At 35.5% G+C, this 72,089-nt stretch overlaps 3 protein-coding genes and 2 pseudogenes across 3 annotated transcripts; 2 read left to right on the top strand and 3 right to left on the bottom strand.

Annotated features, from left to right (window-relative positions):
* Positions 1-29,193: 29,193 nt before the first annotated feature.
* Positions 29,194-30,787, bottom strand: LOC143539660 (berberine bridge enzyme-like 8 pseudogene; annotated as a pseudogene).
* A 19,731-nt stretch (positions 30,788-50,518) lies between these two features.
* Positions 50,519-52,526, top strand: LOC143539631 (uncharacterized). The gene is made up of 4 exons (XM_077032896.1): positions 50,519-50,769; positions 51,579-51,675; positions 51,768-51,827; positions 52,153-52,526. Exons 1-4 carry the CDS (start codon positions 50,528-50,530, stop codon positions 52,231-52,233), a joined length of 480 nt encoding a protein of 159 aa, XP_076889011.1. The 5' UTR covers positions 50,519-50,527; the 3' UTR covers positions 52,234-52,526.
* A 1,930-nt stretch (positions 52,527-54,456) lies between these two features.
* On the top strand, positions 54,457-56,274 carry LOC143539630 (pentatricopeptide repeat-containing protein At2g33760 pseudogene; annotated as a pseudogene).
* A 1,012-nt stretch (positions 56,275-57,286) lies between these two features.
* LOC143539629 (ATP-dependent Clp protease proteolytic subunit 4, chloroplastic-like) lies at positions 57,287-59,550 on the bottom strand. Its single transcript, XM_077032895.1, has 2 exons — positions 59,177-59,550; positions 57,287-57,838 (listed from the first exon to the last, which is right to left on the bottom strand). The coding sequence occupies exons 1-2, from the start codon at positions 59,548-59,550 to the stop codon at positions 57,355-57,357; spliced, it is 858 nt and encodes a 285-aa protein (XP_076889010.1). The 3' UTR covers positions 57,287-57,354.
* Positions 59,551-65,486: 5,936 nt separating this feature from the next.
* Positions 65,487-67,007, bottom strand: LOC143539659 (F-box/LRR-repeat protein At3g26922-like). Its single transcript, XM_077032913.1, has 2 exons — positions 66,090-67,007; positions 65,487-65,929 (listed from the first exon to the last, which is right to left on the bottom strand). Exons 1-2 carry the CDS (start codon positions 67,005-67,007, stop codon positions 65,738-65,740), a joined length of 1,110 nt encoding a protein of 369 aa, XP_076889028.1. The 3' UTR covers positions 65,487-65,737.
* Positions 67,008-72,089: the final 5,082 nt, after the last annotated feature.

Raw genomic sequence — 72,089 nt, 5'->3', positions numbered from 1 at the left:
TACGCCACCACAGTCTAGCCGCTGGAAAATGCAGATCTTGTATTTTCGATCTACAGCCTTCACTCATTGGAGTTGTTCACCATCATAATCCATCGGAAGACCACACGTCGGAAGGTTGGGGTGTTTCTTTGTTGGGTCGGTGTAGTTGATGAATATGAAGACGAGAAGGGGGCCTGCCTTTCTTGAAAAGTAAAAGTTATTTTCCTTCATCAAGGGTTTTGGAGGTTGTTCTTGCTGCCAAGGTTTATATTTCTTTAGAGCATTTACATCATGTCCACCATGTTTAGTGAGTGGTGTTTTTATAAAGTAGAGAGTAATTTAAGGTGTTGTGAGCGGAAGAGGGAGAAATACAGTGACTTTTCTGTAAATTTGAAAAGTTACTGTTCACCCTCTATAATTTCTTAATATTTGTTGAAAGTGGTTGTGAGTGAATAAGAGAGAAAAAATAATGATAAATGTATAAAAAAATATTATTTAATTGAAAATAAGAGAGAAAATGTATTATTTTTTTCTATAAGGGATGAGAATGCTCTTACTGCTGCTAATTCTGGAGCATTTAAGTAAAATTAATAATAAAAGAACTTTGAATATTTGGAGCACTCAAGTTTTTTAAAAAAAAAGGAAGCAAAAATGTCAATCAAGATAGAAAAATTGTAGGTTCCCAGCCGGATCTACACGGAATATCTCGTTCTACGTAGGTGCGGAATCCCTACGTAAGACGATACGAGCGTAGAAGACGATACACGTTAACATGATCAAACACACGTTACAATAAACAAAGACACGTTGTATTGCAACTGGAAACACGTGATTCACTGATCACCGATTACACAAACTCTAAACAACTCGTAAACAACTCGTACAATAATCATACAAAACCTGCCGTAACCTAAACTTATAACAGACGACAACTTCGCCTAACATGTTTAGGCGAAGTTGTCCCTAACTTCGCTTGTTCCACAAGTTCGCCTATATCAGCGAACTTGTGAGAACTTCGCTTAAAACCAAATACAAATCCAACTAACTCGATTACAGACACTATATACTGAACTACTGACATCATGTACCAACAGACTCCCCCTTGGCAGTAGCTTCATATCTCTATCTTCAAACACGTGTCTTGTAATCCCAAAACTCTTGTATCTTTCATCTTCAAGCATGAACGCCTTCTCGTACACAAACCGAAACAACTCTTTGATACTTCTTTGCTTCTTCTTTCCAAGCAGGAATATAAAATATATTTTTCTCGTTCAGCACCTGCAGATCAGCTTGAGACAAATTCACTAGATGCATAGGATCATATACTCTCATCAGCTCTTGTTCATCTTCATCCTCCATTACTGCTTCAGCTGTCTCACAATCAACGTACCACCACTTCAGATCTTTGAGCACATCCTTGGGCATTTGTTTCATCGGCACTTCTTTTAGACACCGGATCGACTTATACTTCATGATCATCCAAGGCTTGCCATCTGCTCTCATTCCTCTGTCTTTGTCTTCAACAAGTTTTCCTTTCTGTGGTTTCAACAGCTCGAACTTTTTCTCCTTTATACTTTCCTTCCATACTATCTTCCCAATGATCCTAGCCATGTTATCATCACTCCTGTTTATCAACCCCAACCTGGGTAAGTCCTTCACTTCACACTCAGGCAACGTATTCAACGATCTTAAAAGCCTCTTGAAATACTGAACCCCATCATATCTTTTAATCACAAAGAGCCTCAACTGCTCATCATATAACCAACATATAATCCCCTTTTTCGATTCAGCATAACCTCTAATGTTGTAACTTTTCTTGAACATAGTAGGGACCGCTGTTTTCTTAGTCTTTACGAACCACTGAGCGCAGCCTTCTTTCCATCTTGGCTGCTCCTCCCATTCGGTCTCATCGCTTCCCATATCTTGAGCCATATATGACTTATGAACTTCCGGAATCTCGTGCTCAACATTATCCTCCACAATCTCTCCTTCTTCAATCTCACTTTCAATGACAATCTCAGCACCAATCTTCTCTATCTCTTCAACCGGTAACACATCGTCATCACCTATAACATCATCATCCATCATCTCCTCAACATCCACAACTACCACATCATCACCGCCTGCTGCACTCGTTGACTCCCCCTGAGATATGGAAGTCCCAAGAGCTTGTTCAGTTCTTGGCAACTCTCCACCTGCACCTTTCGATGCATTGGGATCATCGTCTCGATCATTACGCTTCTTCGACCTCAGCTCATCACCCTTACAGCCGTCTCCCCCTGAGATGCCAAGAACTGTTTCAAGGCATCAATTATTTTACAATGCTCGATCAGGAGGGACGACTGAATCTGATTCTCCGCTACGAGGCGCTGAATAGCATGGGTCTGGATAAGATTTACCCTTGATTGTTCTGCCACGACCCTTTCTAGCGCTGCTATTCTCTCCGAATCGGATAAGGTTGCATCGAAATCCAACCTCAGATGTGTTATGTCCTGAGCGTACGGAGGAGGAATTCCCAATGTAACCGGCACCTCAGAAGTAGGTTGAAACGTAACCGCAGGTGGTATCGTAACCGATAACCCTACAGTAGCCACAACTGTCGACTCAATAAATCTTGCCACGACCTCCGTTGGAGTAAGAGTTGGAGGTGGCAAAGATACAATTTCCGGAGCCGAGAGCTGGAATGAAGTGGGTGGGAGGCCGAATGAAGATGAGGTAGCTGCCACGGGAACGTCCGTGGCGCTCGGCCTTGTAACTGGCAATGATGTAGGGACTATAGTCATACCGGACAGTGCGGGTGGAGTGAAACGAACCACCCTTGAGCTCTCACCAGCTCCCGAACCTGCACCTGTCCTTTCCCTTCTTGATCTACGGACCAACTGATGTATATCTTCCTCAAAGTCCGACTCACTGTCATCATCGTCTCTCTTCCTTTTCCCATGAATCCTTTCTTGTGTTACTAAAATCCGTCTCGCTTCAGCCACATCATCATCTGACGAATCAGAATCAGCCACCGTCGGAGCTGCTCTAGCCACATTCACACTAGAAACCCGGGCTACCGAGACCTATACATTTTCCTCAGGATCAACCCGCTCCATATCAAAAAATCCTTGACCGCCAAAAGCTGCATCAAGGTCTACATTTTCCTCCGGTGCCACAACAGGAGCAGCAGGTATAGCTTGTTGTACCTCAGGTGGTTGAGGTGCTCCAGTCTGTTGTGGTGCCGGATCCCGAAACTCGTCCCCACGAGCTGGAACATACTCTGGGTTGATCAAGTACCCGAATAATGGAGTATGTCGAGGACGGAGCTCAGGCTTGCTTCTTGCACTCGATGATCTACACTGAGCGAAGATCCTCTTGCTTACACTTTCCACATATCTAATTGGGCGGCGCTGAGGTAACGTGGGAGCAACATGATTCAAGATCATTTGAAGGAATCTTGGATACATAAGAAAACTCTCACGCGCCACCTCTCGTCTTTGACGATCTATCTCGTAGAATACCATCTGACTAAAGCTGTAACGCTTATTGTAAGTCAGTGCGGTCATCGCCGACTGCATGGTCGCACCCATTTCATCTGTACCAGTCTTTCTCCCCGACATACACACGATCATCACGTGCATGAGAAAGCGCCATTGGTCTAGCAAGAACCCCTTGCGTCTCTGAGTATCCCCCAAAGGACCAGAATATCCCATTCTCAGAAAAGCACCATCTCTGAATGGAGCCACGAAGTCTGTCGGATCGTCTCTTGTTTCATCCCCAAACTGCAACGCCACCCTGATCTGTTCAGACGAGAACTGTACTATCTGATTGTTGACCGTTGCACGTATAACCGGGGGCTCGACTCGACAGTCATACTCCGCTGTCTGCCAAAAATCCTCTATGTTTGGCAAAGAGATAGGCAGTGTTGTAGTAATTGCGTGGAAGATACGCGAGAGGAGTAGAAACGTGATGATCTCGCGGAAATCATCAACACCACTCGCATCATGGTCCAATGTGATGTACATGTTATGCCCCGGGAAAAACTGTCGTTGGTTATCTCCACCTTCATCACCACCTGCACCACCTGCTCCAGCTACAGCTGCCATTTCTGCAACACAAACAGTCTAAGTTAGAGAAACGTCGAGTCAAATCACAAGTTCGCCTGTTACCATGAGCGAAGTTATGATTTATTCTGTATAGGCGAAGTTAGAGGTGGGGCGAAGTTGGGAACAACTTCGCCTCAACTTGAACTTCGCCTGATAAATGTTAAGTAAAAAGGGCCAGGCGAAGTTAATGATAACTTCGCCTAACCACAACTTCGCCTCATATACTGTTACATAATTAATTATCAGGCGAAGTTAAACCTCATGCGAAGTTAAGGATAACTTCGCCTAAACTGTAACTTCGCCTGAATATGAATCGGCAACAGTTTAGGTTTTCAAACGAACTGATTTGATGAATTTTGAGATAGCGGACTCCATAACACATGTTTTTAAGACGATCTAGACGATCAAGTAGATTTCGACCACGTTATAACAAGTTTGAAAAACGGGTGTTGGATGTTTCGAATGAGCGAGGTCACAAATCGGGTCGAAACGACCTTTGATTAACATCAATGTCAGTGAATATACGATATGCCGACATTACACACCTTTAAGACGGAATGAACTCGAGAAAAATAACACAGATTTGATTCGAGATATAAGTTCGCCTAAAGTTCTGAGAATAAGTTCGCTGGTTAAAGAAAATAATAAAGTGTTTGACCAGAAAAATCCTTTATATAGGGTCAAAGTTATACAGGCGAAGTTATGGATAACTTCGCCTATTGCAGGCGAAGTTATGGACAAGTTCGCCGATATTAAACTTTACAAACCAACCCCTATAATTTGAACAATTTGCAATTAAGTTTTAAAACATCCTTTAAAGAGTTAAATGATACGATCAAGACCAAGTAACCAGGTATAAAATCATACAACTACATTAGTAGAAAAAATTTTAAAAATAAAGTACACGAGATCAAATTTCAGTCTTGACAGGGACTACCACGTTTTAGAAAAGATCCGAACAGGAATCATACTAATTACGTGACTGTCACACAGATCCATGTTCAGCTGTATTATGACATAAAGAAACAGGTTGTAAGCAGGTAAATAACTTAAAATGGTTTTCATCGTTTCTGTGATACGAGTTAGGTTCAATTAAGCTCAAAATATAAATGGGCAACACCTCAGAGATTAAGATGTCTCCTATCTATTCTCAAAGCGTATTTGGCTTTCCCCAAGTCACCCCGAGTTGACCTCGACCCGTAGTGTCTGATTAAATAGTAAGTACTCTTCGATCTTTAGACTCTTCTTCCCGTTCTCTTTCTTACATCTTGATTGAGAAGTATTAACATCATAAGCTCTAGAATGTCTCAGTAAAACATAATTTTTTTTTTTAAACATTTACACAGTTTTAGAGTAGTAAATAACTGCAAGTCCCGAATCTGGATCACTGCAGTTTCTTGACACGCTATCTTCACGGGAATCAGAACACTCACGGGCTCGTGTATGACTGGGTAATCGCTTTTCTGCCTATCATTCGGAATGATATATATGGAGACATGCACAACTCTTAAGGAGTTTCCACGTAAAATCGAGGAGAATTAGTTAGTATCACTTCTACTTTTACGCACCATAAAAAGCTACCATGACATACAATGACTGTTCTAAAGTCTTTTAGGCCTAATAACTTCACTAGTTAAGCACACAGAATCAGTATATCTATCACTTTCCAAGGTTGGATCAATTTTCTGTTAAACATAGTAAAGAAACTTATTACGAAGTAGTAGACTTGAAAAATAATTTCATCTCCCATAAAAAAATTTTAACTTCTATCGCCCCAATCAAGTCGAAGTCTTCAGGTAAACGGCTATCCTGAAGATCCAATGGATCAGCTGGACCGACCACATACGAGTATGTGTCCTTCTAACTAAGTATGAACGACTAATTTTCAGCGAAAGAATAAAAACGCATCATAAACCGCCCCGGTCACTTTCAGTCATCTGGTTAATGGCTATCCTCATATTCTACAAGTAGAAATGAGGACCAAACATATCCGAAGATATGTCCTTCAAACTGAGGCAACCGACATAATTCTAAGCGATAGTGACGTTTTTTTTTTTTTTAAACAAAAACGAAAAACACGGTTACTCGGGATTGATCATCCCATTCAGCTCAACAAGGTTTTGAAAACGAGTTTTGTCAAACGCTTTAGTAAACAAATCAGCGAAATTATCTAACGTATCAACCTTTTCGAGCACAATCAATTTCTTCTCAGCACAATCTCGTATAAAATGATGACGGATGTCAATGTGTTTAGTTTTGCTATGCTTTACGGGATTGTTAGTTACTGAGATAGCAGCAGTGTTATCTATGCAAATAGGAGTATGAGTGAAATTCAGACCATAATCGCGCAATTGTTGTTGTACCCAAAGAACCTGTGAGCAGTAGTTCGATGCTGCCATGTATTCTGCTTCACAGGTAGAAATGGCGACTGAGGTCTGCTTCTTGCACTGCCATGACACTAATCTGCCTCCAAGAAACTGACATCCACCTGTTGTTGACTTCCGATTCTGATTGCACCCTCCATAATCAGAATCCGTGTAGGCGACTAACTCCAAGTCTCCTCCTTTCGTGTACCACAACCCTAGCTTAGGTTTGCCTTTGAGATACCGCAATATCCTCTTCACACCCTTCAAGTGAGATTCCTTTGGGTTTGCCTAAAAGCGAGCACAAAGACAAACTGCAAACATAATATCAGGTCTAGAAGCAGTTAAGTACATTAAAGAACCTATTATTGCCCGATATTGGGTTGGGTCCACGTCTGCATCACTGTCTGAATCAGCACCCCGTTTATGGTTGACGCAAACTGGAGTATCAAATGGAGTGTTGTCCTCCATCTTGAAGCGTTTGAGAACGTCATGGACATATTTAGTCTGATGAATGAACATCCCATCTTTCTTCTGATCAACCTGCAGCCCTAAAAAGAAAGTTAGTTCACCCATAGCACTCATTTCAAACCTCTTTTTCATGACGGCTTCAAATTCCTGACACATTGCGACTTTTGATGCAGCAAAGATGATGTCGTCCACGTAGACTTGCACCAGAAGAAAATCGCTTCCTTTTCTCTTAAAGAACAGTGTGCTATCAATCTTTCCCCTTTCAAATTCATTCTCAAGCAAGTAATCGGATAGAGTTGAGTACCAGGCACGAGGGGCCTGATGTAGCCCATACAGCGCTTTACTTAGCTTGTACACGTGATCAGGAAAGTCTGGGTCAGGAAAACCCGGAGGTTGCTCAACGTACACAACCTCATCGACTTTACCGTTAAGAAACGCACTCTTCACGTCTAACTGGAACACCTTCATCTCCTTGTGTGCAACAAATGCCAAAAACAATCGAATCGCTTCCAATCTCGCCACAGGAGCAAACACTTCATTGTAGTCGATCCCCTCTTGCTGATTAAAACCTTTTACAACCAGCCTCGCCTTGTTCCTGATAGTTATCCCTTTTTCATCTCTCTTGCATTTGAAAACCCATTTTGTGCCAATCGCATGCACATCCTTCGGTTTTGCAACCAAATTCCATACCTCCATCTTCTTGAACTGGGCTAACTCTTCTTGCATGGCTTCGACCCACGAGCTGTCCTTGAGAGCCATTTGATAGTTCTTTGGTTCAATCTGGCTAATGAAGCAGGTGTACAAGCATTCGTTAATGATGCATGTATCTTTAATGCTTGTGTAAACACAGGTGTGCTCATTCAAGCTTTGTCTTGTTTGTACACCGTCGGACAGATCACCTGTCACGTTCTCCAAAGGGTGATTTTTGTGAACTCTCGTAGTCGGAACCGAACTGACTTGCAGATTGTCTTCTAGGTTCGAAGGTAGCTCATCAATGGGTGATTGTTGTTGAGAGTGAAACGGATTGAAGAATTCCTCTTCTGTAGAGGCAGCAGGGGTATCGACAGCATTTGACAAGGAAGGTTGACATTCATCGTACTGCGGTCGTTGCACAAAATTGTCTTCCTCATCATAAAGCATCTTCGTAGCAATTCTCTCATCTACTTCTGCACAATCCAAGTAAGGCATGTTAAAAGATTTAAAAAGCCTATCATAGTCGAAAGCCCCAGCGGGTCCCGTGCTTGGTTTTGGTGATTTGTAACTTGTGATATCAGTGTTACACACCACCTCAACCTTGCTGGTCGATATATTAAAGACTCGTCTGTTGGGAGTCCCAACAACATATCCGACTAAAATACCTTCGTCGGCTAATTCACCAAATTTTGAGTTCGTCTTTAATATCGAACACGGGGACCCGAATGGTTCGAGACCACTCAAGTTAGGCTTTCTACCATGCATAAGTTCATAACATGTTTTATTCAATCTTTTAACAGTTAAAACTCTATTAAGGATATAACAGGCTGTAGCAACAGCTTCAGCCCAGAACACCACAGGAAGTTTCGAATCAGCCAGCATGGTTCTGGCTCCTTCAATTAACGTTCTGTTCTTCCTCTCAGCCACCCCATTTTGTTGCGGAGTATACGGAGTGCTGTACTGGTGGTCTATCCCTTTCTGTAAGCAGAAGATCTCCATCTGATAGTTTTTGAACTCTGTCCCATTGTCACTCCTGATGTATTTAACCTTTTTCCCCATAATATTCTCAACCTTGGTAATCAAATTTATTACCATCTGAACCGTTTCATCCTTTGACTTCAGGAAATATACCCAAGAATATCGAGAGAAATCATCAGTTATCACCAAGCAGTATGATGTTCCACCTAGGCTTTTTACATTCACGGGACCGAAGAGATTCATGTGAAGTAGGTCTAGGGTACTGACTATTGAATTAACCTTCTTGGTGTGATGGGATTTCTTGTGTTGCTTTCCCTTTTTGCACGATAAGCATTGGTCTTCAAAGTTGAAATTCTTCAAGGGAACACCCAGCACCAGCCCATTCTTGACAATGTAGTTCATTTTTCGAAGATGAATATGCCCCATTCTTCGATGCCATAACTCGGACTCCGATTCAGTTGCTTTTGATAGAAGACAAGATTCTTCGGTTGCCATCTCAGTCGACCTCATGTCCATAACATACGTATTCTTTTCCCTTGGAGCCTTCAATACTATCCAATCCTCTGGTATCTTGAAACCAGGATACAGTACGATCGCTTCATTCTTGGTAAAGTGCACCGTGTAATCTTTGTCACAGATCTGAGATACACTCAGCAGATTATGCTTCAGTTCTTCAACGAAATTCACCTTCTCTAACTTCATTTTCCATTAGTCACCGTCCCAATTCCAGTAATCCTTCCACCACTCTCTCCAGCAAAACTTACTCTTCCTCCCTGAACAGGTTTCCATTCGTGTAACAAATTCTTGTTACCCGTCATGTGCCGGGAACAGCCGCTATCCACAACCCATAGATTGTTTGCAGCCCTGTTCAACTGTTCCTGCACGATTAAAGCAAAGGATTAAAATCTGGGGACCCAAGACCTATTGGTCTTGGGTCGATACATCCCGTACTTTGGCTGTCCAAAGTTAGTATTAGAATGATTTCTGTAAGTCCTAAAAGGATACCTTCTTGTAGATTGACTATGAGGCCATCCAAACCATCGTGAATTAAATGAATTATAACTAAAGATTTGGTTGTTAACAGGGAAAAACTGAGTTCGATTTCTTTGAAAACCAGGATTAGTCTAATGTCTGAACTTTGATGAGTTTTCATTTTTACCATTATAGTAATTACTGTTAGTTCTATTCTCAGTTTTCGAAGGCCTCATACCTCTAAATCTCTGCTTCAGAGGGCAATCAGCAATCAGGTGTCCTATTTGATTGCATCTGAAACAACTCCTGTGTTCAACTTTCGTCTCAATAGTTGTTTTAGATGTTGAGGCTACATTACTGCCCGTTTGTCTAACATATGGTGGGACATACGGGTTTAGTGGAGAATTCTTTTCAGTTGGTTTATGTTCCTCTCCACGTTTTGGTAACACTGCATCTTCTTTTGTCTCACTCAACTTGAATGTCTTGTCCGAATTTAATGAGACAGGACTATGAACAGAAATCTTAACATTAGAAATAGGCTTACTTGTTTCGCCTTTACTAATTTCTGGATCTTTAATCGTAACCTTAACAGGAACTGTCTGATCAATTTCAACATCAACCGATTTCTGATTACTAGGATCATAAGTATAGTTATGATTATAAGGTGGTGGAACTTCATTATATCCAATTCCTCCCCTTTTAACTGGGGAACGTTGATCACTAACGAGGTGATCAAGTATAGCGGAGGAATTTCTAAATTGCTCAAGTTTTCTGTTTAGTTCCACCACTTTCACCTGGTGATCAGCTATCTGTTTATCCCTTTCAGCTATTAGTTTGGTTTTCTCTTCTAACACTTCATAGCTAAGATCAATTACTTGTATTTTTTCAGCTAGACTGGCTTTAAGACTTCTGATATCTTTCTCACTAGCTTTTATATTTACCTTGTAACTGTTTTCTCTAGCTTTAGTGTAATGATGATCTTCTTTTAATGTTTTAAATTGAGCATCCAAACTAACAAACTGATCAGTTATTGTTTTCAATTGTTCAGACAGATTTTCACATTTCGTACAAGGGAGTTTAGTACTTACCTCGGAGAGCTGATCTGTCACTTCTGCCATGTAAGCTTGATTTTCTCCAGTTACTTTCTCACTTCCTGCAGTTTCGATGTTCGCCAAATTGGCCTGTTCGAACACTTCCTCAACTTGCAGATTCCAATTGTATTCCCCGTTCTGTCTGGATATCATCGCCCTATTCTCACTACTTCCCCCATTCGGTTGTGTTGTCCTATTCTGACTACGTTCAACTCTGTCATTTGTGCATTCTTTAGCAAAGTGGCCATTCTGTTGACAGTTGTAACACCGAACCTTTGACTTATCAAAACCTGGTCTTTCACCAACAAACTTTCTACCAGTCTTCTTCATAAACCTTTTAACTCTTCTTACTATCATTGCCATCTGCCACTGCAGATCCATCTCCTCCAGATCATCAGCATCGATCTGATCATAGTCTTCGTCTAAAGTTGTAGGGTCAACAATTTTACCTTTAATGTAATTTTCGTACGAAGCAATGAAAGATGCATAGAGAGCAAACTGCTGTTCAGCAGATTTAACACTCATGCGCATCTTAGAGTAGTTGTTGTTAGGAACACTTGAAGAGAAACTACCCTTGGTTGTTTGAGGTTTAGTAGTTGGCGAACGGTGTTTTAGTTTGAATGACTTCTGGGCACAAGTGCCATTCTCGCCTACTCTTCTATGGGAGGACTGAGAGGCTTTCCCTGAGCAAAGAAGGTGAAAGGGGCCAAAGGATGCTAAATCATTACTGTTAGAATTTGTTCCACCAGCTACGAAACACACATCACCATCCATGTTGAGAGTTACATGACCTTCATGTGTTGAGTTAGCGCTCGAGTCTCCCTTTGAGTAGTAAGCAGATGATTCTGACTTCGAACTTGAACTTGAATTAACTTTCGCACCATACATTCCCGGATCCTGAACCTGATCAGTTGGTGTCTCTTTTCGAACCATGTTAAGTTCAAAAGTTCGTAGTTTGTTGACTGCTGTTTCCAAGTCATAGTCGGCAAACTCTTTATCTTCTCTCATCAAGACAGTGTACATCTCCCATTTCGGTGGGAGAGCATCAAGAAGTTTTTCTACGATCTCCTCTTCTTTGTAAGCAATGGAATAATTGCTGAGTGCGGTCATCAGGTGATAATATCTCGTGATGATATCATCAAGTGATTCATTCTTCAAGTACTCGAACACCGAGAATTGGGTTTTGAGTAGTTTAATCTTGGATGCACGTATCCCCACATTACCTTCAAATCGGTTTTCAAGCGCTTCCCATAACTCTCTAGAGGTTTTATACTTCCTGAAGGTGTGAAGAATCTCTTGTGGAAGAGCCATTGTTATCGCAGCATGAGCTTTGCTTTCAGCCTCATACATCTTCTTTTCTTCCTCTTCCATCTTGTTGTATTTCTTAATCTGTTCACGACCCTCATAAAAAGCAGTTGGTGGAATGTATCCATCTTGAATGCACACCCACATCTTAGCATCTTGATATTTAACATACTGCTCAAACCGATCTTTCCAAGCCACGAAATCGGTTCCTTTAAGCATTTTCGGTGCCTTAGTAGCTGAACCCGCTTCCACCTCCATTTTTACCAGTTCCGTAATATTTATTGAAGTCATCTTTTACAAAACGAAAACATAAAGAAACCCGAAAAATATAAATTTTATTCTGAACCGTACTGTAGGCGAAGTTAAACTTAACTTCGCTTAAGTCTTAACTTCGCTTGATTTCTCAACTTCGCCTGATTAAGTTAGGCGAACTTATGAGGTAGGCGAAGTTGTGGATAACTTCGCTTGAGATAAGCGAACTTGTGAGGTAGGCGAAGTTGTGGATAACTTCGCTTAACCTTATATCTTCGCCTAAACCCTACAAACAGTAGCGGCAACTTCGCCTGATGAACACGATGTTTTTGCAGGTTTGATTTTGACGTTTTGCGAGGTATGCGAAGGTGTAATAGGTTGTTTATGATGGTGGGAGGTGAGTAGAACACAAAAATTCGGTATATTAACGTAAACTCGTCCCGCGAATAGTCGAACGGAACGATTTCTACACCCGCGTGATAATCCCGAACCACACAATCACGAGCAAAAGCTCTGATACCAATTGTAGGTTCCCAGCCGGGTCTACATAGAATATCTCATTCTACGTAGGTGCGGAATCCCTACGTAAGACGATACGAGCGTAGAAGACGATACACGTTAAGACGATCAAACACACGTTACAATAAACAAAGACACGTTGTATTGCAACTGGAAACACGTGATTCACTGATCACCGATTACACAAACTCTAAACAACTCGTAAACAACTCGTACAATAATCATACAAAACCTGCCGTAACCAAAACTTATAACAGACGACAACTTCGCCTAACATGTTTAGGCGAAGTTGTCCCTAACTTCGCTTGTTCCACAAGTTCGCCTATATCAGCGAACTTGTGAGAACTTCGCTTAAAACCAAATACAAATCCAACTAACTCAATTACAGACACTATATACTGAACTACTGACATCATGTACCAACAAAAATCTAAGACGAAAGTGATTTGTGTGGAAGCTGAGAACAACCATATTTCCGGTTTAAACAATGAGCAATACCAACAATTTCTGAGAATGTTTGCTTCTAAAGACGCTCTGGTTAAAAGTGAGGTCCTATCCATCGCCAACAGGGAAGGTAAATTTGACACTAGTAGCAAGTGGATTGTGGATTTAGGTGCTATAGGTCACATAACTCACAGGCTAGATTGGTTTAATAATGATCTCAATACGCATGTTAATTGCCTGTTACCATATCCAACGGTACATCCAGTCCAGTAGAAGGAAGAGGGTCATGCATCCTATCTAACAGAATACAAATTAAGAATGTTTTACATATTCTTACGGTTACCGAATGATTTTTAGTGTGTTGTAACGTTTTCCCCTGAATTTTGTGTTATGCATGCTTTGAATTCAAGGAAGTTGATTGAGGGTAAATGTAACCAACGACTCTATCAAATGGGTATGGTGGGAAGTGAGAGAAAGGCAATGTTAATTGTTAGTGGCTTGGCATAAGCGTCTTGGACATGCTTTGCGTGGAAAACTTTATCTCTTGGATTTTGTTTCTAATGACTCTCTAGGAACGAATGGTGCGTTTTGTGGTTCTTGCACTAGAGCTAAATGTACCATATTACATTTCCAATAAGTTCAATAAAAACCTAAAGTTGTTTTGAACTTTTACATTGCGATATCTTGGGAAGGTAGAGAACTCCATCTCTCACAGTTGGCAACTATTTTTTAACCATAGTTGATGATTTTGATCGGTCTGTGTGGGTGTTCCTTTTAAAACACAAGTAGAAATGAATGAGTGTTTAATTGCTTTCCACAAAATGATTAATACACAGTTTAATAAAATTATCAAGAGAATTAGAAGTGACAATGAAGGTGAATTTACCTCGAACAGAATGCTCAATTTTTACACTGAGAATGACATTCTTCTAGAGACCACCTACCTGCATACTCTACAACAAGTGGTGGAACGAAAACTCCATCAACTCCTTGAAACAGCAAGGGCTTTGAAATTTGAGGCTAAGTAGCCCACACGGTTTTGGGGAAATGTATCATGACGGCAACCTACATTATAAACCGGCTTCCTTTAGAAGTTATTAAAAATAAGACCTCTTATGAAATCATCTTTGAACATAAACACGATTATGAATGTTTAAAATTTTTTGGTGCCTAGTGTATTATCATAGCACTGAAACTAATGGTGACAAATTTGAGGAACGGGGGAGATCTGGAATATTTTTGAGATATCTAGAAGGTATGAAGGGTTACAAGATTTATGATATAAAGAACGGAAAGATAATAGTGTCTAGAGACGTGAGGTTTGTTGAAAACACATTTCCTCATGACTCACACACCGACCAAAAGAAAGATGAAGTAACAGAAATATTTAAGTTTCCAACATGGTATTATGATGATCAAAGCCCACACAAAAACACAAGCAAAATAAATGAAGAGAATGAGTCCGGACCTGATAGCCCAAAAAGTGACATGAACAAGAATATGCATGAAGAAGATGCTGTTATGCAAAATAATACAAACAGTGGCAATTTTCCACAAAACGAAGGGCCGGACCTAGTGGCGGATTCCAAAGCCCAAACTGAAAACAACGGGCAAGCCAATGTAACCGAACCCATTACCCAAATAGCAACAGCTAATGAAGAGCCCATTATCGAAAAGCAAACTAGAACTCGTCTTGCTTGACTCAATGATTATATTGTGAATCTCCCGCCATCTGTTGATAAAGTTTCACCTGAGTCCAGTCAACAATTCTCGACGGTATACCCCATTGCCAATTTTATTTCTTATTATAAATTTTTTGGTTCGCATAAAGCTTTTTTAACGATGATCAGTTTAAATGATGAGCCAATACTTTTAAGCAAGCATTTCAGGATGAAAATTGGAGAGAGGCTATGAAAAAAGAAATGCAAACACTTGAGACTAATGGCATGTGAACCCTTAAGGATCTGCCAGAGTGAAAACGAGCCATAGATTCAAAGTGGGTGTACAAATTAAAATACAATCCAAATAGAGAGATAGAAAGATATAAAGCGAGCTTGGTGGAAAAAGGCTTTACTCAAATGGAAGGAACTGACTTCCATGACACATTTGCCCCAGTGGTAAAACTTGCCACTGTTTGTACAATCTTGGCATTTGTAGTAAAGAAGAACTGGATAATTCATCAGTTGGATGCCAATAATGCTTTTTTGCATGGTGACTTGGATTAAGAAATTTATATAAGGATTCCACAAGGTTTGACAAAAGGAAATAACAAAGGTTTGAAAACTAAGGAAATCTCTATATGGATTAAAACAAGCATCTAAGAATTGGTATCAAAAGTTTACAGCTGCTTTGTGTGAGTTTGTTTTGAACAATCTAAAACAGATCCCTCACTTTTTATATTTAAAACAACAAGTACATTTGCGGTGGCTCTTATTTATGTAGACGACGTTATCATAGTGGGAAACAACTCAAAGAAAATTAAAGAAATGAAGAGTTTGCTTGACAGAACATTCAACATCAAAGACCTAGGTGTTCTGATATTTTTTAGTAATCGGAGTGGCATGAACAAAAGATGGTCTTGTTCTTAGTAAAAAAAGTATGCGATGGACATATTGGAATGTAGTGATATGTTGGGTTGTAAACCAAGTGCCTTTCTTATAGACCAGAGCACCAAACTTGGTAGGGACGATGAAGAAGTGCGTGTTAATGCTGGCAAGTATAGACAATTTGTGGGTAGGCTTTTTGTAACACCGTGAAAATACCCCATCTAATTTTGGGCTAAAAGTGAAAATATTAAAAGTTAAAGGACTAAAAACGAAAATTTTGAGTTTTGAGACTCATCGCGCTACGCGATGATCTTCTGGTAACACCAATGCGCTACGCGATTATCCAAATCACACAATTCAAGAAAAAGTGGGGCGCCGCGCTACGCGACGGACAACCCACCAAGGGTATCGCGCTACACGATACCCTGTTAAGTAATCAGAATCCACGTGGCCAACCACGTGTCAACACATGGCATCTCCGGATTAATTGTGGCGTCGCGCTACGCGATGGTCTGCAAAACTCAACTATAAAAGGGCAGCTACGGGTTCAGCCCCATTCATCCCATTTTCACCTACATTTCACACACATAACCTAGGGAATTGTGCCAAGGGTGTTCTGAGGTGCCGAGTGCTGTTTTCGCAAAGAAACGAGGTGTCGTTACGCTGTTTAGCGAGCTGCTGATCCCGTAAACAAAGCACAAGACGAAGTGCTGCTGTTTTTCTTAGATTTTACTCCGACTAGCCGACTAAGGTAGGATTATGGTTAAGTTACATTATTATAAAGTTATTAGAACCTAGCTATGGTTATAGTCGTTAAACTGTAACTGTTTTCCAATTAATGTTTTCTAAAGTGAAGACATTGCTTTTACATAAAGTAATGTTATCAAAATTATATTTTGGCGGGCACGTAGTAACTGGAAGGGGGATATCATTAGTAGACTCTTCTTGCCTAAGGAAAGCAATTCGTACACATCCCAATCAACCGTGGGACCCGTTTCTTACCTGGAGAAGTTTGCCAACGTGATATCCTTTATTAGGCCAAAGCGTGCTATTCCAAACGTCATATGTAAACCTAAAGTATTTTCATAAAACAACTATAACTCTATTAATGTTAGGTCAGACCTAAGAGTCTGCTGATCAGACCTCGAGTCTGCTAGACTGAAGCAGACCTAAGAGCCTACTGATCAAACCTCGAGTCTGCTGAACTGAAATAGACTTAAAGTCTGCTGATAATTATCAACAAGGTACTTATGCATACCTATTATAAATATAGGTCAATAGCATACTGAGGAAAGAAGTTCTGATATCACTGAACCGGTAATATAAGGTGAACACGTTAACCTTTTTATGGTCTGAACTGATTTTACTCTTGTAATAGACAGGTTGTTTATTGAAAGAGTCTGACAAATGTTTGCATGAGATTATTGTCTCTAAAATCGTTCTAATACAAAATAGATAACAAAAAGCAACTCAGACCGAATACACATGTGTCTGGATCCATACATAACTGATAATTGGCATACAAAACCAAGTCAGTCATAACCAGTTCTCCAACAGGGTCACATAGCCTAGGGGAGGATTGTCTCCGAACAGGGGCTATATACTTGGGAAACCTTTTAATTGTGTGTGTAGGGCAGTGGTACAAATCCCGGGAATGACAGGCATTCCTGCTGAGTTTGTGAAACAGAAAACTATATTTGTATTTAACATTTGTTATAAACTGTTTTATCGAGTCAACGTTTCACCAGCATATAGCTAACATGTTTTTCCCACCCATGCAGGTAATTAGATGGCGATAGATGGTATACAAGGATTGGAGTCATAGAAGATCGCTCGAGATGGCTCGTTTTGAATACTTATAAGATTCCTTCAATACTTGAAGTCTACTCCTAGTCAAGGTATTCTACTTCCAAAATAGTGGTGGGGCGAATCTCATTGGGTATACCAATTCGGATTGGCTTGGGTGTCAATATACAATGCGATCACGAATTGGTTACATTTTACTTCTAGGAGGGTCTCCTATTTCTTGGAAATCGAAAAGGCAATTCATTGTATCCAGGTCTTTCGTTGAAGCTGATATCGGGCTATGGAATCTACAATAAGTAAAGTTTTGTGGGTTCGATGACTCTTGAAACATTTAGATGTCTCCTAGATTGACCAGACATAATTATTTTGTGACAATATAGATGTCAAACATTTAGCAAATAATCCAGTTTTTTATGAACGCATAAAGCACATCGAAATGGATTACTACTTTGTCAGAGAATGTGTGGAGTCGAAGGATATTGAGCCGCTACACATTGACACTAAGGAACAAATTGTTGACTTGTTCACAAAAGCTCTTGGTGCCAGACAGTTGCGGTTTCTACTAGACAAGTTGGGCATTAATGACCTCCATGCTCCAGCTTGCGGGGGAGTATAGATTAAGATGATTTTTGATAATATTTTCCTAATTTATTGTTTTGCTATTATATGTATTTATACCTATGGGTATTTTGTTTAACATTAGAGGAAAAAATAAACATATAGAATATTTGTTGTTTTGTATTTATATCTTCGGGTATTTTATTAAACATTTGAGAAAAAAAAATAAAAAGATCGAATCCTTTAGGATGTGTATCAGTGCTGAGGTCAAAACTGAATAAGCAACAGGATATTGGCAATCTCAAGAATTGCGATGCTGGTGACTGTGAACATCGCATCGTGGGGGCTAAAAGGGTCAGTTTCTCTATATTTTACTGATTGCAAAAATTTCCAGTTACACTTTACGTTAAAAATATTTAGTTGTTTACTATTTAAAATGTTTATCAGTTACCTGTATTATATTCACATCATTATTTACTATTTACAAATACACATACATGCAACACTTTAAAATATATAAATTCACAATCTCTGTGACATCATTGTATTTATTCCCCAAAATTGCTAAGCCATGATCCATGCCTTAAAAATGCAGAGATAGCAGAAGACAATATGGAATCCATGCCGTTCAGTAAGTTAAGTTGTGTACTTGTGTTCAAAAAAATTGATAGTGCGCTTTAACTTTACTTATTGAGAATTTGAATTAATCTATTAGTTAATCTCACATTAACGTGTGTGTATGTTTTTTTTTTTTTCTGCATTTTGTAAAAGGTTAACTGCAACGAACCATAAAAAAATTTACACCATTAGACTCGGTGATGCAGCCGACCCGGTTACTGTTGAGGTAAGGGTAATTAGGAAATGAATACCCTTTGGCCGCAAAAATGAATGATCCTACTTTTTTTTTCTCTATGGACATGTATGTATTGCACATATGCACTCCTTAAATACATTATAACATCCCGGTTTAAGTGGAAACGCCTGAGTGTGACGTACAGATTGTTCAAAACACATGTGACATTAATAAGTGGCAATATTACCATTAATTTGTTCAAATTTTAAGTACACAAGTTCAAAGCAAAGAAATTACATTTAATAAAAGTAAAATTCAAAACATCTTGTCCAATTATTATTGCAACCTAACTCTCGTGCCTTCATCATAGCATCACCCTTTAATAATTGTACATGTAGCATATTTAAAAAATAAGTCAATTAATTGAATAGTTGATGAGTTCACACAAGTTTTATATAGATACATAAAAACCATACAATTCCATAAACAAGTGTAAATCGAGCAAGTAAAGTCATTTCCAGTTGGTAACAACCAACGTACTCGGATAATCGTGCAAGTAAGGTCCTTTCCAGTTGGTAATGATGTGGTCTAATATATATATATATATATATATATATATATATATTTCCTACACTTTTTAGTAAATTAAGCTAGGTTTCTATTGAATATTATTCTTAATTGGCTCATTTTTGTATGGTAAAGGTTTCATGATTAAACGCGCTAAAACTGAGAATTTATATTTTGTTGAGACCAGTATTAAACTTGAGACAACGAGTAAAACATTAAACAACTTTTATATATAGCTTTTCTTTAACGTTATTTAGACATTGAATTCGAATTTAATATAGTTATTTTATAATATAACTAATAACTAAATGTGATACCCTAAGTGTTAAATGATTATTTATAAGTTTTTAAAACATATGTGTAGGCCATGTTGGAGTGCTTCAAATTAAAGTAAAGAAAAAACAAGATAATGTAAACGTGGTGGAGATGGAAGCATGTTGCAAGTCATGAAGTTTTTTTCATATTAGTTGTTACTGGGTTTAGTAAATTGAGAGGCCCACTAGAAACACTCAGCAAAACATGCCCACGTGAACTTGGGTTTTTACGGACCGGGCCAGTGGAGTAAAGGAAACCGACTTCCAAAATTCATAATATCTAATTATATAAGGACAATCAATTCAGGTTTAAAAGGGTGATTGGGAGCCGCAAGTTTTTAAGGAACAGAAGGTCGCAAGGAGTTTTGAAAGAGAGAAAAGCCGTTGGTTCAACCAGAGAGCGCCCGGGTTCAACACCTACTCATCCAAACAATATTATTATTCGGTTTGAATTTATTACTTTCGTCATGAATTTATTGTTTGAACCTATTTATTATCTTTTGGTCTTGAGTATGGTTGTTGGCTAAACCCTTAGACCGCCTAGGCTTATGATGAACTTTTGTTGACCTTTGATCTTGGCTTGGGTTTTATTTATCGTTATGGTTTTATGAACTAGTAAAAGGTTTAATTATATTGAGTTGATGAGTATGTGTACTTGAGGTTGTTTAATTAAGTTTTATTATTCCATAGTTGCCTTGATTATTGTTTGTCATTAAGATAGGTTACTATTAGGTCATTTACTTTGTGTCTTTGACTATTTTATGATTGACTTCGAACAAGATCATAGGAATAATATTATTTAATCAAATAAACCTAAGTGTGCTACTAACCTAAATAGTTGTAAGGTGCTAGGTTATTAGTAGGTCTTTGTTGATCAGAATTGCTAGATTTAGTTCTTCGTAAGGAGTCCGTCTAGTTTTGATAGATTAACTTTGTCTATCGAGTCAATTGAATATATTAGGCTGCCTTTGATTTCCGCGCTGTAAGGTAGGATTTCGTATAAAGGAACTAGTTTGTAATTAATTAAGTGACCGTAAGGAAACTTGATTTTTAATACCGGTGAGTGTTAAAACTTATTAGAAACCCATAGGTGTCTTCTTGAGAAGGGTCAGGGGTCCTGTTCGGGTTTTCTTTTAAGCGTCTATTTTACGATCCCAGTTCCATAACTAAATATTTCCTGGTTAATTGATAACTGAAACTTAGGGGATTATAGCCTAGGTGGTTGCCTGTCATCATTTGAATTAAGTTTAGGTTTAAGTCATCTTTAAGTCTTAGTGATTAATTTAATATTAGTTTTTAGTAAGACCCCCTTAAAATAATAATAAAATAAATAGTCGTGTCTGTAGTTGAGTCTAATTAACTAGTAAACGTAACTTAAAGAGTCTTGTGTGTTCGATATCCGGACTCACTTAGCTGTACTAGAGTCGATCGGTTCACTTGTTGGTTAGTAGTTTAGTTAAGTTTAAGAGTCTAGAATTTATTACTTAGTGTCTAGATTAGCGTGTTTTTATATAACTACTTTTAGCACATCAGGTAACAACCAACGTACTCGGATAATAAGGCCGTTTTCCACTCATAACAAAATGGTCCCGGGTGAAAAGGGGGGGTGGCGTATGATCATACTTATTGAGGCTACTGTCACACCCTAACCTAAGGCGGAAATGCCGGGGTGTGATCCGATTGCTCACAGCTCGAAGATACTATCATATATAAAACGTGGCAATATCTAATTAATTCTTTTATTCAAATAATACACACACTATCCAATTTTAACAAATAATTTACAAATATGAATATAAGTTCAAATAACGATTAGCTTGATTATATCCTAAAGTCTTGTCTATGTGACCAAATTCAATCTTCAATACAAGCAACCTGCATATGCGTATAAAATGGAGTTTGTCAACATAAAGTTGAGTGAGAATATCACCAGTTTTGACAAAACAATATAAATAAGCATGACGTGATAAGTGCGGTAAATATAATCAAAACACAAACAAGTATGTATACCGTTGCCAAGCGAATCGGGCGTTGGTCACCAGTAGGAACACCCGCTATATGATTGATTGAATAGTAATCCCAGTATATGATTGATTGAATGGTAACACAAGTAAGCAAGTAGCACGTATGTTTGATTAAATCACTCACAATAACACGTATGCATTTGTTTGAATATATATATATAGTATGAAATACGAATACGTACGCATATGTCCCCAAAACATTTAGAAAATTGAGTAAAATAGGGGAATGATAAACTCACCTTAGATTAATGACAAACGAATATAAATATGAATAAGCGAGCTAACGAATAAGCGAGTCGTCCACTACATGTAAAACAATATAACCAATTCAGAATCTGAGATTTTAGGATATGATAATATAAGTAAAAAAAAGAACTCGTTGATACTGGAATCACTCTAAACGGACGATTAGAACTCAAGTTATGTTTGTTTTAAGATTTAAGCGAGCTGGTACTGACCAGAATCCGAACAGCGAGTCGGAAGTCGGTTTTTGGTCAATAGCCTTAAAATTATGTTACGAGAATAAAAGTTTTCTGGACCGAACGTTGAATCCGACCAGAAGTATGAGAAAACGGATAGTTAAACTTGTTGACTATTTTGCCCTTTAACGAGTTTTAAACGATTTGACCAGTCAACTCCCTTCAACCACCGAAATTGATTGAAGGTTATTGACTAGGGAAGATATGTGAATGATTTTACAGTTTACAACTTACCCGAAAAGTGAAAGAATCAAGAGATATGATTAGTCAAAGATCCATATGCATGCAAAGTTAAACGAACAAGCATTGTATCTTCAACGAATAAGCAAAAACCGAAGGGTTTGGTGATGGTCAGAGGTAGGTGACAGCTAGGAGGTCTCTCTAGGTTAGGATACAGGTTTGTGGCAGAGAATTATGATGTGTTTATATAGAGATTACAAAAACGAACCATATTTGGAAGATTTACTCGTTTAAGTAACAAAATACGATTTTAATGAGAATATCGATGTAATAAATCAAAGATTTCATGATTTATCAGTAATTTAAGAATATGGACTTGTATTTTAGTTATAATTCTTTTCTTGGACCTTAATTTACCTGATTTATGCCAAAAATAAGCGATTTGGATGCTAAAAACAAATTATGAAACAAAATAAGCAATTTTATGAGAAAATCTAGTATGATAACTAACAAAATTTGGCTTGGACACCAAGAAAACGAAATTGGACCAGCTATAACATTTCTTGGAGTTTAAGTTTCGTTAATTTAATCGAAAATATGAAAGAATATGCAAAACTAGTCCCTATAGTTCCTAAAAATGCGATTTTTAGCCGTTTTAAGTGATTTTAAAGGGTTCTAAAGGCTATTTGGCATAATTGAAAGTTAAGAAATTATAAAATAAGTTAAATACCAATGAATACAAGTTTTAAATAGTTCAAAAGATCCGAATTACGTTCCCGAATCGGTTTATACAAATACGAAAAATCCGAGATATTACAGCTACCATGTTTAATTAAGTTCGAGCAAGTGATCAAGTAAACACACAAGTTCATGTAATGAATTGTAGTTTGTAAATGGAATAGTAAATGCTTTGAGTTTGTAGGATACATATGATACCCCCAAAAAAGTAAAAACGTTAAAAAGGGGGAGTGAGAAAATCACTTGTTAAATAGCGGGAAAAGAGAAAATAAGCGAAGATGCGTTAAGCAAGTGAACCGAAAAGGTTCGGTTGAACGAGTGATTCTATATAAATAAAAAACTAGGATCAAAATGAGATTGAGGAAAAATAAGAAACGTTGGTCATCATGTTCGGTTTATAAGTTCTTAAATGAAAAGTTTAAAAATAATTTTATTCTATTTCTTTATAAGTTAAATGAAAAGAAATTAGTTTCTTGATTTTTTAATTAATTAATTAATTTTAATTTTAGAACTATAAGTTATAGTATTTATTAGTTAATTTTTAATGAGTTTGGTTTGTTTTAGAACCGAAAATTATTTAAGAGAATAAGTTAAACGTATGGTTCATTTTTGGTCGGACATGAACCCGGTTTTGAGTCGGGTTTATGTCTAACATATTTGAAATGATAGGTTGAAGTAATGTTTGAAGAGGTTTAGTTTGGTTTATTAGTTTTGCAAAAGTTAGTTTTTAACATAAAATTTATATAACCGACATTAGACGAAGCGACAAGTGAAAATGAAGCATAGCCATGGTTGTCAAGGTTTAACGTGGCAACTCAATGATGATCACTTGGTATGTTGTACAAAAATAATAACTTTACTAGATGATGGAATACCAAGAGAGAAAGAAGAACTTGATCGCACTGACTTTCTTGGTCAAACTTGAATTTTAGCACAAATGGAGAAGCAAGAACACAATAGAGAGAGTAGAATATTGTGGTAGAACAATTGGTATCAGCTTAGAGGGGTTTATATAGGAGGAATTTAGTTAATAACAATGTTGGATGTTTAAATGCAAAGACTAGTTAAAAGGCTAGTCTTTTGCACCATAAAGATGCAATTCAATATAATTTGACCAAATTGGTGAAGGATAATAAAAATTATCAACTAGATATAGGTATAGGTACAAAATATATGAAATGAAACTTGGGATTAATTTTGTAGCAACATAATAAATAATAAACATCATCATAAACATTATAATGAACATACATACTCAATAAATTCACCATGTTATTAATAAATAAAAAATCCGAAAAGTATCAAAATTCTAAAATAGGTCTGGTTTTCGTATTTGAAAAATGACGAATGTCACAGGATTCACAACTTTTAGAAATTTTGTCCTGAAATTACTAAATAAATTAAAAAAAAGAAACAAACTACGATATTAAGTCATTTTTTTTAAAACCATAAGCATTAATAACTTTATTTTGTTTGAAATAAAACAACGTAGACGGATCTTCGAGTGACTCGGAAAACGCTACCAATATGGAATACGACAAGGACACTTATGTATAGGATGTACCAGCGGCGTATCCACCATGTCCTTCTCATATTCCATTTGTACCGTTGCCCAAAATCACCCTAGGTTCCGAGTTATTCCACACAATCGTTCATGCTATGATTTCCATGCGGGGACATTTATAATTACGTATGCATCGGTAATTACTAGTGTCGTTGCATGGTCCACATAGTTAGTTTCATTGTTTCGGTTAGGAAAAAAAAACACTAAAGGTAAATACGTGAAAGACAATAATAGAAATAAAGCTTTGAGTGCATGGTTCCAATTAAGCTCCATACAAGATTTTGTCAATTCCCGAGGAGTTGAATGAGATAAACTACAACATAATAATAATAATAATAATAATAATAATAATGGGTTTTAAAACTGAGGATTATCAACATTTGCATCTTGAGTTTGGATATAATAAAAGAACCAACAAGACGTTTAAAACTTCGAATGTAGGAGGCAAAATAGTTGTTTGCATAGGTACTGCTTCTATGTCCATAGGGAGCTATGTTGGTTTTTAACGTACATAGTCGTAATCACCACGTCACACGTCACATCATCAAGATTTAACGAAGTTAACTTTTTATTTAACTGAGATTGTTACGGGTAACAAAAATGATAGTTGAGATTACCACCAGTTACATTGTTAGTTGAAATTATTATTGGCCAATGATTAATAATTGGGATTTTTATTAACCAATATTACTATTCTAATAAATAACTACTCCTATGTGTCACTTGTCAACCTCTTATCAACTCTCACAATTTTTAGCCCATTTCAAAAAATGGTATTTCTTTCGGGTCAACCCGCCCCAATAATACTAACCGGATACTTTTTTATTATTCTTTCTTTCTTTTCATTCAACACCAAAAGAGGTAACAACCCCTAATTCCCGTTCATCCCAACCGCCGTTCCTCACTTCAATTGCCACCTCCGTCATCGCCACCTACGATACCGCCATCGCCATCACCACCTACGATACCGCCATAGCCACCTCCATCTCCTACTTTCAGTTGTTGAATCCATGTATTTTATCCAACTACGAGACCGTCGTCGCCACCACCGTCTCCTACCGTCATCGCCACCGCCATCAATTTGCAGGTTTGATTAGAGTAGTAACATTATTTTGATGGTTGAACAATTTTACATTATTATTTTGAATTTACTCCAGAATGTTTAAGTTTTGAATTTAACCTACTATTTTTTTATTATAATACATGATTATAATACATTAATACATGTTTTCGGGTTATTGCATCTATGAAAAAGGCTATGGATGCTCAAGTTCCAAGCTATCCAAATCTTCAGTCAAAATTGTTGTGCATCCTTCATAATGTCATGTTGCATGTACGTCTCGCCACTTATTAATCATTTTTGTTGTTTTAAACAATGTTGTAGAACTTGCTTATTAATCGGATTGGAATTCTTATATGAAACTCTTCAAAATTATATATATATTTTTGATAACTTAACATAAAAGTTCACATAAATACTTCAGTGTTCACATAAACAATTAAACGTAAATATAACAAATCAATGAGAAAACCGATAACTGGGCTTAACGGGTTAAAACCAAGGTCCAATTGTCTTTAAAAAAATCCCATTTAGGCCAACTAGCGATTACTCTATTAGTTGCACCGATTAGCTGAAAATTAATCAATAAACACCGATTAGCGATTATTCACAGATTAATTCCAATTTTTACAACAATGGTTTTAAATACGCGTAACTTTTAGAACTTTGTTACAAAAAATGTTTTTTTTTCAGACTGATACAGAAACAGATGAAGTGCATGCTCAAATGACACTCCAGCCCGTTCCTTCAGTATGGACTTTTGTAATTCACCGGGCTTAAATTTAGGTTACTGACTATAATTTATAATTGTTTATCATTAGCAATTTGATAGAGAAGCACTATTAAGGTCAGATTTGTCAATGAAAGCACACAAGCCACACACCGAGTTGTTTTGCAAAACTTTGACAGCAAGTGATACTAGCACTCATGGAGGCTTTTCTGTTCCTCGTCGAGCAGCCGAAAAATCTTTTCGCCTCTTATGATTTCAACTTCTTTTCAGTAGACGTTGGCTGACTTTTGACTCGATCAACTCATTTAGCCCATTTCCTTCTAATTTTGTTAATTCTACCAGTTTGACCCGTTAAAGAAAAACCTCAACCTGAATCAACCCAATCGTAAAGTTGGAAAATTTGTGTTTTATGTGTTAACAAACATTTTTTTAATAGGATCAGTTCAATCACTGAAATTAGTGAAATCTAGAAATCAGTCTCATTTCTTTTTTCCATGCAACCGCCTGCACAAGAACTTGTGGCCTGAGATTTACATGACAATGCATGGACATTTCGCCATATTTATCGCGGTAAGTAATAAAAAATATTATTTTCCTTTTGAAACAAACAAATCATTCTTCAACTTTCAGATCAACCAAAGTGTCACCTGCTCACAACCGGTTCGAGTCTGTTTGTTAGCGGAAAGAGGCTTTTTGCAGGAGACTCAACTTCTATTGGGAATTAGGCGCGCTAACAGACAACCAGCAAATTTATCATCATCATTTTTGTCAAGTGATAGCATGCATATTGGTTTGTTTTGTAATTCCTGTAATTTTAATGAAAGTTGTAATTGTATTAACAACATATGACAATTGCGTTATTAATTGTATTTTTTTTAACGTTTAAATATTGTAATTTTCATTAATTCCCGGTGTAATACACGGGTCTCAAACTAGTTTTCCTTATATATAAGAACGAAATCCTATAAAAATGTTGTAATGCATAATCAAATAAACCAAAATAGTATGAGTCGTTGTTATCGTCTGATACCACTAAAAACAATTATGTGAAATGTTTGGACCAAATTTGTAGTTTTCAAAATCTGAAAATCAAATTTACAATATGGTCAAACCACAAGAACCACTTATGCAATTTTCTTGTAATTCTTCTATTGGTTTTGAACTTGACCTCATTAATTCACCCATATTGTTTACAACCAAAATGTGTATTTCTAAACATGTTAGACACATAATATGCAAAGTATTGAAATTACCCACCCATTTATGATGGTTTATACTAGTCTAACACAAAACCTCCCAAATCGTTCATCATCTACAATGGAGTTTTGTGAGTTCTAACCACATGGAACACTAATGCAAATTTTCTCATTTCTTCTATTAGTTTTGAACCTAACCTCATTTTCTCCAATATTTTTGTTTGCAGGCCAAATTCAGTATTTCTAAACGTGTTAGGCACACAATATGCAAAGTATTAACATCCACCCATGATGGTTTATACCAGTCTTACATAAACCTTCCCGAATCATGCAAGCAGGGTTCATCATATATATAATGGAGTTTTGTGAGTTCTAACCACATGGATCACTTATGCAGTTTTCTTTATTGGTTTTGAACCTAACCTCGTTTATTCACCCATATTTTTTGTTCACAAACCAAATTAAGTATTTCTAAACATGTTAAGACACATAATATGCATTGTATTGGCAATAACCCACCCATCCATGATGGTTGATACCAAAAAAAAAAAAACAAAAAAAAAACAAAAAAACAAAAAATGCAAGTAGGGTCATCATCTACAATGGAGTTTGTGAGATCAATTCGGTTACCCACTTGATTATACCACTATTAACTACCAATACCCAAAAAGAGTTCGTTACAAAACCTACCAAATTATAAAAAGCCTCCAAGCATACAAACAAAGCTTAGGTTCAACAATAGTGTCGGATGCTTCTTACATGATTTAGTATGAATGTAGGTCATTTCTAACCCAACCTAACGTGAAGTTTTAATATATAGACCCACTATTCCATAAGAACAACAAAAGTTTACGAACGTACACATTTCTGAATTTAACCCAAATAAATTAGCTTACCATTTTTTTTTTTGCTGGGCTATTCTTAGTTTAACTTTCAACTAACGACAGAGAAACCCCTCAAGTTTCAATTTTTATATTTTTACACCAAAGTCTAAACCTTTTCATACCAAAACTTCAACTTATACATAAATACTCTATACTTACACATAACTTTATAAATAAGCTTCAAGTCTATAAAATTCTCACATAAGCTTCTATATTGACAAACCAAAAAAATTGGGATGTTACACAATATATGGTGAAGCTTGAACGAAAATGTGAGGGGGGGCTACACTACGTATAAACAGTAGCAGATAAATTTGTACTATTGAGAAAAAACATTGTACCTGGTAATTAATATAACATGAATTAAATATATTATTAATACAATTATTACAAGTAATTATAAAGTATTACCGTAACCAGCAAACCAAGTAAATAAACTTATTCCTTATTCAAATGTTCAAGATGGTACTTGAAATAATCAAAATCCATGTTATATATATCTATCAGAAGTGAAAACTAATATTTAATCACATAATTTGATTGTATATCATATTATCTTAATTTTAACTTTGAGACCTTGAAAGGACAAAAGGTCATGCTTAAGAAGTTGGAATGCATTGCTCGTTCCTAAAGAAATTGAGAGGATCAACTCTGGCCTTCACTCTTGTTAGCCTCTTGTAATTTGTCTCTTTGAAGTATTTACGCCCATAAACCAAACCTTCAGCAGAAGCATTCCTACCATGGCTATTGACACCAATATCCAAATCCCTATAGTTCAAAAATGCTTCTCTTGGGTTCTTAGACACAAATGGAGTCATATAATCATACATAATCCTTGAATAATTCAAGAATTGTTTTTCCACTTCATTTCCGAGTTCTTCCCAGATTAGTATGTACTGAATCTTTGCTATGTTGCCCAATCGATGTGGGAAAGGCTTTGCAAATTAATTCGGATATTTCGCTCATTCTTCCACCACATGGGTTGAATTCAACCATCATGGTTTCAAGTTCTTTAATCCTTTCGAATATTAACTCAAAACCATTTTTAGAAATAGGGGCTTTCAGGTAATCAGATTTGCACTTGAAAGTATTGAGTATTTGAGGTGTGCGGCTTAGAAGCTCGGTGGCCAAAGTATCGATGGGGAAACCAGTGTAGTAAAGCACAGACTTGATCCAACTCATTTCAATACAATCCGATTTTTGTAACCCTATTTCGGGGAAATCTTTATTCAGAATTGTAACAAGATTCACCGAGTTTCCTAGGTACAACGCTAGAAACGTACCCCAAACTATCTTTTCACTGTTCGTATTGTTTGTGGCATCCAAAGCCATTCGAAGGTAAATATTGTTATCTAGCTTATCAGCAACTTGTGCCCATTGTTGGGCGATGGTGCTAAGGTTTTGTTCCGAAGTTCTTTCAATCCTAAAGACTGTCACGACTTCCGGTACATGAACCAGTTTGAGCTTGTAGGCTAGAACCACCCCAAAACTTGCACCACCACCCCCGGTGATAGCCCAAAACAAATTTTCACCCGTACTCTTTCGATTCAAAAGCTTGCCATTCGCATCAATTATTTGAGCATCAAAAACATTATCAACAGACAGACCATATTTTCTCATCATGGTACCATACCCACCACCACTAATATGTCCACCAACACCAACCGTAGGACAAATCCCCGCGGGAAAACCATGAATGTTACTTTTCTCGGCGATTCGATAGTAGACTTCACCAAGAGTCGCACCAGCTTGGACCCATGCGGTTTCTTGTTCGATGTCCACATCTATCGACCGAAAATTGAACATGTCGACAATGAAAAAAGGTTCGTTCATGTTTGTAGCATAGGAACGTCCTTCAAAATCATGGCCGCCGCTTCTTGTTTTCATTAGCAGCCGCCTTTCTTTGCCGCACATGATAGCTGCTTGAATGTGGGAAACATGTTCCGCAGTGATGATTAAAATGGGTTTTGGTGTTGTAGATTCGTTGAATCGAAGGTTTCTGATGTAAGTTTGTAAGACTGAGGGAAATGATGACTTTCTGGGAGTATAGATTAGTCCGGTGATTGGGAAAGACGGGTCCGAAAAGTTGTTTAGACATTGAATGAAACGATCTGTAATGGAACTAAAAGTTGCAGAAGATTGGGTGGAGAGCAATACAAGGAGTAGAGTTAAAACTGAAGATACGATTGCCATTGTTTGTAATATGGTATGCATGGCTTGAGGCTTGTGGACACATGCAATTTATAGACAAAACGATAAGTCTTAATGTATTCTTAATCTTTCAAATATGAGATATGTAACACTAAAACATTATTGTAGACTTGGGAGTAATCTTGCAATAAGTTTGAGTATATAATAATGAAAATAATAATATAGTAAAACTTGTATAAATTAATGCTCGATAAATTAATTACCTCGATAAAATTAATAACTTGTTGTAACACCCCGGCGAAAGCAGAAACGCCTGAGTGTGACGTACAGATTGTTTAAAACACATGTAACACTATTAAGTGATAATATTATCATTAATTAATTTACGAGTCAAGTACACAAGTTTGCAATAAGGAATACAAGAAAAATATAAATACAATAATCACTTTGTTCGTTTGTTTAAGTAACCTAACTCTAGTGTCTTCTCCAAGTATCATCCTCTAATATTTGTACCTGTAACATATATATATATATATATATATATATATATATATATATATATATGTATGTATATATATAATACGGTCAATTAACTTAATAGTTGGTGAGTTCCTTGCAATTCCATGAAACTTGTGATAATTAAACTACTTCGCATGCAATGTCCTTTTCAGTTAACCACAGCCAACGCACTCGGATCGGGGGTCCCTTTTCCACTCATAACAAAATGATCCTGAGTGCAAAGGGGGGCGTATGATCATACTTATTGAGACAACCACTTGCTGAGCACATAATCAAGTAAACACATATAACACATAAGTCCACGATATGAATTGCAGTTTAATAGCTGAGTATAAAATCGATTTGCGTTTAATAGGAAATATATGCTACCCCAAAAAAGTAAAAGCGTTAAAAAGGGGTGTGAGAAACTCCCCTCGAAATCGAAGATAACTTGAAATATAAATCGAAAGCACAACAACGAAACCGAAGCAACCGAACATCTCGAACTATAAATAAAATAAATACGAGAATGTAAAGACTAGTTAAACGGGATAATAAGAGTTAAATAATTTGGTTAACGGAATAAAGCATTAGTTAATATATTTTATTAGCATTTTAGGGCCTTCATATTATAATAATATATTTAGATTTAATGAAATTTTAATTAGTATTTAATATTATAACACAAGATTAATATAAAAGTTATGATAATTACTAGGCACGGGCTTTATATCGAAAAGTAATTTGATTAAAGTGAACGAATTAGAAGCTAAAAAATTATAAACTCATTTTAACGGTTTTAATTATTTTAATACAATTTAATTATTATTAGTGAGAGGCTTTTAATATTTATGAAATACGAATTTTCAGTGATCAAATCTATCTTGAAAACATATATGTTAGTGTATTATAAAGATTAACGAATGCAAAAATAATATAATATTATAATAGCGGGTTTAAGTTAGCGAATAGTTCTAACGGATTAAGTTAATGAGCTAATAAATTAAAGTAACGGAAACGTAAGTTAGTCTTTTAACGAGTGTGAAAGATGGGTTTTAGTTGAAAATGATAAATTAAAATAAAAATTATTTAAGTTAGAAAAATAATTATATTTGATTTATTATTATTTTTAATAAGTTTTACAAATTTAATTTAGTTTATGCAATTACAAAAAAGAAAGAATGGTTTTCAAAAACATAACCAAAAAAAGCCTGACCCGGGTCCTTCCGTTCATACCAAAGTGCCTAACCGGCTGATCGACCTTGCAATTTAGTTTAGATATGGAAACAGATTTATTTATAAGATAACTTTCAACTTCATCTTCTTCATTTGAAAAACCCTAAAATCAATTCTCCAAGTCCGGTCCTTGTATGTTAAAATTAAGTTAGGGATTTTGTTAATCGACTAAAAACAACCAAAATTCATTTAACAATTACCTCGAAATGTCCTTGTTTCATGGTAACCACGGCGGCCGGAGTAATAAACTTGGACGTTTGATTTTGTGATTTAGAGAGTGTTTTGAATGGAAAAGATGGTTGAAGCACCTTTAGACGAACGAGATCATCCTATTTATACTACTAATTGTAACGAATATTGATTAATTCGTTGTTAATGCTTTTTAGTTCATGGCCGACGGTTTCGAAGTTTACGGAACCAAATTACTCGCTAATTAATCGAGATTATAGGTTTTATACGATGGTTAAGGTTGATTGTTAAGGTCTATGGACGTTACGGGTTTTAATTGAATTAAAAAGCATGTTTAACGGGGTTAAAAACATCGCCGGAATCTCGCCGGGTCGCCGGAATATGTGGCTGGAAAAACGGTATGGCAGGGAGGGATTTGGGGATATTTTAATATTAATATATTATAAATAAATTTTACAATATTAGCCCTTGCAGTTTCAGATTTCTTTAAATTAGAGTTTGAATTATATTTACATAATAAACCTTATACTTTGAAATGCTTCAAGACTAGAAAATTAAAATGAAATTTACGAAACGGATTCCGACCATTGAAACGTGATAAAGGGTGGAACAAATGCTTAAATACTTGGATAATTTTATATATACTTGCTTTTGTAATTTGTTTAATTCTAATAAACACTCTAAAATCCCGGAGTCTCGTTAATTGTCAAAACGTATAGAAAACGAGCAAGCGATAGCCATGTGATTTAACGAATGCGAATACAAAATACATATATAAAAATGATGCATGAAATACACGTAACGAAACTTGTGGTATATATATATAGGGATAGGTTATTGTAAAAAGACAATGTTTCCTAGGAATAATAAGAATAATTATGGGCCATTAGATTAGGGGATCCAAGGGTTGAGATTTAAAATTACCAAAAACCGACATAGTTTCCTGGGATTACTCTTTCACCTTTATAACCAACATAGTTTCCTAAAATTGTTTTTTAACTATAATTTATAATGCCACATGTCAAAAAATTATTGGTTCTTACCATTCCTAAGAAACTCTTTATTCTTATTTGAATCCTTTTCTATATATATATATATATAGGGAGAGGATCAAGAGAGAACTCCTTCTTAAAGAGAGAACTAGAGAACTAATAAAGAAATATTAATTTAATTAAAGAATATATTTTTAAATTTCCGTTTTTGTCATTATTCTTATATTATGTTACCATTTACTCGAAAAAAAAAACTCGTTGTAGTGCACATATGCAATACATCGACTTTTATTGCATATGTGCACTAGTATGTATTTTGATATGTACAATTATGTTGAATAGCATATATGCAATTTTTTGTATTGTATTAGTGCAATAGTGTTATATTATATACAAAAGTATCAAAAAAACAATATAGTGCATATGTGCATTAGTGTTGTATTACGTATATGCGATAGTTTGTTTCGAGTACAATTATTAGTGTTTGTATTTGCATATATTCAATAATGTGTATTGTATAATGCAATTATGTTGTATAATGTATAATGCAATTGTGTTGTATTATATGCAATAAAACACTATCGTATATATGCAATACACATTAGTGCACATATATACTACATCGCCGGTTTTTTCTTTCTTTTTTTTTAGAAACAATATCATCTTATTAGAAGGAAGAAAGAAAAAAAATCGTAAATTATTTTTTTAAAAAAAGTTAAAAATAGTTTTTATTAATTCTCTAGTTCTCTCTAGATCCCACCCCTATATATATATATATATATATATATATATATATATATATATATAATAAACAAAACCGAAAATTTAAAATGGGTCGGATTTTCGGGTTTGAAAAGTAACGAATGTTACACTTGTCGAGTCTCAACTTGGGACTAGTGTAAAATTGGACCCCGATCGATAAAATAATAAAATAATAACTTTTTTGAAATCTCAGTGTGTATATATTGGTCGCAACGAAATTATAAATTAGTAATTACTACAAGATTCCAAATCTTGTTGACTGTTGAGTGCATCCTTGGTGATCTCTCTTATACTCGCATAACAGTATTCGTTATGATTGGTCATGGTTGATTTTTGAACACCTTTTAGTTTAGGAACTATAGTTAATGTGATATTATAAATTTTTCAATGAACATTTTATAGTGATCAATTTCTAACCATGTTTAATATACATGAAGAAGAAATGTGTCTTGAAATTTGTTTTTGTAATTTATTTTTTGGTACCATGAACTAACTTTTTACTTATTCAAAAACAATGAACTTGACAGATTCAGTTAACTTGTGAATGTACATTGCATTTGAAAATTTAAAGGTCATACATAAAACATCTTTAAATTAATAAATTATTAATTATCGATATAATTATCTCTCACTAAATTGATAAAATATATCGGTTCTAACATTATTAATTTATAAAGGTTTTACTATATATGAAGTAAAACTCTAGAGATAGAAGCCATAACACGATAAATATTTTTAATCAATATTAAGTTAACACAATTAGGTTGTTGCGTAAGGTAGTTTTTTTTATGATTTTAGCTCGTTTAGAGTTCGTTTTTATACGTTTAAACCACGATCTTAGATACAGAGGTCAAACCTTGCTAAAATGGTGTTGTTAGAATCTTAACAGTGATTATAAACCATCCATGAGGCCTAGAAACAATAAACGGTTGGTTTGGTGTAGACCACCCGTCCAACTTGGTGTAGACCACCCGTCCAACCATTTATTAATCTTTAGTATATTGGGAAACATTGACTAAAAAAATTTACAGAATATAACAATATTCAAAACAAAATTAATAAATAAAAATAATTAGGTTATTCAACACATTTTATAATAATAAATTATTATTGTAGAAACGTTCATATTCTTACGCTTTTCATGATCATACTTAATATATAACATAATTAAAAAACATGGCTAAGAAAAGTAACGGAATTTTGAATATACAAAAAAACATCCATAAAGTTGCCCTTACTGGATTATGTTCATAAAAGTTTGCTTCATTTAATTTTCATTTATGTTATCATATCCTTCAAAACGTCATATATATTGGTGTAGGGAATATCAAATACTTGAAATCATGGTGTTTTAACATCATAAACAATAGTTTATGATGAGCGCAATGCAAAGATATAATTCTTGGCATCTATCTTATATAGTAATAATAGTTTCTTTTTATTTTTTATTTTTTTTGTAAAACATGTGTAAAAATAGAAAGATTGTTAATTTCATAATAATTATATGAATAATAGAATTCTTAAGTTACGAAAATTAAGATGGCAAATTGTTGCTATTTTAGGAGTTAATTTGAAAAAAAAATCATAATTTTTATTGTATGTAACTGATAATTTTCAAACATATGATATTTTCAAACATAATTTGAGATCTTCATATTTTCATAATCATTATCTCAAACATATGATATTTTCAAACGTAATTTGAAATCTTCATATCTTCATAATCATTATTTCAAACATACGATATTTTCACATATTCATATTTATATGGAATATTAATATTGCATATTTACTGGGATTTCAAAATATAACACAATTAAAAATCAAATTAAACTATTGAAATAAACATCCCAGTCAAAAGTTATGAATGAAATGAATGATATTTATTAATGCCTAAATTATTTAAGCTGCGTCATTATTGACGAAAAACTAACTACCTAAAAATAACAAAACTACTAATTTAATATAATATACACAAAACGATTATTATAAAGAGTAGCATTAACACCTAAATACAACATATAGATAAAAAGAATTATTATATGCAATCCTTATTTACCAGTAAATATATTAAATATAAAAACCCTAAATTAAAATAATGAGATAGAGGAATTGGAATTTTGAAGCAAATGGAACTATTGCATATCTGAAACGGGTAAAATCTTCGATTAACATAGTTATTGATGAATGATATGGAGAAATTGCAACCTTGATGCAAAGGAAACGATTGAAATCATGAAATTAGATAAAAACCTAAATTAACAGATTACCTGAAGTATGCAAAGAATTAAATGGAATGTTGAACACATAAGAATTTGAAACCTAAAGGCTAAAAACACCTTAACTTGGCATGTCGATGGAGCGATGGATTCTACAATAAGATATTGAGATGTAGCTATGGATTAGCAGAGGATTTTGGGATGGAGGCAAATAACAATTAGGGTTAATAGGCTTAAAGAATTAAACATGTAAAAAAATATCTGATTAAGTTAGATGGCAAGAGGGAGAGGAAAAGAATAATGTGAATTAAGGTTTTCTAATATGAGGGTTTAAATAATAGGAAGGAAGTGAGTTGGCAATTAGTAAGATAGGAAAGCTGTGACCAAGGTTGCAAAAGTCGCTAGGCGGACCCTATATGGTTGACTGGGGAGTTGGGTGTACTCGGAGTACTCGGGGAGTATTCGGAGAGTACTCGAACATGGTAAATATAAACAAAATTAATTTTTAGATATTATATATATGTCAAATATCATTATTTTACTAATATTTATAACAAAATATGTAAATATCAATATAAATAGAAGAAATATATAATAAATTATTCTAAGAATTACTAATCATTAATTAAAAAATGATATTTATTCTTTAATATTATATAAATAAGAATTATGTTTTGTTTTTTAAGTCCAAAATTGGCTCAAATCCACCGACTAAATATGATTCTGGCCGAGGTTGACCATCTTTGATCGATTCTTAGTAACTAGGCGGAGTTAAAGAAACTTCCCTCGGCGACGTACCTTGTAGCGAGTACTCGGGGAGTACTCGACCTTGTAAACCTATTTTTACAACATTGGCTTTGACATGGTATCTCTGTGACATTTAGATGAATAACCTAAAATAATGTCATATGAACAACTTGTGTTGCTTTAATAATTTAGTAAGATTCAAGTAATTATTTAATGATTCTATTAACTATACACATGACCGATTTGCATTGAAATTTGTTGTCATTAATTTCTAAAACATATTTATTGTAAAATAAATCATTAAATACTTATTAAACAAAATTGACTCATCACAGTTTGATTTCAATGATTCCTTTTGTTGTTTCACTAATTGGAATTTATAACATATGACAAATTAATTTAAAATGCCAATATAAATATTGTTAATCACTAATACGAAAACAAAAAAAAAATTTGATTGTGACTACTAATACAATTCGCACCCATTATGTAATTTGATTGAAAAACATAAAATTGACTTCAATTTAAATAATTGCCTTTTGGACAGAATTCAATTGCTAAATTCCATAAACCATGTGTCGTAAACTTCAATTCTATCTGATTTTATTTTTTTTGGAAAATTCCCAAAATAAGCATTTATTAAAACAAATTTTAAGTTTTAGATACCATTTGTAAGAAATTTCACAAATATGTATTTTAAACTACTCATGACGAGTATATTATGATAACATACGAGTAGTTTGTAAAGCCAATTATAACTTACCACGTGACCATAAACTAACCGTAACGAGCACGCTCACTAATCATTTACTCGCCATGAATAAAGAAGTTGCATTCCTCGTACGCCTATGAGTAATCTATAAGTCCTTTAGTCGCGACGATTAGATCTTAAAACTTTTCGAGACACGAGCAGTTTACCAAACTAATCACTACGAGGTGTTTGTTTACCAAATGCATCGAACATGTTAGTTTTACAAAAGACTAACTGGAAAGGTTAGTTTGTAAGCTCAATTAGTCGTTACGAGTAGATCTTGGTCAACGACTAGTTCTTCCAGTTTACATTCCCGATATGGATAATTTATTAGTAGTTAACTCGTCGCGACTAGTTTAACTTACAATCTACTCGTGGCGACTCGTTTTAGCGTTAATCCGATATATTTTAAAAATATTAATTAAGCCCTTATATTTATGTTATTTTAAGAAAAAATTATTATGTCATGTCTTAATTTTATATGATTCCTTATTTTATGTCATCTTTTATAAAAATTAATATAAATAGAAGAAATATTTATAACAAAATATGTAAATATCAATATAAATAGAAGAAATATATAATAAATTATTCTAAGAATTACTAATCATTAATTAAAAAATGATATTTATTCTTTAATATTATATAAATAAGAATTATGTTTTGTTTTTTAAGTCCAAAATTGGCTCAAATCCACCGACTAAATATGATTCTGGCCGAGGTTGACCATCTTTGATCGATTCTTAGTAACTAGGCGGAGTTAAAGAAACTTCCCTCGGCGACGTACCTTGTAGCGAGTACTCGAGGAGTACTCGACCTTGTAAACCTATTTTTACAACATTGGCTTTGACATGGCATCTCTGTGACATTTAGATGAATAACCTAAAATAATGTCATATGAACAACTTGTGTTGCTTTAATAATTTAGTAATAATTTAGTAAGATTCAAGTAATTATTTAATGATTCTATTAACTATACACATGACCGATTTGCATTGAAATTTGTTGTCATTAATTTCTAAAACATATTTATTGTAAAATAAATCGTTAAATACTTATTAAACAAAATTGACTCATCACAGTTTGATTTCAATGATTCCTTTTGTTGTTTCACTAATTGGAATTTATAACATATGACAAATTAATTTAAAATGCCAATATAAATATTGTTAATCACTAATACGAAAACAAAAAAAAAATTTGATTGTGACTGCTAATACAATTCGCACCCATTATGTAATTTGATTGAAAAACATAAAATTGACTTCAATTTAAATAATTGCCTTTTGGACAGAATTCAATTGCTAAATTCCATAAACCATGTGTCGTAAACTTCAATTCTATCTGATTTTATTTTTTTTGGAAAATTCCCAAAATAAGCATTTATTAAAACAAATTTTAAGTTTTAGATACCATTTGTAAGAAATTTCACAAATATGTATTTTAAACTACTCATGACGAGTATATTATGATAACATACGAGTAGTTTGTAAAGCCAATTATAACTTACCACGTGACCATAAACTAACCGTAACGAGCACGCTCACTAATCATTTACTCGCCATGAATAAAGAAGTCGCATTCCTCGTACGCCTATGAGTAATCTATAAGTCCTTTAGTCGCGACGATTAGATCTTAAAACTTTTCGAGACACGAGCAGTTTACCAAACTAATCACTACGAGGTGTTTGTTTACCAAATGCATCGAACATGTTAGTTTTACAAAAGACTAACTGGAAAGGTTAGTTTGTAAGCTCAATTAGTCGTTACGAGTAGATCTTGGTCAACGACTAGTTCTTCCAGTTTACATTCCCGATATGGATAATTTATTAGTAGTTAACTCGTCGCGACTAGTTTAACTTACAATCTACTCGTGGCGACTCGTTTTAGCGTTAATCCGATATATTTTAAAAATATTAATTAAGCCCTTATATTTATATTATTTTAAGAAAAAATTATTATGTCATGTCTTAATTTTATATGATTCCTTATTTTATGTCATCTTTTATAAAAATTAATATAAATAGAAGAAATATTTATAACAAAATATGTAAATATCAATATAAATAGAAGAAATATATAATAAATTATTCTAAGAATTACTAATCATTAATTAAAAAATGATATTTATTCTTTAATATTATATAAATAAGAATTATGTTTTGTTTTTTAAGTCCAAAATTGGCTCAAATCCACCGACTAAATATGATTCTGGCCGAGGTTGACCATCTTTGATCGATTCTTAGTAACTAGGCGGAGTTAAAGAAACTTCCCTCGGCGACGTACCTTGTAGCGAGTACTCGAGGAGTACTCGACCTTGTAAACCTATTTTTACAACATTGGCTTTGACATGGCATCTCTGTGACATTTAGATGAATAACCTAAAATAATGTCATATGAACAACTTGTGTTGCTTTAATAATTTAGTAATAATTTAGTAAGATTCAAGTAATTATTTAATGATTCTATTAACTATACACATGACCGATTTGCATTGAAATTTGTTGTCATTAATTTCTAAAACATATTTATTGTAAAATAAATCGTTAAATACTTATTAAACAAAATTGACTCATCACAGTTTGATTTCAATGATTCCTTTTGTTGTTTCACTAATTGGAATTTATAACATATGACAAATTAATTTAAAATGCCAATATAAATATTGTTAATCACTAATACGAAAACAAAAAAAAAATTTGATTGTAACTACTAATACAATTCGCACCCATTATGTAATTTGATTGAAAAACATAAAATTGACTTCAATTTAAATAATTGCCTTTTGGACAGAATTCAATTGCTAAATTCCATAAACCATGTGTCGTAAACTTCAATTCTATCTGATTTTATTTTTTTTGGAAAATTCCCAAAATAAGCATTTATTAAAACAAATTTTAAGTTTTAGATACCATTTGTAAGAAATTTCACAAATATGTATTTTAAACTACTCATGACGAGTATATTATGATAACATACGAGTAGTTTGTAAAGCCAATTATAACTTACCACGTGACCATAAACTAACCGTAACGAGCACGCTCACTAATCATTTACTCGCCATGAATAAAGAAGTCGCATTCCTCGTACGCCTATGAGTAATCTATAAGTCCTTTAGTCGCGACGATTAGATCTTAAAACTTTTCGAGACACGAGCAGTTTACCAAACTAATCACTACGAGGTGTTTGTTTACCAAATGCATCGAACATGTTAGTTTTACAAAAGACTAACTGGAAAGGTTAGTTTGTAAGCTCAATTAGTCGTTACGAGTAGATCTTGGTCAACGACTAGTTCTTCCAGTTTACATTCCCGATATGGATAATTTATTAGTAGTTAACTCGTCGCGACTAGTTTAACTTACAATCTACTCGTGGCGACTCGTTTTAGCGTTAATCCGATATATTTTAAAAATATTAATTAAGCCCTTATATTTATATTATTTTAAGAAAAAATTATTATGTCATGTCTTAATTTTATATGATTCCTTATTTTATGTCATCTTTTATAAAAATTAATATAAATAGAAGAAATATTTATAACAAAATATGTAAATATCAATATAAATAGAAGAAATATATAATAAATTATTCTAAGAATTACTAATCATTAATTAAAAAATGATATTTATTCTTTAATATTATATAAATAAGAATTATGTTTTGTTTTTTAAGTCCAAAATTGGCTCAAATCCACCGACTAAATATGATTCTGGCCGAGGTTGACCATCTTTGATCGATTCTTAGTAACTAGGCGGAGTTAAAGAAACTTCCCTCGGCGACGTACCTTGTAGCGAGTACTCGAGGAGTACTCGACCTTGTAAACCTATTTTTACAACATTGGCTTTGACATGGCATCTCTGTGACATTTAGATGAATAACCTAAAATAATGTCATATGAACAACTTGTGTTGCTTTAATAATTTAGTAATAATTTAGTAAGATTCAAGTAATTATTTAATGATTCTATTAACTATACACATGACCGATTTGCATTGAAATTTGTTGTCATTAATTTCTAAAACATATTTATTGTAAAATAAATCGTTAAATACTTATTAAACAAAATTGACTCATCACAGTTTGATTTCAATGATTCCTTTTGTTGTTTCACTAATTGGAATTTATAACATATGACAAATTAATTTAAAATGCCAATATAAATATTGTTAATCACTAATACGAAAACAAAAAAAAAATTTGATTGTGACTACTAATACAATTCGCACCCATTATGTAATTTGATTGAAAAACATAAAATTGACTTCAATTTAAATAATTGCCTTTTGGACAGAATTCAATTGCTAAATTCCATAAACCATGTGTCGTAAACTTCAATTCTATCTGATTTTATTTTTTTTGGAAAATTCCCAAAATAAGCATTTATTAAAACAAATTTTAAGTTTTAGATACCATTTGTAAGAAATTTCACAAATATGTATTTTAAACTACTCATGACGAGTATATTATGATAACATACGAGTAGTTTGTAAAGCCAATTATAACTTACCACGTGACCATAAACTAACCGTAACGAGCACGCTCACTAATCATTTACTCGCCATGAATAAAGAAGTCGCATTCCTCGTACGCCTATGAGTAATCTATAAGTCCTTTAGTCGCGACGATTAGATCTTAAAACTTTTCGAGACACGAGCAGTTTACCAAACTAATCACTACGAGGTGTTTGTTTACCAAATGCATCGAACATGTTAGTTTTACAAAAGACTAACTGGAAAGGTTAGTTTGTAAGCTCAATTAGTCGTTACGAGTAGATCTTGGTCAACGACTAGTTCTTCCAGTTTACATTCACGATATGGATAATTTATTAGTAGTTAACTCGTCGCGACTAGTTTAACTTACAATCTACTCGTGGCGACTCGTTTTAGCGTTAATCCGATATATTTTAAAAATATTAATTAAGCCCTTATATTTATGTTATTTTAAGAAAAAATTATTATGTCATGTCTTAATTTTATATGATTCCTTATTTTATGTCATCTTTTATAAAAATTATTATGTCACGTAACATATTTTTTGTGATTCCTTATTTTTATATCATCTTTTATAAAAATTATTATATCATGTCCCCTATTTTTTGTGATCCCTTATTTTTATGTTATAGTTTATAAAAATTATTATGGTATGTCCACTATTTTTCGTGATCCCTTATTTTTATGTCATATTATATATATAAACAAGATGCTAAATAATCTCTAAGTGTTTCAATATATTATTATCATGCCAATTTAATTTAAAAAAACTTGTGTTAATACAATTATAACAATAGTGTTGTTTACATGTTAGTGTTAAAGTTCATATGCAGACGAGAATTTGTGATTGAATTCTATACTTACGGTTAGTGGTTGTGTTCAATTTTTTTGAAAGTTGCATCATTTTTTAATTATTTAGTCTAATAGATGGTATATATTATATGTACAAATAAAATAGTGCAAAAAACTTCATAAAATTAAATTAGTAACTTATTTACTAAAGAACATAAGAATTATTGGCGGGCGTTCATTACGAGGCATGCAACTTCTTTATTCATAGCGAGTAAATAATTAGTGAACGTGCTCGTTACGGTTAGTTTATGGTCACGTAGCAAGTTTTAATTGGTTCTATAAACTATTCGTGTGCTATCATATTATACTCGTCACGACTAATCTATAATACCTATTTATGGAATTTTTTGCAAATAGTACCTAAAACTTGAAATTTATTTTTATGAATGCTTATTTTGGAAATTTTTCCTTTTTTATTTTCGGCCAAATTCTTACTTTAAACAATTGAATTGAATACTTTAACCATGACTCTGATACCACATGTTAAATCAATTTCAACATATGATATCAATCATTCAAGTCCCAAATTTATCTACCACAAATAATGGGTTGTAAAACTTACATGATGGAGAAGATTCATTCCTTTGCGTGTTTTATGAAGATGATAGGATGATGGTGATCTTGATTAAGAGTCTAATTGTCTTTGATTATGATAGACAGAGTTATGGTGTTAGAGATTTTCTTTGTAAAGAAAACAATAGTTCATAATGAATGAATTAGGGCAACAACTCCATAACCTTTTAACCACCATATTTACACATTGACCCCCCTTGTGGTGTTAACTCCCATCAAATTAGATACCATAATTATAGGGCTACACACATTTAGTCCTCATAAATGTTAAATGGTCAAAAGTCACGCAAATATTTCCAGCATGCTCAACGAGGGGGACATGATCGGTACTTTAATGGTTGGAATACTTGGATATCGATAAAAGCTAATTGTTTCATTTGGAAAGTGTTGCTGGATCAGATCACCACGAATGTTGCATTTGCATAAAGAGGGTTAACTATATATGCCTTGTGTTGTGGACTTCGTGTTAAACAACAAGAAACATCAACCCACTTAAGGGTTGTTTGGTAGCCTCTTAATGACTCCATTAAGAGGTTATCTCTGTATTGGTCAAAAGAGCACGGTTCACTAAAAACACAACTCTAAATGGTTCATGGAACCTATTAATGTTTAAGTTTCAGAGACATCCTAAATGATTAGGAGACTACCTCTTAATCAGTCGGGCCTCTTAATGATTCAACATCAGATTTTCAAACATCCTTTACTGTTACATCACAGCTACTCGAGGGTAATTAGGTCAATCATTCTTGAATGTGTAAACAAAGAACTCTCGGTCCAACCCGTCCTTAAGCTTCCTGCACAATTTAAGGTGTCAAAGGAGAGAGGAAATGTGAGCGCATATGTTGTTACTCAATATATGTGGAGCATATGTTCAACATATGCGTCTCATATGTAGTTGTATATATATAGTTTGTTTGCTTTCATTTGGAGGTAACTTTTGATTCCAAAGCAATAAAATTTCTCTTTTCTTTGCATTTCTTTCTATTATTTCGTGTTATCGTTTGTACGATTACATGGTATCAGAGCATGGTTATTAAGGCCTACTCTTTGTTTTAAACCAGATTTTAATCCTTTTCTTCGGTTTAATTTTCTTTACCAGATGTTTTATTTGAATTCTTGATCCTTTGATCAATATATTCAGGTTGTTTCTTCTTTTTAGCTGGTTTTCGTATCGTTTCTTCCATAAACTCCTCATTTTCATTTCTTTTGTCATGTTCTCGGTGTTTTCACCGTCCAAATTCCTTCATTTTTTCTTTAATCTTTCCTCATATATTTGTGTCTAACCCTATTATGTTTCATCCACAAAACTTCAATTCATAATGCCAAAATTCAATCCGAGTCTAAACTTTCTTTCCAGCTCATATGTTTTATACATATGCGTCGTATAAGTCTTCCTCCTAGCGCATATCTTTTAGCGCATATGTCTTCATATCCAACATATGTGCCGCATAACATATGTGGCGCATAAGTCTTCTGGCTTTTGTCTTTTAGCGCATAAGTTCTTTTCATTTCATTCTTTGTTCATGTTATCCTAAATGGAAGTCTCTAACTTCCTTTGTTCAAAACCTCACAATTGATTCATCTAATCCTCTTTACCTTCATCCATCCGATCACCCAGGCATGATTCTAGTCTCAAAATTCTTTGACGGCAATGGTTTTGGAGCCTGGAAACGAGCAATGACTATTGCTCTTTCGGCAAGGAACAAAATAGGCTTCATTAATAACACCGTCATCATGCCTACTACTCAACTATATCTTGCAAATTGGCAGCGATGCAATGATATGGTTATTTCTTGGATTCTCAACACTCTTAATCACGACATTCGTGATAGTGTTCTGTATGCTGAAACAGCTCAAAGTTTATGGAATGAGCTCAACTCTAGATATGGCCAAGCTAACGGTGCTAGAGTTTATCAACTTCAAAAGAATCTTTGCTAAATCTCCCAAGGAAGTAGTGACATTGCTACTTGTTTCTCAAAAATGAAATCAAATTGGGACGAATTGAATGTTGTTAATTCCATTCCTTCTTGCACGTGTGGGGCTGCTCATGCCTTTGCCAAACATGACGAGGATCAAAGGCTAATTCAGTTTCTTGTTGGCCTGAATCCAAGCTATGATATGATCAGAAGTTATATTCTGATGATGCAGCCTTTCCTTTCTATCGATCGTGCATATGGGATATTGATTCAAGATGAAAAACAAAGAGAAATTCACACCACCACCACTGATTTCACCACATTTTCTGCTTTTATACATGTTAATACTGGAGGGCCGGTTAGTGGTGGAACTGGAGAAAATAGAAGAACTTTGGTGTGTACTCATTGTAAGAGGAATGGGCATTCAGTAAACAAGTGTTACAAGTTGATTGGTTTTCTGAAAGACTATAAATTTTCCAAAGGAAAGAAATTTGCTAATCTTGCTGAAGAACAAGGACAATATGATCAAAATCATTCTGATCAGCAAGGAATCACTCAACAACAGTATCATGACTTGATGATTTTGTTGCAGCAAAACAAACTCCAACCTGGAACTTCTAATACTTTTGCTGCTAACAACGCTACAACCATCAATCATGACTCTTTCCGAGGTATCATGTCTTGTAATTCTTTAAATCTTCTTCGAAATGGATCATTGACACTGGTACAAATGATCATATGTGTCATGATCAAAATTTGTTTTCAAGCATTTCCTTTCTACAAAATCCAATTTTCATTACTCTTCCTAATGGCACCAGTGTCACTGTTCATCAGTATGGGATTGTTCCTTTAACAGATAAACTTTCTTTGTCAAAAGTTCTTTTGGTACCACATTTTAAAAATAATATTCTTTCTATTTGAAGATTATGTTCTGATACTGATGGTACTGTTCTTTTCTCTAAACACAATTGTGTTTTACGGGCCCCTTTTCTGAAGAGCCATCTGATTCTTGGTGAAATGCTCAATGGTCTTTATCTTCTTGAAGCCACCAAGACTTTTGTTAATAATTCTTTTCTTTCCAATAAATCTTGTAACTCTGCTATAACCGATGAAACTTAGCATAATCGTCTATGACATTTGCAAGTTTACAAATTAAAACAATTATCTTTCATTTCTAATTCAACTTTCAAGTCTATTGAGCATTGTGATATTTGTCCTAAGGCAAGACAACATAAATTGCCTTTTCCTATTAGCTCTACATCTACTAGCAAAATTTTTGAACTAATTCATATTGTTGTTTGGGGGCCTTATCATACAGCTACATATAATGGCTTCAGATATTTTTTAACCATTGTGGATGATTATAATAGAACCACTTGGACACATTTGTTTTCCACTAAAAGCAATGTTTTTCCTATTCTTCAATCTTTCCTTTAAATGGTTAGCAATCAATTTGGCACCACTATCAAATGCATTCGATCTGATAATGCTTTTGAACTAGGGACTGGACTAGTTCAGCGTGCTTACTTATTAAGTAAAGGCATTATTCATCAGACAACTTGTGTTACTGTTCCTCAACAAAATGGTGTTGTTGAACGAAAGCATAAACATTTGCTTGAAACATCGAGAGCCTTAATGTTTCAATCTAAACTTCCTGTTCAGTTTTGGGGTGACTATGTTTTAACAGCTACACATTTAGTCAATCGATTCCCCACTGAAATTCTTCACAATAAAACCCCATATGAGGTTTTAACAGGAAAACTTCCTTTCCTATGTTCACATGAAGTCTTTTGGTTGCCTTGCTTACGCTTCTACTTTGAGTCATGGAAGAGACAAATTCAAACCACGGGCTGTTCCTTGTATTTTTCTGGGATATCCTCTTGGTAAAAAGACTTATCGTTTATATAATCTTGACACAAATAAGATCATCATATCAAAAGATGTCGTTTTCTTTGAAGCTTTATTCCCTTCAATCACAAACTCCAACGAAAGTTTTATTTTTCCATCCATTGATATCATCAATCAATTATTTGATGATCCCTCCTCTGCTTCCGCTTCTAATTCGATTCCCGGTTCCTTTCCTAGTTCTTCTGCTTCTTTTGATATTCATGTTTCTCTTTCTAATGATCCACCTGTTAGAAAGTCATCTAGGACTTCAGTTCCTCCTTCTTATTTGAATGATTATGTCTGTAATCATTCTGATTCGTCCCATCATTGCTTTCATACTGTCACTAATTCTTGTTCTTCTTCCATGTCTTGTTCTTATTCTCATCTTATTCCTTCCAGCAGCAATCTCTCACCACAGCAATTTCTTGTTTACATGAGCCTAAATCATATAAAGAAGCTGCTACTATTCCTGAATGGCAAGATGCTATGAACGCAGAGTTTCAAGCTCTTGAAAACACTAATACTCGGGCTGTTGTTGATTTTCCTCATGGAAAGAAGGCTATTAAGAGTAAATGGGTGTTTAAAGTAAAACACCGAGCTGCTAGCACTGTTGAATGTTGTAAAGCAAGATTGGTGGTCAGAGGAAATACTCAAAAGGAAGGGATTGATTATAATGAGACTTTTCCCCCTGTTGTCAAAATGGTCACCATTTGTAGTCTTGTTGCTGCTGCTACCAAAAGAGGTTGGCCCCCTTTTCGACTTGATGTTAATAATGCTTTTCTTCATGGGGATTTAGATGAGGAAATTTACATGCATTCACCACCCGGCATGGAGCTTCTTAATAGTCAGGTGCTTAAGCTTCAAAAGTCTTTATACGGCTTAAAACATGCATCTCGACAATGGTATGGAAAATTGTCCACTGCTCTAAAAACACGAGGGTATATGAGTTTCCAGAATGATCACTCTTTGTTTTCAAAATCTATGGGATCTTTGGTGGTTTATGTCGCTGTATATGTTGATGTCATATTGATTACTGGGAACAATCTGGAGGAGATTAATATTCTTAAATCTTTTCTTGATTCTTCTTTCAAGATTAAAGATCTTGGGCGTCTTAACTATTTCTTAGGAATGAAGGTTCTTTATACTACGAATGGTGTCATCATGTCCCAACACAAATTTGCTAGGGACATGCTTTTAGAATTTGATACTTCCAATCTTTCTGTTAGCGATTCTCCATTACCTCATCATTTACAGCTCAAGGTTCATGAGGGTCTTCCTATTGATGACCCTTTACAATACAGGAAATTTGTTGGGAAACTCAATTATCTTACTCACACAAGGCACAATATTGCTTTTGCTGTCCAATTCTTAAGCCAGTTCATGCAAGATCCAAGGCTTCCTCATTGGAATGCGGCTTTTCATACTCTTTCTTATGTGAAGGGTACTTTATCTCAAGGCTTATTTTTCAACAATAATCCATCTTTTGAATTACAGGCTTTCTGTGATTCGGATTGGGCAACATGTCCTAATACACGAATATCGGTCGGTGGGTTTTATGTTTCTCTTGGTGGTTCTCCTATTTCTTGGAAATCTAAGAAATAACCCACTATTTCCTTGAGTTCTGTTGAAGCTGAGTATTGATCACTTCGTCGTGTTACAGCTGAGCTTGCATGGTTAACTATACTTCTTACTGAATTTAATGTTCCTAACATTACTCCAGTTACCCTCAAGTGTGATTGTCAAGCTGCAATCTACATTGCCAAGAATCCGGTCTTTCATGAGCGAACAAAGCATATAGAGATTGATTGTCATTTTGTTCGTGAAAAATTATAGGAATCATTAATCTAATACATACGAAGACTGCTGATCAACTTGCAGATTTGTTTATAAAGAGCTTTCCAAGGCCTCATTTTCATGAGCTTTTGCACAACTTGGGGTTTTCTCAACCTCCAACTTGAGGGGGGGGGGGGGGGGGGGGCGCATGTGTTGTTACTCAACATATGTGGCGCATATGTTCAACATATGCGGCGCATATGTAGTTATATATATACAGTTTGTTTGCTTTCATTTGGAGGTAACTCTTGATTCAAGAGCAATAAAATTTCTCTCTTCTCTGCATTTATTTCTTTTATTTCGTGTTATCGTTTGTACGATTACAGGAAAGGATGTACAAGCAATATTGACGGTGTCTCTTTGGCTAACTTGGAAAACAAGAAACAAGAAAATCTTAAAAAACAAGTGATTGATCTCAAAGTTGGTGAATGACTTGAGGCCTACTAAAAACAAAAGTAAAGGAGAAAATTTAGATTGGAAGATATGATGTAAATTTAATTTCATTAATGTTTGCTAGTTTGCTTTGGTAATCTGTTTTCTTGAAATATTTGTACCTTCGGTCCTCTTGCAACTCGCTTGAGGTACTCTTTTTTTATTTATTAATCGTCCTTTTGTCACATCCAGTACACAGTCATACACAACTAAAAACCAAATACAAAATAATAAAGAAAACGAGCGGGAAAACAAAACAAGACAAAGTAGTGGCTAGCTAGCTACTTATCCCAAACGCCACTATTTGAATAATAATAATAATAATAATAATAATAATAATAATAATAATAATGATACATTTTTATTATTATTTCCAAAAAAACAAAAGCTTAGGTTTTCAGCATCAATGGCGCCGACCAAGCGAAAAACCGCCGAAAAACCGTCCGATGATAACAACACAACCAGAGTCACCCGCAGGTCGCTGCGCCTAGCCACTCAGAAGCCTCCGGTGGTGGTGGTTGAGCCTGAACCGAAGCCGAAGACCAAGAAGGCTAAAGTCAGTCCCAAGAAGAAGCCGGAGCCAAAAGCAGCTGAAGCCGCGCCGCCGAAGGTTGAAAATGGATCAAAGACTGTTGTGATTGAACACTGGTATGTTTATTATGTAACCCTCTTTTGGGTTTGATGTTTATATATTTTGAGTTTAGAAAGTTAAATAGATGTTTTGATGAAGAAAGGAAAATGAAATGTGCAAGATTTTGTGGTTTAAGGAAAAAAGATTGAAACTTGGATTTTTAGTTTGTACAAAGTAAGTAGAATGAGGTTGGAGTATTTGAAACATGAAATGTTGAGGTTCAACAAGTAAAATGGGGCTAGACTACTTGAAACAAGATATTCAGAAATTTGGGTAAATGGGTTGATTTAGGTCAAAGATTTGGGTCAATGTGTTAATTTGGGTCAAAGAAATTTGTTAAATGTGTTAATTTGGGTCAAAGAAATTTGTTAAATGGGTTGATTTGGGTCAAATATATTTGGGTAAATGGGTTAAATTGGGTCAAAGAAATTTGAGTAAAGGGGTTAATTTGGGTCAAAGAATTTTGCGTAAATGGGTTGATTTGGGTCAAAGAAATTTTGGTAAACGGGTTAATTTGGGTAAAAGAAATTTGAGTAAAGGGGGTAATTTGGGTAAATAAGTTGACTTGTGTAAAAGAAATCTGCATTTGGATTCGTTTGGTCAACTCAAATTAAACAGCTGGTCAAACAAGTGACGCTTATAAAACTTATACTAACTTAAAACGAGTTCATATGAACACTTTACAAGCATATTCAAGGAAGAAAATCATTGTTTTTTTGTTAGAAATAAACGAAAGGCTTTAAGTAGCATGATTACAAACATCTAGTTCAGTTATTACTCTTTATAAAACTCGAGTAAAAGTTGATCAACTTCTTTCGTATGACAGCAAACAGTGCAGCCAGTTTAAAGTAAGGGCTGTTAAGGTTAAGCTTGGTTTGGAGAATGCTATATCTGGCATTAATGTGCTTGTCAACCCAGAAAAGGTATTGTTTTTGTTAAATCCATTTTGTTTTTCCCTGAAATTATTCCAATTACGCTTGTGACGTTTTATATAATTAGATTCTTTTCATTGCAGCCAAGAAGGGGATGCTTTGAAGTGCGAGAAGAAGGCGGCAAGACGTTTATCAGTCTTCTGGTAATCTCATCACTGATCTTTGTTTATTTGCATTTTTCTTGCTATTACGTATTATTCTTCACTTGTAGGAATTGATCCATTTTTAATAAGCGTTTGACCTGTTTATTTATGAATGGGTTGATTTCATTAAACGTATTGAATAAAAAATTCAGCTAAGGGGCACACGATCTCTTAAATTTCTGTATTTAAATTACGACTGTTACTATCATAATATGTTTATTTGCACTCGTAACAAGCGCATTATTAGTTTACTGAAAATTGTAGAAAATGGACAATGCATGCTAGCAGGTCAACCGGAATCCTGATATTATTTTGTTATATGCAGGATATGAAACGACCATTTGCACCTATGAAGGCATTGGACATGGATGAAGTCATATCTGACATCATTGACCAGATCAAATGATCTAACTGGTCACCATGTATCTAGCCTAAATGATTTGTTGAAGCAGGCAGCCATGCATCTATTTTGATCAATGTTTCTTAGGAAAACGATAAACCCTTATTTTGGTACCAAATCGAATCGCTTCCTAGGTGTAATTCACTGTTTGTTTGCTTCCGCGTGACTGCGTTGCTTTTGTTCTGTTCAATGATGTGAGTTGCTGGAAATTGACATTTGTGATGCTTAATTTGAGTTTGTTGTCTTTGCAATTTTAAACACATCAAGCGAATAAGGCAATTCTATTTTGGCTCATGCGGTGAACATAAAAACGGGAGGTTTAATATTCAAAACGGGGTGTGAGCAAGCGAACTTATCTAAGCTCGAGTTTGGCTTGCTTAACTTAGGAGAGCTTAGCTTTGCTTGTTTAGAACTCTTTTTAATGCTCAGGCTTTGACTTGTTTTATGTAACTATTTTAATTGTATAGATTTATAAGCACCTGCATTTATATTTCTAATTACAAATTTTATAAATAACATAATATATGATATTTAATCAATTTTATCATAATTTTATATGCAATAATTACTATGTAGATATAAATCTATTATATTACACAAAAATTATATAAACAATAAGCTTGTGTAAGATTATTTAGTTTCCTGAATCTAGTCAAGGCCGATATGTAAAGCTTGGGCTTGTAGGGGCTCGTTTATTATGAGTTTGAGCTTTTAGCGATTTGATAACTAGTAGCTTACGAATTGCCTTGTTTGTTTACGCTCCCTAAACTCAGCTGGCTGTAGTTTATTTAATTTGACGAAAACTATATAGGGGTTTCCATCTGATCACTAATTGCTTACGGGTTCAAATAGAAGCCTCTATGCAGTTTTTGTTGTGTATGAAGGTAGATTGGACATGTATTGGATTTGTTCATCAATGTGGTGTTCTCTATCTTCCGAAGCAATCATGCTCTTCTGCATACGCAAATACAGAATGATCATGAGGCTGCAATCGAACGTCCTAAGATCTAAACTTCAGAGTTTTGCTTGAGATGATGAGGTTTATGATCCTGATTTTGATAGAGATGTGATGTTCGAACAGATTGTAGAAGTTGGAAATTGACTCTTGAAGGGATTCGATTTAATATAGGAGGAAAAGATTTGAGCTTTGAGGTGAAATGTGAAATGGCCGCATATGATTCACTTAGGTGATACGTAGACAGTGAGACTTTCATATTTCACACAAAGTTGGATGTGATATGGTGGGGTGAAATATGAAATGTGGTTGTGGCCACTTGTAGGGTGAGGTGGAGATAAATGATTTGTTCAATAATTAACTAATAATTAGAAAAAAAAAACCACCTCGCGCCTGCTCAAGTGACCATGCCCTTGTCCTCGCGCTCTCCTTTAGGAGGTTAGGTTGGTGTTTGGTGGTGTGTCACACCCACTTTGTCACCATGATTGTGGCTCGCGTTGGATCACTTTTTCGTAACGCATGGCCTTAGTGTTGTCTCTTTTAATCTCCATAGATCACTTCACTAATACATCTCTACACATACACACTATGATTTTACATTCTTATTATACATAAACATTCTCTAGAAGGAAGATGAAATCACTAATACTAGAGGCTTTTTTCTTTTTCTTTTTAATCTTTTAAAAGCTAAATGCTACATGTTTTTCAAGGACTGAACCCTTGATCTTTAATTCTACACCTTAACCACATTATCATTCCATCAAAATGCGAATGACACTAAGATGGAGCTTTACTCACGGGACCAGAAATTAGACCATATAATCTAATTTATAAAATGCTATTTTGGAAGGGGGCATCTATATACATATTATCTAGCATCTTATTCTAAACTGTCTCAAACGTTTATCTGAATAAAGATAAGACAACCACTTAAACTAAAAATTTTCAAAATTTGACCACTTATGATCAGAATGATCGTTCAAATATTGATCAAGCGATCCTTCTAACCAATATGGGCGGCCGTATGACATTAAAATTTAAATAAGACGAGATGACGTAATTATATAACGGGTCTCCCATGTGAAAAATTTCAAAGATCCATAAACTATATAATAAATAGCATTTCATATTTGAATATGATGCAAATGATTCATCACCATCACCACCGCCGGTTATCTCTCTACCGCCTTCTCCTCCTCGCCGGCCGCCGTATCAAACCCCTGCAACAACTCCACGCCCAAATCATCATTTCATATTTATTATCTCTCTATATAATAAATAGCATTTCATATTTGAATATGATGCAAATGATTCATCACCATCACCACCGCCGGTTATCTCTCTACCGCCTTCTCCTCCTCGCCGGCCGCCGTATCAAACCCCTGCAACAACTCCACGCCCAAATCATCATCTCCGGCAAAACCACCTCACTCCCACTTATTACCAAACTCATCACATCCACCTGCACCACACAATCAATCCAATACACCCACCAAATCCTACACTCCATCCCAAACCCTGACTCATTCCTCTTCAGTTCCCTTATCAAAACCGCAACCAACCACAGTTTATATCACCACTCAATCATATTCTACAAACACATGTTAGCTTGCAAAACAGAGTGTTCAAATCACACATTTACAGCTGCTATTAAAGCTTGTGCTAATTTGTCAGCTCTTCGGATTGGTAAAACTGTTCATTGTCATGTGATTGTTTGTGGGTATGGGTTGGATTTATTTGTTCAAGCTGCTTTAGTTAGTTTTTACGTGAAATGTAATGAGCTGGGGGTTGCCCGCCAGGTGTTCGATGAAATGCCTGAGAGAAGTTTAGTTGCGTGGAACGCGATGATTTCTGGGTATGAGCAGAATGGGCTTGCTGAGGAAGCTATCGGGTTGTTTAATTGTATGCGTGAGGCGGGTATCGGATTTGATTTGGTGACGGTGGTGAGTGTGTTGTCTGTGTGTTCTCAGTTGGGTGATCTCGGTTTGGGTCGGTGGATTCATGAGTATATTAATGCTAACGGTTTACGTGTGAATACTACGATTGGGACTTCGTTGATTATCATGTATGGCAGATGTGGAGATGTGATAAAAGCAAGAGAAGTGTTTGATTCATTAAATCAACAAAATGTTATTACTTGGACAGCCATGATATCCGCTTATGGCATGCATGGTTATGGTAATGAAGCAATGAAGATCTTCCATCTTATGAAACAACATGGGCCGCCTCCGAATTCCATAACATTTATTGCTGTTTTATCAGCTTGTGCTCATGCTGGACTAGTGTCTGAAGGCCAGCTTGCTTATGCTAGCATGATACAAAATTACCAAATCGCCCCTAGAATCGAGCACCATGTGTCCATGGTTGATATGCTGGGACGCGCAGGGCTGTTAAACGAAGTGTATCAACATATTCAAAATATGAATAATATCAAACCTAATGCAGCTGTATGGACCGCAATGCTTGGAGCTTGCAAGATGCATAAAAATGTAACTCTTGGTGTTATAGCAGCTGAGAATCTTTTCGCTATTGAACCTAATCATCCGGGCCATTTTGTGTTAATATCAAATGTATATGCAATGGCGGGCCAGATGGACCGAGTTGAAATGGTTAGAAATGTGATGATTGAGAAGGGTTTAAAGAAACAAGTTGGATATTCGACCATAGAAGTTGATAACAAGACGTATATGTTTAGTATGGCTGATGTGTCACACCCTGAAACCGATACAATTTACAAGTATTTAGACGAGTTAATGGAGAGATGCCGGGAAGTAGGTTATACACCAGCATTTGAGTCGGTTATGCATGAGGTAGAAGATGAAGAAAGAGTGCATGCACTTAGATATCATAGTGAGAAGCTTGCACTGGCGTTTGGGCTCTTGAAAACAAGAGAGGGGTCGGTTATAAGGATCGTGAAGAACCTTCGGGTGTGTGAAGATTGCCACGTGGCAATTAAGTTTATTTCGGCTGTGACTAGACGAAAGATTATTGTTCGTGATAAGCTTCGGTTTCATCATTTTGAAGATGGATCTTGCTCGTGTTTGGATTACTGGTGATGGGTTTTAATGTGGATCGGATTGAACCAGTTCATGGTTTAGAAAAGGGGTCAACTTCAAAAGGTCATAACTCAAACGTAAAGGGTTTGTGACCGAAGAATGGCAAATGCCCGCCCTTTCGGCATGTGTTAATGTAGACCATCTTTGGTTCTTTTGAGTTATAAAAGAAAGAAACATTGGCTATACTTGTAACAATCATTCAAGATTTTGCCTTTGTGACAATTTTTCGAAGATTTTGCCTTTTCATGGTTGTAACAAGTGCTTGAATTCCTCCAACAAAGGTCTCGGGTTTGAATCCAGTTTTAACTGATTTTCTACCTTTTAACTCTTTTGAATGGCACAATGTAAATGATACCTTTTAACTCTTCTGAAGGGCACAATGTAAATGAGCCGAGTCGCTAGTGAGCTATTCAAGATCGGCTTGCTAAAAGCTCGAACTAGCTTAAACGAGCAAATAAGTGTATTTTATAAATGAGTCCCATCCTGAGCTTCGCTTATCGAGCTCGATCTGGCTCGTAAGCCAATTAATTATATAATTTTTATTAAATATATAATATATATATATCTTTGTAAAATAACATAATAATATATATTATGTGATGTATAAAAATTATAATTAAAAAATTAAAAATAGTTATAAATGCATACAAACTAATTAATAAACAATGAACGAGCCGAGTCCAACCCGAGTTCGAGCTTAACAACCTACACACAAGTCAATCTCGAGGTTAGAAAGATCCCTTGAAACCAAACGAGTTCGAGTTCTCGCAAGTTAAACGGGCCGAGCTCAAGCCTAGTCATTGCCTGGGCTTGGCTCATGTACAACCCTAAAGGACACATGCCCAGTGTTGGCTGCGTTTTACCAGATCCTGGTTAGCAATGTATTGGTATGGTGCGGTTCGGTTAGTTTTCTAAAAAGGATTTTGCCTTTTTCTAAATAACAAATTTGTACAATGTGAAAATAGTCTAAATGTCATTATTTAACTTAAGAATACAATAGTTCTAACAAAGAAAAATGAAGCAACTATTCTCAAAAGTAACAAATTTATAGTCACCATTAAACAAGCAAAGAAAGATAAACTATAAGACTACCTTCATCCACTAGCCACCTCCCACCTAGTAAATTTCATCATCAGGTATATCAGGATTCAAAAACTTCTCCGGATCTTTGCTAATCGCATCATAACTAAGCGTAGGTTTAACGCGTTCTGGTACAGGCTCAAGTGGGATAATAGTATCTTGATCTATAACACCATCAATAAGCCCATATTCAACCGCTTCAATAGGAGACATATATCTATCCCTATCAATATCCTTTTGAACTTGTTCATAAGTCCTCCCAGTGGATTCTGCTATGATTCTCGTCACGTTTTCCTTATTATGCATCATTTCCCGTGCTTGAATTTCAACATCTATTGCTTGCCCGCTTGCACCACCGAGCGGTTGGTGGATCATGATTCTTGTATTAGGCATTGCAAGACGTTTGCCTTTCGTTCCACCACCTAAAATTATGGAAGCGGTTGATGCTGATATACCGAGTGCAATTGTTGAAACATCAGCTCTCACTAGCTTTAGAACATCATAAATAGCCATTGAAGAGCTGTTTGATCATTTAATTATATGTTCAGTTCATCATAAACGGCCAGAAAATAGGTTTATGTAATAAACAAACAATGATGAACAAAAGTTTTTGTTCATTTAGTTAAACTAACAACCATGAACACATGTCTTGTTCGCGAATGTTCGTTTATGTTCATTCATTTAAATGCGTTTATGTCCGTTCATTTGCACTTGTTAATGTTCATAACTTTTTGTTTGTTTATGTTCGTTCGTTAATATATTCTTTTGAACTTTTAGGCCCATTACAATTTAGTTAGTTTTAGTAACCTTTTAGGCCCAACACATCGTTATTAACCTGTACTTTTAATTGGTTTTTGCTCAGTTACGTTCTTTCATCCATGATCAGTTATTTTCGATTGTTTATGTTCACAAATCGTTTGTTAATAGTTAATAAACGGACATAAATGAACACAAACACGTTCATTTTCTTAATGAATGAACACGAAAAAATAAAACAAGTTCGTTTAGTTGTTCTTGTTCAACCGTTTGTTCGTTTAAAGTTAAACGAACGTGCTCGTCCGGTTCTTTTACAAGCCTAAAAATCAGTTTTCTTGCAGCTACTCCTAAACTGATTATTTGACATACAATCGAACAATCAAAATCCGTTCAAATTTAACCAAACACTATAAACAGATATTGTCTACCCTTGAAAACTCATTAATCAATGCCAATTGCCAAATGCCAAACACCCCTTATAAGACAAATCTGGACCCAATTTTGCATGCTGTTTATAATTGACAGAATTAATAGATAAAATGACCAAAAAAGACGTTCTTATATACTGTTTGTGAAAAGGAAAGAAGCAAACAAGGGATATTATATTATAGTAAATTTGATTTTCATCTTAGATGTCACCGGATATAACGCCGGTAAACAAACACAAACGGTGGCATCTTCATATTCGTTCATTCAACTTTAACGAACATGAACATATAATCAAACAATTTTTTTGTTCATGTTCGCTCAATAAGAAAATGGGCACGTTCATGTTAGTTTGTTTAAAACCTAACTAAATAGTTCACAAACGTAAACAAACATAATTGAATAAACATAAACGATCAAGTCTAATACCTCATAATGATTTATTTTTTTATTTTCAATAAAAAATAACCAAGAATACATAAACGAACTTCCTGCCAAACTTGGCTAGTTTACAGGCCTAACCGGATATCAGTTATGTTGCAGCTAACCCTAGACTGGTTATTTGACCAACAATCAGATAATCAAAAATCAGTTTAACTAAGCTATACCCAAATTACACTATAAATTGATATAATCTGAACTCAATTTTGCATGTAAATTGATGTTAAAAGAGTACCTGAGAGAGCCACCGGTGGAATTAATAAAAAGCCTGATATCTTTAGTAGGATCCTGAGCATCCAACAAAAGCAGCTGACTAATAATCGCATCCGCAACGAAGTCATCAATCTGGGTCCCTAAGAACACTATCCGTTCTCGCAACAGCAGCCCCATCGCGTCCGACTCCGCGCCTCTCATCGCCGTCGCCGGCGTCTGCGGTGAAGAAGCAGAAATATTCCAACTTAGGGTTTGAGTTTGAGGGGACGACTGAAATGAGCATTTGACGGATTGCGGTGCACGCCGGAGGTCAAAATATTGAACCGGAAGAAGCCGCCGGAGATAATTGGATGAAGGGTAGCAGGAGGAGGTGGTTGACACAGAGAGCAACTCCATTGTAGATAATAATAATTATTATTATTATTTTATTAATAATAATGGAGATAGATACTTCTTTGCTTAGGCTGAGGGGCGAGAGGGCGAGAGGGGGCGCGAGTGGGGGCGCCAGCCAATAATATTGTGACGTGTGGCAGAGAGAGAAACTTGATAAGATGGGTGTTGGTAGTGGTGCTCGCGCCCCGGGACATGGTGTGGAGGGGCGCGAGAGGGGGCGCGAGCGGTTTTTTTTTTTATTTTTTTATAAATGTATTAAAAAAACGTATTATTAAAAAAACTCAAAAATTATTTAAAAAAACACACTTTTTTTTGAAAATTCATAATAAAAAAAAACATACTAAAAATTAAACAAACAATAATATTTAATAATAAAACTAATCTAATACAAGATCATCTGGTCGCCTCGCCCACAAATGTTCAACCAACTCATGTCGAAGATCCCCGTGTATCTCACGGCTCTTGATATTTGCTATGTTATGAAGTTTTTGTTGATCACTGATTGTGTACGGTTGTGGCGGAATGTCACCTTGGTAGTTTTGGCATATAGCTATGCCCTCGTCTTCTAACGTCATGTTGTGTAGGATAAGACACGTGTAGACGACGTCCATTATCCTCTCCCGAGTCCAATAACGTATCGGGTTCGCCAGAACATAATATTGTTTTTTTATAGCTCCAAAAGCTCTTTCAATATCTTTTCTAGCAGACTCTTGCTTCTTCGTAAAATACTTCCGTTTGTCGGCGACTGGATCTGTAAAAGCTTGAACTAACACAGCCCATTCGTTGTAAATACCATCGACCAGATAGTACCCGTACTTGAAGAGTTCTTCATTTGCAAGAAAAGATTGAGGTGGTTCAACCCCGTCGATAAGGTCGTTGATCAAATGTGACTGATCGATAACATTAAGGTCGTTATTTGACGATGGGTTGTTTGGAGATTGAAGTTGTGTTTGATATGGTAAAAATGGGTTGATTTAGGGGTATTATATAGGATTTTGTAAAGGTTTTTTTAAAAAAGTTTGAAAGAAATGGGTAATATATAGGAAGTGTTGTATAAAGAAATGGGTAAGTTTGGGTTTTTTTGAAGTTGTGTTAGTGTTGTATAAAATGGGTAATATATAGGAGTAGAAAATTTTTTTTTTTTTAAAATTAAAGAGCCAACGGCTCAATAAAAGGTCTCCAACGGCTCTTTTTCACCATTCCCCAAGCCCTAACGCCACACAGGTCCCGCGAACCCCCTTGCGCCTGCCTTTTTTTCCGCGCTCGCGCCCCTCTCGCGCCTCGGTGGTGTGGTGCTCGCGCCCCGGGACGCGAGCGGCTGCCCTCTTGCGCCCTTTCTAGCGCTCCACACCCCTCAGCCTTATAGTTCTAGTCTTGAAAGTGATTAGTTGTTAGTCCCTAAGTTTACTTTTAATAAAGTGAAAAGATTAATGTGTGGTGTTCGACTTCTAAATTTATAACAACTTTAGGTATTGGCTGTAACTTTCATTAAATGTTAACAGAAAATAGAGGACAGTTAAAAAAAAAATAGAATATATATACACCAAATTTTAGACCCTTTAATTACATACTTTTAACAGAAAATTGATGGCCACATAGAATAAATATTCTTAAAATTAAACATCATGCACGGTAATAAACTAAATATTCACATCCTGGCTTTCATTTTTCGTTTTCTAATTCTATACTTTTATAGAGATCTTTGGTTTTGGTGCATGTGGTTTTTTAAAATTATCAATTTTAATTCAATAGTTTATTTTAAGCTTTTATGGTACAATACTTTCAATTAAATATCAATTTTAGTCTAACCTACTAACGACATCCACCGACCATTAGTTAAAACATTTTTACTTTTTAATTGAAAGAGGGTGTTTGAAAACCAATTTATTAATTTCAATTCTTGGTTTGTATTTAGTAGTGGTATATCAACTTAATTTAATTTAGTTTTTGCTAACTATGATAGAGTAGATCGCATATAGAAAAACCTTTGAAATTAGCAATGACATTTAGTTAAGTGTAAATGAAAGATAAGCTATCTTCATAAAAACCAAATGAAATTAAGTTAATTAACCGTTACTAAATATAAACCAAGAAACCATTCCCACTTTGGTGGATGCTAAGGTGATTAATGTGTGAAATAATATATTCAAACCCTATATAGTACAAAAATTTAGGCATTCGGAAAAAAGAAATACAAACCAAAAATTAAAATTTATAAACTTGTTTTCAAAACCCTCCGTTAATTGAAAATAAACAATATAAGATAAATATACTTTCTTTTTACTGTTGAAGAATAAAGCAAGTGCCAGTTTCAAAAAAAATACGTTTTTTTAAAAATAAATAGTGTATAGATATAATATAAGAAACCATAATATTAAAAAATAACAAAAAAATATAAAACTTATATTTAGTAGAAAAAACAAAAATTCACATGAAAGTATGGGAAAATACAATAAAGCCCCTTAAAGGTTTATTAACTAACGGTTGGTGGATGACTTTAATGAGTTAAACTAAAATTGATAGTCATATGAAAATATTGTACCATAAAAGCCTAAAATAAATTATTGGAACACAATTGATAATTTTAAAAAATCACGTAGATCAAAACAGAAGTTCTCTTGTATTTTTATTATCAAGCACTAGAATGAAATGATCTTAAAAATATCTTTATTTATAAAGTTAGTTAATAGTTATTTAAATAATATCTTTCTAATTGAAAACTTATAAGATACTTCTTGAACTTGAAGAAAATTAAAGTTTTCAAAACATGATTAGTTATCAATATACTTTTTAATACTTTTTTGCTTCATAATTGTTTTTAAAAGAGATCAATTATCAACTTGATTACCCAGATTTGATTGTTGAAAAAGACATTAACATGACGATATATACTTGTTTTCATAATATTCTATTATTTTAAGCCTTCAACGTAACCTTTTTTTATTTAACACGTAATATATTAGTCAAAAATATGTCTATATATTCTATTTTTGGCATAATGACGAAGTTGCCCTCCATTTTGTGTTAACATTTAACGGAAGTTACGATCAATACTTAAATTTGTTACGAATTTAAAGTTGAATACCCGTACATGTGATTTTAAACCTCAGTACCTAATCTTGCTAAGTAAATGTTAAGGACGTACTGTGTAATTGTGTCTTATTTTTATTTTTAGAACGACAACAGTCTTCAGTATGTTTGGATGGTCGCAGATTGGCTTACGGCCGACCTCGGTTTAAAATCCCTAGAGAATTTCTTCTGAGGGGTATAATCCCTTATTCTCGGGTTTATTGTTTGTTAATTATAATATCATTTATTAAAACAGGTTGCTTTAAACTTATGTTGGAGAAGGGACATGGTAGAAAATCGATCGATATCGATTTAATTCATTACCATATTTCGGATTGCATCATATGATATTGAAAATGTCACTTATTTAAACTTGGAACATAAAGGTTACATACTAAAAATTTGTGGGGATTAATATTAATGGAACACAAAAATCAATTAGGGTGGATTGCACCTCAACCTCGTTCCACGTGGCACAATTTATTCTTTACATAACTAAGTCACATGTTTAGTTACCACTGATAATAATAGTAGTTGTTGTAGTAATAATAATAAAAATAATATAAACACCTTTCGATACCCTTTTACTTACATTAGTTATAGAAATCGAAATTTATTACTGTTGTTAATAAGGTAGCATTGAATTGCCAGAAATAAGAGAAAATTTATGTCAAAATTAAGCATAAAAAAAGGTATCAAACTTTTTTAGAGTAAGTTGCCTTTAAATCCATATGGCATTTCAACTTATGGATCAAATGTTGATTGTTTTGGGTATATTTTTTTCCTTTTGAAATTTAATAACTTTTCAGTTAAAGGGATTAATAAAGAAAAGCAAAATGCCGCAGAATATTCTATTAATTAGGTTATTTAGGAGGCGCTTGTTTTATGAAAAAAAAGCTATGTAGGAGCTCTTCTATCTGCGACACGCAGACCACGCACAGATATGAGCTTCTGCATAGTGTTTTTTTTCTCGCAGAAGATTCATTAAAAAAATATTTATGCGGACTCTTCTTGGTGCAGATCTGGCCCAATCTCTTTTTACCTATTCTAATCTCTTTCTAACCTCATAAACCATCGTTATTCTTCTCAGATTCTCAATGCTGGCTACCTGCCGCCACCCCTACACCGCTCGCCGCCCCTCAACCGGCTTGCAGCATTCGTTAATTTTTCAAACCCGAAATCCGACTCGTTTTAAAAATTTTTACATAATTCATATATCTAATTATTATTAATTTATATATTAAATTTATCATTATAATAAACTCTTTTGACCAATATTTCTATGTTACAACTCCATGTTTTATGAATACTTAACTAATTCGAAGCTATTCAAACCTCTTAATCACTTTTTACCCAATTAATCCAATTGAAACATCTTGAAGGAATTCTACTATAAATAGTGAGACATTTCTTGCATTCATCTTTGCCCCAACATAATTCACAAGAAAGATTCTCTCTAATTGCATCTTCTTGCTAGTTTGACTTTCAAAAGTTAATTGTGAAAGCTCAAGTCTTTTCCTTATTATTTTCTTGGCCTTTCCTCTGGTATGTTCAAATTTATTGTGCGATACCATCGTTAGAATATGATTCCATGTCAAAAATAATTTGACAATGGTGTTAGTTCGTAAAAATTAAACCCGTTTCACTTATGTTGCAGTTTTGGTCAAGTTTGGAACTTTTTAATATTTTAACATACATAACATATTTCTTTCACCTTTGTAACTCTAAAACCATAAAACTAACATGTTGAATTTGATATTTTGTCAAATTTGAATCTGACCATAACCGAATCACTCGCCTAAATTATTTTAGGCCTGCTTCACTTTTCTTGAGACGAGTCAAACCGTAATAATGTGACTAACAACTATCGTAACTAAACCTTTTAACAAAAACTAAAAACAAATGACGTATAACTATCTCGACCAAATCTAAAACTAACTATAAAGAAATATATATTTTTTTTCCAAACCCTTCTCTAAAATTCCAAATGATGAACGTTCGTTTATTTTTCTTGCTCATTTCATATTTCCTTTGTGCCTAGTTTTGAACCTAGAAATGGTTTACATTTGTAGGATCGCTCGTTGAACCGAACTCACCCGGTTCACTCGCTTAGGTGTTATTCTTATCTTGTGCCTATGGCTTTGTCAAGTGAGTTTCACAACCCCCTTGTTAAGGCTTTATTATATTTTTGGGTAGTTGCAGTGTTGTAAGTTAACTTGCATTATGCTAAGTTATGCAAGTTGATTGATGTTGACTGACTTACTATACTCAAATTTGGTTGTAAACATAACAAGATACAAATTACTTGGTTCTAAACAAGCTTTGGTTCAAAACAATAATAAAATTAAATAAAAAAGTAGTGCAAAAATGTGAAAGTTGACGTTGATGGCTATTGCACCAGGTGATCAAGCAGTACCTTCAGCTCTGTGACAACACTGCTGCATGTATTTATATAATTACCCGGTGCAAAACGCACCCACATGAGTGGGGTCTGGGGGTGTCATCATCATCAATGACCCTAATTCCATCAGTTTGTAGCCCGCGTTGATGTGCACATTCCAGGCAGTAAAAGAAGCAATCAAAAACACCTTCAAACCGCACAAAATCGCAATGTTGGCACTTCAAGCCTAACCCATCAGCCATCTGTAAAGACAACATATAAAAGAATAGTAATATTACCAATCATGCAACATATTATACGAAATAATCATGTGTGCAAAGAAGAAAGACACATTGCCGCAAAGGAGGTGTCGAATTTACGAAGGGCCTTCTGCACTCGTTTAAAAACAATAAAAATCTTGTGATTTAAGGACCCAGTTTTCATCACTAACTTAAAGGTGATCCCAATATTCTGCACGTAGAGTAGGTCGTATTGATTGAGTTTTCGAATGATATAATGCCTTTTGATCGCCAAGAAAGTTATGCTTTTAGATGCGTGCGCATTTTTTTTTCTGAAAAGTAAATTAACTGTATTAAAAAGATTGTTGAGGTGGAGACAGCTTATGGAAAAAAGTTTTTATGAAACTTGAAATATGTTTCACATGGGAACGACCTTATCGTTGCTCCATGGTTTGCCCTTTATGCTTCCTCCTACTAAGCAATGCATTATATATTTACATCATCATATAGCATATACCGTCAAAGTGGCTTTTGGAAAACTATTTAAAAAATAGTTTTGTACTTCCATAGACATGATAAATCTCGCGTGTTCATGATTCCACACGCACACAACTTTTGGAAGAATCTTGAAACTCTTTAATTGAGCAAACGGGGATGGTTGGTGTGAGATTAGTTCCACGGACGCATTCAGAAGCTGTAGAAATTATATTCGATCATCAAAACAAACTATATGCGAAAATTAGCATAATTTAATGCATGCGTTATTTTATGCCTAACTGTTACATACGGTAAAAAGAAGTATATACTTTAGTAAGTTTATGTATTTAACTTGAAGAAACATGAATACCAAATACCTTAATGATTTCCATGCTCAGCGAAAGCACCTTGACATTGTGGAGCTTCTCAAGCAGACTAATAATATTAGGAGCATCTGAGTTGTCTAGATAGCGTAAAGAGAGTTGTGCGTTTTCCAAAGAATGGAATCCATCTGTTAAGAACTTGAAAGGGCTAGAACGTCTTGAGAACGTGAAAGGGCAGGAATCTTGGAAGAGAAAGGAAACAAGCTCGGGTGCAGAAATTAGATAGCTATTACTAATATTTGTAATATTTAGACTTTTTAGTTGAGGTGTAACCACATTGGTGGTCTTTGATAAGTAGTCTCCATTGTCAAGCGAGAGATTAGAAAGTCGAGGATGACAAATCCTTAAAACTTTCGATTTCATCATGTTGCAGTGAATTAAGGTCAGACTCTCCAAGTTGGGGAACTTGGAGAAAAAGCCATCATATAATATGATACGATCAAGATGCAATGTTGTTAGAGATGAAAGCTCCCACGTGGATGCGAGTGAAAGAGACAGAGGGAATAGAATGTACTTGTTAGACAAGCATGTAAAGTTCACATGTTGGACATTAAGAAAGAATGCATAGTTCATAATCCGTTGAGGAACATCCTGGACATCGTTCCTACGAAGATAAAGATTGACAGAAGACAATTGAGCTTGCTTACTGCGACGACAGAGGACAAGGGTAACAAAGTTGGAGAACTTGGCCATCGTAGAGAAATCGTCACTTGAGAAACTGAGATGGCGAACTGAAGTCCACGCATACCGCCATCTTGGTGACAAAACACTAGTTTTAACAGCATCTTTTGAACTAACAAAGGAGAAGATTTTAAGGATAAGATCATCTGGCAAGACACTTAATCTATCAGTCCCTTCGGAGACATCCGATAAAATTGGAACTATACTTAATCTATTGAATTCTTCAATCATTCTCGCTCTATCGCGTCAAGTATCCGTTCACTTGAATTGTGCCTGCTCCAAAACCTGAAGATGTTAATGAGTTCATAGTAAAACCTGCCTTATAATCCCTTTCTTCTTTGTAAATTTACAACCTAATTGAATTCAAGAAAAACAAATAGTGAAGTCTAAAGACCTTTTAAAAGTTTAATAATTTCATATTATTAATTATACATATACTCACCGTTTAGATATAGAGGCTAAACTCTAGCAACCATTTCCCTTATAACATAAAAACTTTTTTTCGATCAATATCACAGAAAGAAAAACTATAAATCAAAACCAATGACAATCCATGTACTATTTGTTTGGGTTAGGTTACTTGATTTCAAACAGTAAAAGAATTGAGTAACATCTAAGACGGCTGACATACCTGCAGATGAAAACTTGCTGATTGTTCGCGTGTCTACGAATGCTGGGACTGATCGCCAATTTGTATCGTAAGATGGATCCTTGAGTTGAGGGTATGTCAGTGATTGAGTTTGAAAAATGTTTTTTTGGCTTTTATTGAGGCTTTTGGAAAAATGTTTTTCAAACCCTTTGGAAAATTTAAAATAAAAAAGTTTTTTGTGATTGCTAAACACATTTTAATTTATTGGCTTTTTGAAAACACTAATAAGCTAATAAGCATTTTTCAAACTCAATCCCAAACATGCTCCTGGGCCCAATTTTTTACTTCTTTTAATTATAACCAGGGTTTTACAAACGGATTTTCTAGGTACACCGCCCAATTGCTAAAACACCGATCTATACGCCGCGTATAGACCTATATGCGGCGTATGAGTTGATGTTTCTAGAAAATCCAACCAATTTTGTCTTATTATGTTTTTTTTCTTTGTTATTTTGTTGTTGTTATTATTATTATTATTATCATTATATATTAATTAATTATTTATTTATTATTTAATATCCTTTCGATGAAAAACAGTTAACACATATATATACCAAAAATCATTGTTAAATCTGTACAAATAAAAGAAAATATGACAACTAGAACATAAAATCTACGTGAAGTCCCCCATGTCCATGCCCAAGTCGTCGTCGTGGACCATGAGCCCCCCGAACGCGTCGCCAACGTCGGCGTCGTCCTCTCCCCTGCGCCTCGGCCCCGAACCGTCCGGGGCATCCAAGTCGTCGCCCCGTCCGCGGTCTCACGCCAGACGTGCTCGCCTCGTAGTCAAAACTGGGTGGTAGTGGCGGTGGCACGGTGTACTGCTGTCCAGACAGCTCCGCTACCAACTGCCAACAAGCAGTCGATCTGGCGCGACATCTGGCTCATCCGCCAATCAATCTGGCGCGACATCCGCCTCATCTCCAACTCTAGGGTCTCCAATCTAGCGTCGGTGGCGGGACCCAGACGCACCGCGCGATATGTGCGTGGAACGTGCTGCGTCGGCCCCTAAAAACAAAAATACGAAGTCGAATTAAAAGAAACGATAAACGTTAATATATTAAAACGTACCTGAGATGCGCTCGGATCCTCAGGTCCGGCACCACCGTCGTCCGAATTCCCGCCGGCCCCCTCCCCCGCGTCGACAGGCTCATGGACAAGCTCCACCTCTGGTGCCGCAAGCGGGGGAGGCTCGACTAAAGGCACCGGGACGTAAGGCGCCTGTGCCCCCGCCCCGGCCACCAGTCGGTCCTGAGGGCCGTCGGGCCCGGGGAATGAACGCACAATGTGCATGTTGCCGCAACGGAGGCGGTCCAGCGAGCTGGGAGGGGTCGGAGTGATACACAGGCCGTCCACCAGGGCTCCATAGCCCAGAGATATCGCAAGCTGGGTGACGTACCCGCCACCCATCAAGGACTCTTGTCCCTGCCTGAACTGGTAGCCGACAGCATAGTCTGCAAACCCCCTAGCGAGGTTGCAGTGCCTGTGAGTCAGCAGACACCTAAAAAAAACAGGTCGCGCAGGATGCAGTGCTCCGCGCCCTGATTGCGACCCGCGATGGACATCGCAATCAGCCTGTGAAGGTACATGTGTAATATAATATAATATAATATAATATAATATAATATAATATAATATAATATAATATAATATAATATAATATAATATAATATAATATAAATATTTTACGTTATACTAAACAATAGAATACATTTTAAGAACGTACCTGTGCAGCGGGTCCGTAATAGCCTAGACCTTGGAACTGGTGTCTAAGGTCCTATCCCCGAAGTCGTGATCGCTGATGGCCCGCCACCATACCCGCAGCTCGTCCTCCGGCATCTAGTGGATGCTCTCCGTGTATATCGGGCTGCGTACCTCCTGCGCGGTGTATAAGCCCAGAGCAACCGCGAACTACTCCATCGAGAGATGGACGTCATGCCCGAACATGCGGAAGTAAACCTCCGACTGTGTCGTATCGGCGCCTGGCACCCTCATCTGTATCTGGCGTACCAGGCGTGCGGGGCCTGCAATAATATAATATAATATAATATAATATAATATAATATAATATAATATAATATAATATAATATAATATAATATAATATAATATAATATAATATAATATAATATAATATAATATAATATAATATAATATAATATAAACATAACAATGTGGAGTAAACTTACGTAACGCGTATCGTGCAGTAAACCTCCAGTGTCAGCTCCCGGTGGGCTGATAATGGCATACTGAAGCATCGGCTCCAGGGTGTATCCTGTCCAATGTACTCAGCCGCCCGCTGGTGCACGTCACAAGACTCCAAAAACGACCAGGATATAATCGTGCTGGGAAACGGGCGCATCTGGCGTAGGCGAATGTATCGTGTGTGGGCGAGAGAACCCTCATCAAACTGCACATGAGGGTAGGTAAGCAACACGTCGTTGCCCTCGGGGGGTCCATGGCCCCGCCCCTGGCCCTGGCCCTGGCCCCACCTGCTCGAGCTCGGCCTCAATCTCGTCGTCCACAAACTATAATAATAACAAATAATAATTATAACAATAACAACAATAATAATATTAATAATAATAATAAATACTAATAATAAATATTAATAATAACATTAATAATAATATTTATAATAAAATAAAAATAAAAAAAAATTATATCAGACGCCGTGTATAGGGCTATAGCCGCGTCTGGTAGTCCCTGTAAACCAACGGCCGGACTCCGGCCGACGGTTTTATCCATCCAAACAACAGGATCATCATCATCACATCATCAACAATACATCATCATCATCATGTTAACATATCATTATCATTAACATAATATTAAAAGATTACCTCCATGTCGTGTCGGTGTCGGGTGAAATCTCGTCGGCTCGTTTGGTATTCCGGTCGGTGTCCGTCCGATATAGGCTCGTGTGTGGATGCTCGAATGCTCGGTTGATCGGGCGGGAGTTTGAAATTTGAAAGTATGTGGCTGTTGAGCTGCCGGCGACTGATATAAGGGGGCCAATACGCCGCCGCGTATAGGCCTATACGCGGCCTATTAGGCCTATTTTTTTATTTAATTTTCATTATTTATTAGTATTTATTATTTATTAGTTATTAATATTAATAATAATTTGTTATTTAGTTATTATTATTTAATATTTATTATTATTATTATTATTAATATTTTTATTTTATATTATTTAGGTATTAATATTAATATTAATTTGTTACTTAATTATTGTTATTTAATTATTGTTATTTATTATTATTAAAATTATTATTATTTATTATTTAATATTTATTATTATTATTATTATAGACTTTTTGTCCATTGATATAATGTCTTCTATAAGCTGTCTAGATCTATGTTAGAGGATTCCCTTCGCCAACTCTGGCGTATGTCTTCGTACTCCTTCAAACGCTGTCCGAACCGTGTTTTCCATTCGAGCGCCGCCGGTATGGCGCTTCTTTCCCGATTAAGGTTTGGCGTAGGCATTGGGAAATCCCCTACCAGGTTGATATATATCCAGTGATCACCTCCCCAGTTACCGATGCCTATAACCTGTGGATCCGGAACCAAGTCAGGACCGATTCTCAATGGGAAGTAAGATTCGGTCTGATTGCCAGCTAGGTTGACTAACACACATACGTATGTCTGAGCAGCCACGTGCCCGTGACCGGGTAAGCTGAACCAACGACTCGACGGCGCCGATTTGACCGTGTTGGAGTACGGAATGCTGGAATGAACCCAGCCGTACAATCTGTCATCCTCTTTGTTGAACATCGTCCTCCACCACCCTTCGTTCGTTTCCAGCTCGTTCTGCATCGCCCGCCTAATATACGGCCAAACTTTCTCATGTATCCCCAAACCCACTGCGATTGATCGAAAACCGCAGTTACCGTCTGGGCGTACGTTTTTGATGTCTGCAACGAACGGCTGCGCCCAGCTAGGAATGACGCTCCTAAACGTTTCTATCGCCGGTACTTGCGCTGGCGAAACCATCAAAGGAAACCCAAGGTGAGCTTCCGTAGGTTTCGATGTCTTAGGTCGTCCACGAGGAGTTTTAAACCGCGACGCTGACTGGGACAACGAACGAGTCAGCGAGGATGGGGTGGGGTTTCTTGGCTGGGCCCCTGTGACGAGGATGGGTTGTAGGAGCTGTGTCTGGGGAGATCTGGAGCGGGGGTGTATGCACTGTGCCTCGGGGGATCTGGTTTTTTGGGACGCCCCTGAGGATCCTCTCTTTTTTCTGGCTCCTTCTTTTTAGATCTCCCTGGAATAGCAGACAAGAGCTTGGCGAAAAAACTTTTCTTTTGATTAGGGTCATCTATGGACGATAGCGTATCTGTGATGTCCCATAGACCTGCTGCGTAGTCTGGCTCTTCGTTCGGCGGACAGGCTGGATCAAAATTAAGCCTCCTCCAGAACGGGGCAACATCCTCTATTGGGATACTCGTGTCGTTAACTATGTATCCCTCAATGTGACAAGCACATGGCAGCCCTGGAGACGAATACAAATGGTGGTCACATGAAGCGCCGCCGGCACGCATCTTGTGTATCAACCCATACTCGTTAACAAGTAGACGCAGAGCGTGAATCGATTCCCCGTTTGTTAGCTTCTTCAACCAGACGTGCTGTCGATATCCTTCCATGACCTTCGAACAGAAG

This window comes from Bidens hawaiensis, unplaced genomic scaffold, assembly GCF_021521415.1.
Source record: "Bidens hawaiensis isolate Kalapana, Puna unplaced genomic scaffold, B.hawaiensis_p1.1 tig00011963_1, whole genome shotgun sequence".
NCBI lineage: Eukaryota > Viridiplantae > Streptophyta > Magnoliopsida > Asterales > Asteraceae > Bidens > Bidens hawaiensis.
Note: the sequence above shows the minus strand (reverse complement) of the source record. Positions and strands in the feature narration are given on the sequence as shown.

What these genes read in the sequence shown, in the direction of transcription:
- LOC143539629 (XM_077032895.1), bottom strand. Translation starts at nt 59,550, where the DNA reads ATGGAGTTGCTCTCTGTGTCAACCACCTCCTCCTGCTACCCTTCATCC. An exon ending in TCCACCGGTGGCTCTCTCAG is followed by an intron (nt 57,839 to 59,176) that starts GTACTCTTTTAA and finishes ATGATCAAACAG; the next exon opens with CTCTTCAATGGCTATTTATG.
- LOC143539659 (XM_077032913.1), bottom strand. Translation starts at nt 67,007, where the DNA reads ATGATTGAAGAATTCAATAGATTAAGTATAGTTCCAATTTTATCGGAT. An exon ending in TGAGCATGGAAATCATTAAG is followed by an intron (nt 65,930 to 66,089) that starts GTATTTGGTATT and finishes TAATTTCTACAG; the next exon opens with CTTCTGAATGCGTCCGTGGA.
- LOC143539631 (XM_077032896.1), top strand. Translation starts at nt 50,528, where the DNA reads ATGGCGCCGACCAAGCGAAAAACCGCCGAAAAACCGTCCGATGATAAC. An exon ending in ACTGTTGTGATTGAACACTG is followed by an intron (nt 50,770 to 51,578) that starts GTATGTTTATTA and finishes TTCGTATGACAG; the next exon opens with CAAACAGTGCAGCCAGTTTA. An exon ending in AGACGTTTATCAGTCTTCTG is followed by an intron (nt 51,828 to 52,152) that starts GTAATCTCATCA and finishes TGTTATATGCAG; the next exon opens with GATATGAAACGACCATTTGC.